This window comes from Benincasa hispida, chromosome 7 (genome assembly GCF_009727055.1).
Source record: "Benincasa hispida cultivar B227 chromosome 7, ASM972705v1, whole genome shotgun sequence".
NCBI lineage: Eukaryota > Viridiplantae > Streptophyta > Magnoliopsida > Cucurbitales > Cucurbitaceae > Benincasa > Benincasa hispida.
In genome coordinates, this window is record NC_052355.1 from 22,242,482 (window position 1) to 22,314,570 (window position 72,089).

At 33.2% G+C, this 72,089-nt stretch overlaps 4 protein-coding genes across 4 annotated transcripts; 3 read left to right on the forward strand and 1 right to left on the reverse strand.

The window, feature by feature from the left end:
- Positions 1 to 10,537: 10,537 nt before the first annotated feature.
- LOC120081018 lies at positions 10,538 to 10,963 on the reverse strand. Its single transcript, XM_039035698.1, has one exon. The coding sequence runs from the start codon at positions 10,961 to 10,963 to the stop codon at positions 10,538 to 10,540; it is 426 nt and encodes a 141-aa protein (XP_038891626.1).
- A 17,990-nt stretch (positions 10,964 to 28,953) lies between these two features.
- LOC120082252 (GDP-Man:Man(3)GlcNAc(2)-PP-Dol alpha-1,2-mannosyltransferase) lies at positions 28,954 to 32,538 on the forward strand. The gene is made up of 7 exons (XM_039037534.1): positions 28,954 to 29,369; positions 29,624 to 29,910; positions 30,518 to 30,704; positions 30,841 to 30,909; positions 31,009 to 31,202; positions 31,819 to 31,928; positions 32,034 to 32,538. The coding sequence occupies exons 1-7, from the start codon at positions 29,070 to 29,072 to the stop codon at positions 32,288 to 32,290; spliced, it is 1,404 nt and encodes a 467-aa protein (XP_038893462.1). The 5' UTR covers positions 28,954 to 29,069; the 3' UTR covers positions 32,291 to 32,538.
- Positions 32,539 to 34,264: 1,726 nt separating this feature from the next.
- On the forward strand, positions 34,265 to 36,837 carry LOC120082191. The gene is made up of 2 exons (XM_039037457.1): positions 34,265 to 34,423; positions 35,946 to 36,837. Exons 1-2 carry the CDS (start codon positions 34,382 to 34,384, stop codon positions 36,669 to 36,671), a joined length of 768 nt encoding a protein of 255 aa, XP_038893385.1. The 5' UTR covers positions 34,265 to 34,381; the 3' UTR covers positions 36,672 to 36,837.
- Positions 36,838 to 44,178: 7,341 nt separating this feature from the next.
- Positions 44,179 to 45,803, forward strand: LOC120081732 (transcription factor MYB73-like). Its single transcript, XM_039036834.1, has one exon. The coding sequence runs from the start codon at positions 44,609 to 44,611 to the stop codon at positions 45,449 to 45,451; it is 843 nt and encodes a 280-aa protein (XP_038892762.1). The 5' UTR covers positions 44,179 to 44,608; the 3' UTR covers positions 45,452 to 45,803.
- Positions 45,804 to 72,089: the final 26,286 nt, after the last annotated feature.

Genomic DNA, 72,089 nt, shown 5'->3' on the forward strand with positions numbered 1-72,089 from the left:
GGAACGCGTGAATTAGACGATCATTTAGACGACTGAGAATCTATCGTATAGGCTTTCGGCAATCAGTCTTTCACGATTTCTTTTGGGCGCAGGCTTTCTTTTGCATGAATGAATTGTCCCAAAAATTGAAAACGATTTTCAACTTGTATCCCGCCGGTTACCTTAACCCTCGCGGCCCACGTTCCCACTTACACACGTGAAAATTGGTTAATTAATCAATTAATTTATTTAATAAATGTAATCATATTATATTTATATCCTATAATTTGATATCATATATCTACTATAGTATTTTTTCTATATTTGATATAAATCATATTTATATCTAATTTCCTCCAAAATAATGTATCTCATACATTTAGCAAATTATATCATATATAATTAGCCATTCCAATTATATCATATATAATTGTACTTCCTCTTGTCAATTTGAACATTTCAAATTAACCCCAAACACTGGTTCTTAACTTTATCCAAGCTACCCAGGCAACCTAATGGACCTATAGCTCGAAGCTCCAATGGTACGTGAATAGCTGACTAAATTCTTTAGCCACGAGATTCACCATCCGTTAACTGTCAGTGATTCCACTAAAGATCAACAGCTGAACTCTTCTTACCACAGATATATTTCTGTGTCCATTGGATATAACCAATCATGAGTACGATGACCCTTCACAGATGCTCGTAAGTACAACTGGGCCAATTTACCGTTTTGCCCTTGTAGTTACATCTCACTTCTTAAGTACCACTGATTCCTCTAATGAATAATACAACATAGTCCAACTATGTGTGAACACCTCTCGGGCCAAGAGAAGGTGTGTGTGGCGCCACATTGTTCAAGCCCCAGAATCAGCCTTTAAGGGAGCCGAAAAGGTTACGTCCGGGGGGCCAAAACCAACCCGCATCTATCTACTTACCCCTGCCTCGGGGAAGAAGTGAATTCCTTCTTGTGTAGTTGAGTTCCCAACTCCCAAATCAGACGTATCCCCAAAATGGTAGGTTTGAATCGGCGACTTGGCCACTCGCACCCATACAAATCAAAGGACCGCCCTCAATGGCAGGAGTTCCCAACTCACTCAGGATTGAGGTAATGTTACCTATGGTCATCCTAGTGAAGTGAAGTCTCTGTCATGAACGGTGTTATATAACGAGATATTAACACTTCGTGGTCAGGTCTTATAAAAATTCTTTGTATAGGACGCCCCCGCTCGTATGTCCCCAACACGAATGATCAGGATCAGATCATCTGTGGCAAGTCACAACACTTGTGACCATTCCACAAAGCAGGCCATGTCTGTAGGATTACCAGGATAAGGTTTCCCTCCTATATCCATATACTACAAACCATTTTGGTTATCACTCAAGACATGATCCACTTGTATGTCACCACATACATGCTTAAGTCACATACAGATAACCAGGGATTTGATGTTTATTGGTTTGTGGTAAAGAAACTAAACCAAGTAAATAAGCAAAACAACAAGATGTGAAGTAAATATTATATATTAACAATCACAAGTGTTCGAATATACTGTTTACAAACTACAGGATACGAGATTTTAGGGCATCAACCCCAACACTTGCTTCCATAAGAGTCGGTCCTCTCTCTGTTCTCAACGCTTGCCGACACTCTTCCGAGCTAACCAGGATGATCTTTCGGCGTTTTCTCTCTTCACTCACCTTCGCCTTCTAAGTATGTAAAATTACAGACTACGCTATCTATGTATATGGCGAAGAAGAACTCTAAATTCTAAATATCGAGGCTCCTTTAACGAAGGTGACCTTCGGTATTTATAGAGCTTCAGGGTGAAGAGCTTTTTCTCTTAAATTATTGCACTAATAGGATGTCATTAATTCTCTGTCTGATGCGTCGATTAGTTGTCATCGAAAAGTTGAGTGTATTTGCTACAGTGTGTCGTTAACGGCTTTCAACTTAATTCCGATTCGATCGTCATCAGGTTTTTGTCCCGTCGTGATTTATTTAGCTTCCACCTTGATACGCCATCTCTATGCGGCCACCTTCTTGAGCAGATCTTCGCGAACGCATACGATCGCATAGCTTTACGGTCGCAATCTTCTAATGTGCTCAAACGCTGAATTCCTTATATTGCAATTTTGCCTTGCGCCAAAGCATTTTCCTGCACAAAATACGTAAATTAGTTGTTTTAATACGATGGACGTATGCGATCGCAATGTTCTCAACTTAATGCTTTTGGACACGTTCTTACATATTTTTACGATCGCAATCCTTCATTGTTTTATATCTTTATGTTGTTATAACGTGTATTTCTGCCCGTTATCACTTGTACTCAACATTTCGCTTTTACTGCTCTTGCTCATGCATACCCAACGCAGGAGAAACTCTTGGCAACGCCTCTTGCCAATACTTCAACAAATGTATCATATACAATAAAACCATTAATCAAATCGAATTTCAAAGGCCATAGACACATAAAAAGGCCCAAATCTAGGAGTAGAGAGACATATTGAAGTGAAACTGCAACTAGCTTTCATTGAAACATTTACACAAATAGTTGAGAGGCGTAACATAAGAACAAAAATTGCTGTGAGTTTAAAAGAGGAAAGAGAAGAAGAGCATACTGATCTGGACGAACAGTGAATGGCGAACTTCAGATCGAACGATGCACGGTGGCACACGCCACGTGGGAATATGAACTTCAGATTTGGAGACACATAATTAGCGTATCAAGTTTAGGTGCTTATCTACCAAACCGAAAGTATAAGACACAGAAAAATAACTGAAGAGGGAGCAGCAGACCGAGCTGTGGTGCTTCAACAAAACGAGCTTCACCCAGGATCAGATCCATGTTGACTGTGGCATTTCGACAGAATGAGCAGCAGATCCAGACGACTAGGTGTGGTGGTGCGAGTTGCACGACGAATAGACCTGCATGGAAGCCAAATCTACACCACGACAGACTCTTCACCCATGACCGACGAATGAATGGCAAGGGTTTGGAAGAGAGAAGTGAGAAAGAAGAGGATCTGAAGAGGGAAGTGTGTGAGAATGAGAGGAAAAAGAAAATAGAGTGAAGGAGGGAAAAAAATGAAAAAAAAGGGGGGGGGGGGGGGGAGGGGGGGGGGGGGGGAATAGAAAATAGAGGGAGAGTGAAGAGGGAAAAATTAAGCGGGTCTTTAATGTCGGTTTAAAACCGACATTAAAGTTACCCCTACAATGTTGGTTTAAAACCGACATTATACATCCGATTTCACTTTTTTCAACCGATATTAAAGCCCAAAATTCTTGTAGTGAGAGCTAAATAAAACTATGCTTCATACCTAGAGAATCTATAGATCATAAAAACTTACATTAAAAAACATCATTTTAAAATAGTTGGATTATAATAGATTATAAAAAAATATATATTTAAGTAACAAAAAATAGCACAATTAAAGAAAAAATAGCATGGATATATTGTCGATACTCAACCTTAAAAACCAAGGAAAATCATATTGAGGGAACAATGCAAGAATGAATTGTGTCTTCAAGGTGCGCTCTTCAGGCTCACCATTATGTCTTGTTCAAACTCCTCTTCAGAATGCTCTACTTCATATGTGCCTTCTACACGGATTTATCTTTCAAAAGCTCTTCATTCTCTGGCTTCTCTTCTTCATTTCTTTTCCTCCCTACCAAACTCTGCTAAGTATAATAAAGAATATCGATTCCAGGAGGATTGGGTCATACAAAGAAAGAAAAAATCAAGAACGAACAAAAAACAAAAAAACCCTTCAAAAGAGAAAATAGTTGGTTCCCTAGTAATGACGCTAATTTGGTCGGAGCAGATTTCATCGCCCAAATTCAGACCAAATAATTTAATCGTATCCCCTCAAAACTAATATAGTAGTGGTAGCACGAATCGAACTCAGGGAGCCCTCGAATTTCTCAATTAAATAGTTTCCAGTCTAAGGGTAACCAAAAGAGGGGTTTTGTGAAATTGTTTTGTTGAAAATAAATTTAAATGCATAAAATAAGACAAGGTGTTGAAATTAAATTTGAGAAAGCCTAAGTTGGGTTGTTTCGGAATTCTCTTATTCAATGTATTTGATCATAAAATTTTCATTACTAGAGTCAAGTAATTTTTTATAACTAACCAAATTAATTGAAACAACAAGCTAATTCGACCTAATTAAATAATTAGCCCAATTCAAATGAATGAACAACATGCAAATTTAAGTTGGCCTAATTGCATTAATTGCATTAAGATCTAGGGCAAAGTTAAGTTGAACATCTAACAAAAACAACCTTAATTAAACATTCATGGATTCAATTCTAAGTTAGTTAGAACAATACTCATCCAAATTGATTCGCAAGCTAACTTAACCTATTGCTTCTAGATGATTAACACGAGATTATATGTCACATATCAAATGTCAATAAAAAACAATAATTATAAAATTCCCAAGCATCAAATAATATAATCATAATCAATCAAGAACATAACTGAATCTGACAATTACGATAAACTAGTTCGAAAACTCACAAAATACCTCGAAATAGGTAGAAAAATCCAAATCCAAGCTAGAAACGATTACCTTAGTCCATAATATTTATTATAAACACCAGGGGATTGTTTTGATCCATCCTCAAACCAATAACAGAAGAAAAGTGGAGAAAAACAATGCAGAAGTTGGCTAGAAACATATCTCCCTCGTCTCTCTTAACCTAATTCGGTAAAAGAAGTATTTATAACATTATCGCATTCTCGCAACATTGAACTAAGCGCTGCGACCTCTTATCACAACATAACGATTTGAGATTAATTGGCTAAACTCTTTATACCAAATTTAATCAATGTTCGTTAACTACCGAGACACACCACTATTGTATAATAGTTACACTCTCCTCACTTTAGGTATATTTTTGTCTATTTTAACCATGATCAATAAGTCGATCCTTCACAGGTCGTTCGTATTTACAGTTAGGCCAAAATTATCGTTTTAACCCCTATAAATACATCTTGCTTCTTAAGCTCACACTGATCCTCTATCGAACAATTTGGTTTATAGTCCAACATATAAACTATGTCCCTTTCGTTCATGAGAGGGCGGGGTCCCATTGTTCAAGACCAGGAATCTGTGCTTAAGAGAACAACCTATCTGCTAACCATAAGTTGGGTAGGAGTGAATTCTATCTTGTAGAACTATGTCCCCAGCAATTTAACCAGTCTTATCCCCAAAATGGGAGGCTTATTGAGCGTGTTGTTGGACTACTCTCACCTATGCAGATCAAAGGATAATCCCGAATAAACAGGAGTTCATAGTTAGCTCAGGATTAAGATCGAGTTACCCTAGGTCAGTGAGTTTGAAATAGTTAGTTTTAACAATAGACAGTCGTTATAAAGAAAAATGATTATTTCGAGGTCCGGTCTTATGCAAACTCATTGCATAGGATGTCCCCATTCACATGTCTACTCCACATGAATGATTTTAGGATCACATCATTTGTATCAGTATACAAAATGGACTGCATCCAATAGTATCATCAGGATGAGATATCCAATCTGATTCATATACTTATAGACCATTTTGGCTATATACTAAAACTTGATTATCTTTTATGTCGCCACATAAAGTTAAAGTATTCATATTTATAGCCATGGATTCGTTAACTAGATTTCAATAACAGAATGCAGTATTTAAAATAATTTATTGAATAAAATACTCAATAATACTTTATTGAAAAATAGAATATGTTAACAATATGACAAACTGCGAGTTTTAGGGCATTCTCAGCAATCTCCTACTTGGACTAATACTTAGTGAGAAAAAACATACAAACATAATGTTTTATAATGTTGAGAAAAATAGAGAGAAAATACAATAAACTAGGGCATTAATATACCCTTGATATTTTCCGACTTGCCCTAGATTATGATGCTCATAGTCCTAGTTGGACCATGTAGCCCTCGAACACTTTAGCTGAGAGAGCCTTCGTAAATGGATCAGAAAGGTTATCTTCTGAGGCTATCTTCTGACTATCCGTCTCCTTGGTGTACTATCTCCCTGATAAGATGGTACTTTCTTTCGATGTGTTTTCCACATTTGTGACTTCTTGATTCCTTGGAATTGGCAACTGCACCGCTGTTGTCGCAATATAAAGTAATGGGCAGATGCATATTTGGAACTACTTCCACATCTGTCAGGAACTTGTGCAGCCACATTGCTTCTTTAGCTGCTTCACATGCAGCTACAGTTTTGTTAACTATTTTCTTATATACACAAGGTTTGTCAACATTCTGTTCAAAGCCATAAAACTTGATCACAGTGTCAAATCTTATATTCTAAGATCTAGAAGCTTGTTTTAACCTATAAATGGATCTTTTAAGCTTATAAACCTTTTGTTTTTTACCCTGTTCAATGAATTCTTCTGGTTGAGACATGTAAATACTTTCATCAAGATAGCCATTCAAGAAGGCTATCTTGACATCCATTTTCCATATTTCATAGTCATAATATGCAGCAATGGATAAAAGTATTCTTATTGATTTAATCATGGCAAAGGAGAGAAGGTTTCTTCAAATCCACCCCCTCTCTTTGGGTAAAACCTTTTGTTACGAGTATGGCTTTATAGTTTTGCACCTTACCAGTTTGGTCTCGCTTTCTCTTGTAGATCCATTTACAACCTATAGGTTTAACCCCATGTAGTTGATCTACAAGTTCCCAGACAGAATTGAAGTACATTGACTCCATTTCCACGTTCATGGCTTTTATTCATTATTCCCTATCGACATCATCCATTTCTTGTTTAAAGGTCAATGGATCCTCTAGGCCATCATCAGGTATGATGTCCCGAGTTTCTGTTAAACCTATGTAGCGTTCAGGCTGATGAAAAACCCTCCCACTACGTCGAGGCATTCTCAACTCTTGATATGGACGTGATGGGGCAACAATTATTGTTGATAGACTAGCTTGATTAGCAAATTTTGTTGATTTGTCAGTAATATCTTTGGTCATTTCATTCAATACTAGTTTATTGCCGGGTTGATGATTTCTAATATGATCTTCTTCCAAGAATGTACCATTTGTCAATACAAATACTTTATCTTCTTGGGGATCATAGAATAATCAAACTTTTGTTTCTTTAGGGATCCTACAAATAGGTTTATTTTTTAACATCGTTCTAATTTCTTAGGGTCTTGCACCAACACGTATATCAGGCATCCCCAGTTCTGAAGTGACGTAAACTACTTTTACGTCCCATCATAACTCATGTGGTGTTTCTGAAACACTTTGTTTAAGGAACCATGTTCAGAATATATACAATAGTCTGTATAGTATACCCCCAAAAGAACTGAGGTAACTAAGCATAACTCATCATCGAACGAACCATGTCTAACAAGGTTCGATTTCTCATTTGTTGTGGTGTTCCAGGTGCTATGAGTTGGGATCGAATTCCATGATCTACTAAATAGTTATGGAATTTAAATCCATATGCTCACCACCTCGATTTGATCGAAGTGTTTTAATTCTTTTTCCTAATAAGTTTTCAACTTCTATCTTAAATTCTCTAAACTTTTTTAGAGTTGCAGACTTGTGACTCATTAAGTAAATATAGTCATATCTTGAATAGTCATCAACAAAATTGACGAAATATTCATATCCTCCCCGAACTTTAACATTTATCAGACCACAAAGGTCTGAATGTATAAGTTCTAGAGGTTCTTTTGCACGAAGACCTTTTCCAATAAAATATCTTTTAATCATTTTTTTTGTTGGGTTGCATGTCCTAAAACTTACAGATTTTCATGTTAAAATATTCTATTATCAATAAAGATGTTATTGACGTTTATTCAATAAAACTGTTATTGAATATGTGAATTGTACTTGTAAAGTCTAAATCCAACAAACTAAAGATTCATGGATATTATATGAATACATGAACTATATGTGGAGACATAAGAGTGGATCAAGTTCAGTAAATAGTCAAAATGGTCTATAGCATACGAATACATACGAATAAGGCTAGGTACCTTATTCTGGTAACACTATCGGATGCGGTCTACTCTGTAGTTGTTACAATTTGTTGTAAAGTGCTACAAACGAAGTGATCCTAATTCGTTCATGTATTGACATAAGGAGCGGAGGCGTCCTATGTAATCAGTTTGTATAAGATCGAACCAAGAATTAAGTCACTCTTACTTCATAACGTTGTTTACTGTTTAAGACTAACTATTTCAAAGCGATGACCTAGGTAACTTGACCTTAATCCTGAGCTAACTATGAACTCCTATTTATTCAAAATTATCCTTAAAATTGCATGGGTGAGGCTTGACTCAACAGCGTCGGTTTAATAAGCCTCCCATTTCAGGGTAAGATCAGGTAGATAACTGGGGACATAGAGTGCAAAACGAAATTCACTCCTACCCGCTTTTAGGGATAGTAGAGAGGTTGTTCTCTTAAGTGCTGACACCGAGTATTGAACAAGGGGCCCCACCCTCTCATGGCCCGAGAGGGACTCAGTTTAGTGATTGGATCACAAACCAATTGTTCATTAGAGAATCAGTGGGACTTAAGGAGCAAGATGTAATCTCAGGGGTAAAATAGCTTTTAACCCAACCGTTATTACGAACAACCTATGAAGGGTTGACTTACTTATCATGGTTATATCAAATGGACACATTTTATATCTACAGTACGGGGAGTGCAACTACAAGCTATAGTGGACAATTCTATTAGTTAACGAATGTTAATTAACTAGGTTAAAGAGTTTGACCGATTAGTCTCGGATCGTTGGAGCCCATGATCTGCAGGTCCATCGATTCTCCTTGCTAGCTCACTACAGACAAAATTGAAGAACTAAGTGAAGAATTTGAAATATTCAAATTCGGGCATTAGGAAAAATTGTATTTTATACGAGATATAATTTACAATTAAATAATTAATTTATTAATTATTTTTAGAGTATTCTTGAAAATTAGCATGAAAGTGTTTTTTAAACTTGATTAATATGATTAATCAAAGTTAGGTGTCAAAAATAATTTAATATGTGATATTAAAATTATTTTAAATAATTTCTAAATTATGAATATATTGTTTCATAAAAGATTGATTTATTGATTTTTTAAATTAGTTAATAGAAAAACCCAATTATTGGATTTTTCCACTAACTAAGTAAACTTTGAAGTAGCACTTCCCAAGCTTGATACCTAAAGATTACATGCTAGTAGATTTTGAGGTGGAAGACATGCAAAATAGGATTTTGCATGAAATTTGTCTTTAAATAGTTTGGTTTTTCAAATGTAAAAAGACTAATGCGTCTTTGATTTTTCACTTGACTCTTCCACCAAAATCTTTGTACTCTCCACTTTTCTAGAGTGAAATTCCCTTGTCTTCACTAACAAAACGGTCCCACCATCATGTTCTTCAACCGAAGAATAGCGAGGATTTATCGTTGGTGGGATTGCGGTGGATTCTACAAAGGTTTTATTTTCCAACCCTTTATGCATGCTTATTCTTAGTTTTATGTAATAAGAATGTTATCGATCCTTGCTTCCACTATGTATACTGTTCTTTATATTTCGTCCTTTTCCTTTGAGACATGATTCACACTGTGGTAAAGAACTGTCTTCTAATTGATTTAGATGACTATTTTCTACCAATCTCTCAATCTTGTTGAGATTTATGTGACCAAGTCTAAGGTGCCAAAGATAGGCATTAGGAGAAATTTTTCGTCTTTTATTTTGAGTTTCTGCCGTTTTAAACATCTCTATATTTAAAATGGCTTTTGCTTCAATTGGTTTTAATACATATAAGTTATTTTCAAGTCTAGCAGAACAAATATGAACACCTCTTGAAAAGATAACACTTCATTGATTTCAAAAAATACTTTATGCATATTTTCTAGTAGGCAAGATATGGAGATCAAATTTCGTTTCATTTTGGGTACATAATATATATTTTTTTTAACAAAATAAAAGATTCTCCAAAATATAACTTGATGTCTCCCACTGTTTTAGCTGAAATGACTTCTCTTGTTCCTACTTTGAAAGTCATTTCATTTTCTTAGAGTTGAGTCCAAGAACTAGCTTCCCGTAGAAAGGGGTTAATGGTGCCTGAATTTAATATCCAGGTTAAGTGAGAACTTTCTACTAAACATGTTTCAATTACAAGTAAATCTGATTTACCTTGTTTTTCCTTTTTTACTCTCTTTTATGCCAGATATTTCGGGCAGCTGCATTTCCAACGTCCGTCTTCTCCACAATGAAAACATTTTCCTTTAGGAGCCTTGGTTTTCTTAGCAGCAGGTTTCTTCTTCCCTTTTCCCTTCTTCTTCATTTGGATACTTTTATCTTTAGAAGAGGAAGAGGCAGACTTCTTTTTGTCTAAAGGCTTTGTTCCTGAAGATGATCCCTTCATAAATTTTTCTGTGAAATAACGTTTGCTTCACTTTCTTTTAATTTCATCATCGATTGGTAAGTCTGGATTTCATTCAATAGAGTAGTTAGGTTGTAATTAATCTTACTCATTACAGCATTAGTTCGGAAGATCAAGAAGCCTTTTGGAAGAGACTCGAAGATCATACGTGAGCTTTTTCAATATTAAAACGGAGCATCATGTCTAGGACATGCTCCCTAACATTGGTCTCATCTTTCATGTATGAATTATAAACATATTTTATAGCCTCATGTCGTATTGAAGATGATGGTATCTCTTGTAACGATGTCATGATGTCACGAGCAGTGGGCATGGCTTCATGTTTCTTATTGAGCACATCAGATATGCACGTCAAGATGTAGGCTCTCTCCTTCTCATTAGCCCATCTATTATAAACTTCTTGAACATTTGGGTTAGTATTTGAACAGGGAAGAGGAGAACATTCCTCCATTAAAACAAACCTCAGGTCGTCAACCACTAGAATTGTGTTTATATTCGATTTCCAGTAAGAGTAACCTTCTCCATTGAATTTTTCGGAAGCAAGAAGTTGTATAATCAAGTTCGACATTGCTGAAAAATAAACAAATTCAATTAAACTTATGCATCTAAATCCAATTTTAGCAAAAATAATAAAGTACCCATATTTCTTTATTTATTTGCAATGATACTTTAGTGAGTTAAAATAGATGCTACCGAGGGGCAATTAAATACTTATTCACCGAAGTAAGACAATCTTTGATCAAATACTATATCCAAAATAACTCTTATTCCTATAGTTGTTTGGTTACCGTTTTCGGTCAAGAACTTTACTAACATTTAGTAACTCTTGTAAGTGTGACTCGCCATTTTCAGATGTTATAGAATGATATGAACATGCCTCCGAATTGGAAAACAATGTTCAAGACAGAACTATAAAACCCTATTCATTTCTGAAGCTTAGATTGTTCTGAATCCTATGTTACAACCCTTCGAAGGGATCGTTGTGGTTAACGACTAGCTAGTGCTACCTAAAAACAACAACAGGCGCAACATAGGAATCTCACGGTTCAAACTAATGGAGGAGACCGTAGGATATGTTGACACATTTTCTTCACCCAGTTACTATGAACTACTTCCCGCATTCACCTTGTTATCAACCCATGCAAACACTTTTCAAATGAAGCAGTCACGGTATAAGCGACACGAAGCCGAGCATGGATCTCACAGTGTGAACTCTTGGGGACGTGAGAGCTAAAAACGATATATCGTATATATTGTTAATCTCCCACTGAAGTGTTCTAAATGTTTGGGTATTCTTTTACTTAGGTCTAATTTTAAACAACCTAGGTCTATATGATTTATCCAAGTATAACGTTTATATTTGGATTTAAACCTACGATGTTTAGGTGTTAAACCAATTTTAAACCTCACACCACTCACGCAAGCTCATAAACCGGTTAACAATGATCAACATTTCGGTCATAATCCCCAGGTAGGAGGTGTTACGTAAACCGTCAAATTAAATACCTCCAGCCTTAGACAGGATTATGAACCGATTGAGTTTGTAACCGTATTTTATAAGATAACAACCTATTTTAACTATTAAAACAAGTTGTTAACCTAGATGAGCATGATGATAATATTTGCTATGGATTTTAATGTCTAATGTGATTTTATAACAATTTATAAAACAATAAACATGTTATCCATCCATAACATCTATCAAAAGCATTCAAAATTAACATAACACTTATATTAATTTAAAGAAACCTTAAACATGCATACTATATATTATAACTAACTTATAACATAATATTATACAAGCAACATACTTTCCTGTGGTGGATTTTATATCTAAATGGCATACTATATGCACAAACATGTTTAATTTAAATATAACATACATCACATACATAAAATACTTAAACAACACCAATATGGTTCAACTTTCGCATCCTAAACAAGCAAAACAACTAATTATTACAAAAACAACCCAAAAACAGCATCAAAAGAGGTCTGAACCACTCTATCTGACTCGAATCAGACTCGAACTGCCCGAACTAGCCTCCAAATGCTCCAATTGAGGCTGAACCGGACCAGATGTTGTTGAACCAAATTGGATGAAGACCGAACCGGTCAAATCAGACGTCCTCCTGCGAACCGAATCACGAATGTGTGCCTTTCTGACTAGGATGAACAACATTGCAACGCTCCATCCCAGTGTTGCAACGTCTCGGGCTGAATATGACAGCGTTGCAATGCTCTCCTCGCAGCGTCATGATGCTGCAAAGCAGAAGCTTATTTCCAGGTTTCTGCAACACAACCATGCTTACTTCGATCTTCAATTACAGTCTAATTTCAACTCTAATGACTCCAATAAAATTACAGACACTAGAGCACACATATAAGCTCACCAAAAAAGAGCCAATTATCAATTAAACTTCATAATTAAAGAGAAATCTAATGCCAAAATTGAATTTTCACCATATCAGTCAACCAAACATGCAATTATAGAATTTCACCCACCAAACTCAAATTAACGTTAATTGAGTGCTTCAATCATGCACTGATACCAATTGATAGAGTAAACTAACATGCAACGAAATAAATCAGGATCAATAAGCATTCTAATTACACTTAATTTGAGTTTAAAAACATGCATTGAAACAAATTTTCAGAGAAAGGGTTTCAAGGATTACAACCTTTGATGAATATCTTCAAACACAGCTTTACTCCACGAATTGAGACTTCAAATTTGCAATGGACCACCACAGATTCCTTCCATACTATTCTCAAGCTTGGAATGTGTGGTGGAAACACTGAATTGAGGCCAATAGAGTTTAGATGGATGAGGGTTTGGAGAGGAAAAGTTTCTGCAAAATTTCAACAACCAATTCACTTGCATGGATGGAAAATTCAAGTTCAGTACTTTTGTTTATAGATGAAGACCATACAATTTAGTTTGTAAGGCTGATGCTAGAGATGTCCAATTTTCCCACGGGGACGAGCTCCGCCACGAACGGGGTGGAGATTCCCCAATTAGGTGGGGAATAGGGGAGGGAGTGGGGAAAAAATTTCCCGCGTGAGCTAAACGGGGAACGGAAGGATATGGGAATGCATTCCCGTCCTCGAACCTCGCCCCGTGTCCCCCTACCCCATTCCCCGTCCCCAACCGATTAGCTTCTACATAATTTATTTAGTATAGTTTCTAAATGTTATGTATTAATATTATTATATATTAAATTTAAATTTTCAAATTTGATTTTTTTATTGCGAAAGATAATGAAATATGTTTAAACTTGAATATTTAATTTATGATTACTATATGTGAATAATTTTATATTTATTTTTTTTACTAAAAAAATTTAATTAGCTTTTTTAGACCAAAATTTGAATAATTTATCTTTAAATTTTAATTGTCATGTAAAACTAGCTATAATAACCATTTTAGTAATAAAGTTAATTATTTGACTATAATTTGCTCATATTAGTGATTTAAATTAATTGACTTTTATACAAAAAAAAGAGTAACAGGAAAAATTTTTCCTTTCCCCGTTGGAAACCCGATCCCCGCAAATTCATCACAGGAAATCCCCGCCCCGATCCATTGGGGAATTTCACGGGGATGGGGAATGAAATGGGGAGAAAGGATGGGGATGGGGAATGGCATCCGCGACTCCGCCCCACCCTATGGACATCTCTAGCTGATGCCACTTCAATTTCCATTGTATTTGAAGTGGCATGAGGTGGAATTTGAGTGAGATTTTTCCACTTTCTCTTCTCTTTTCTTTTTTTTTTTTAAATTTATTTAAATCCAATTTAATTTTATAAAATCTGATTAATTCTAAAACTTAATTTTGATTTTTCAATAATCAAAATCTAAATTAAGTTTTATTAATATTGAATTTTCAAAAAATTTCAATTAATCAAATTGCCAATTTTGGATACCAATTTCAAAATTGAATTAAATTGGATAATTAATTAAAAAATTTAATATCAAATATTAAATATTATATTTTACCTCATCAAATATTTAAATCATTATTTAAATATTTTTGAACTCTCCAATTTCGTTAATTATATCTAATATAATTAACCAAACCCTAAATTGAATTCATATTCAAAACTCTGATTTCGGTTTGAACATTTCAAATCTGCTCAATTCACTAAGCCAAAATCATTTTACGAGCTAGTAGAGGGACCTTATAAACCTACAGATCATGAGCTCCAACGATTTGAGATTAATTGGCTAATCTCTTTAGATCGAATTTAATCAATGTTCATTAACTACCGAGACACACTACTATAGCACAATGTTGCACTCTTCTCACTGTAGATATATTTTTGTTCATTTTAACCATGATCAGTAAGTCGATCCTTCACAGGTCGTTCATATTTACAACTAGGTCAAAATTACCGTTTTACCCCTATAAATACATCTTGCTCCTTAAGCTCACACTGATCCTCTATCAAACATTTTGGTTTATAGTCCAACATATAAACCATGTCCCTCTCGACCATGAGAGGGCGGGACTCCATTGTTCAAGACTAGGAATTTGTGCTTAAGAGAATAACCTATCTGCTAACCCTAAGTCGGGTAGGAGTGAATTCCATCTTGTAAAACTATGTCCCCAAAAATCTATCTAGTCTTATCCCAAAATGGGAGGCTTATTGAGCATGCTGTTGGACTACTCTCACCTATGCAGATCGAAGGATAATCCTGAAAACAGAAGTTCATAGTTAGCTCAGGATTAAAATCGAGTTACCCTAGGTCAGTGAGTTTGAAATAGTCAGTTTTGACAGTAAACGATTGTTATAAAGAAAAATGACTATTTCGAGGTCCGCTCTTATGCAAACTCATTGCGTAGGATGTCCCCAATCACATGTCTCCACATGAATGATTTTGGGATCACATCATTTGTATCAGTATACAAAATAGACCGTATCCAATAGTGTCACTAGGATGAGGTATCCAATCTCATCCATATACTTATAGACCATTTTGGCTATATACTAAAACTTGATCCTCTTTTATGTTGCCACATAAAATTAATGTATTCACATTTATAGCCATGGATTCGTTTATTGGATTTTTATAACAGAATGCAGTATTAAAAACAATTTATTGAATAAAATACTCACTAATACTTTTATTGAAAAAGAAAATATGTTAACATTATTTACAAACTGCGAGTTTTAGGACATTTCCAATATAATTTATGCACTACTTAGGAGAATATTAATGAATCTTTCTCAACCCTATTCATTTATTCGTGTTTCATCCGTTTTCGTCGCACATTGCTTAATATTTTATTGCAATTTTCATCGTATCCATTTCATCCATCCCATCGCTTAGATTAAATAAAGTAGTTAGATATACACACTTTCATTGCTTACTTTATAACCAAAACTCTGCGTCAAGATCAACCAAAACTTTACTGCACATTTTATTGCATGCCCTTGAGTTCGACACTCGGATCACACTAAGGCTTACTATATGTTGAAAAATATAATATTTGCCCTAGGGGTATTTTTGTCTTTTCATGTATACCCCCTAGAGTTTTATCTTTTTCTATTTAAACTGTAGACTCTGGGCATTACTTTGTATCTAATTATTATAATAAAAGTTATTTGCATTGTGATTTTTTCTCCCTATACTAGGATTTTTCACATAACAAGTGTGTGTCATTTTCTCTTCTCTTTACTTTTCATCACTCTAGCTAGATATATGCTTGGATTTAACTAGAGAAAGCATTGTGTCCTGATTAAGAGATATTCATATTGAAGAAGCAGGACATAAGGCATTTCATGCATCAATCTAGAATGACAACAATAATTGTACCAACTTTTATAAGTGCATCAATTTACACCCTCATTCTATTACATTTCGCTAAAAAAATATCATGTCAAACTTAGAATTGTATCAATTAAATTATTCAATTTAATTAATACAATTATTAGTTCAATATTTTAATTGATAGAGATTTTGTACGGAAGACCAAATCTCAGCAACATTAATGCAGAATGACCCAATCCCTAAAAACTAATGAAAACTAACATTTTGCTTACGTCATAGATCACTCCACCATCGTCTAGAATGCATTATCGTGTTAGAGATGTATCACTTCTTGCGAAATAATTGGAGCCCTAACATAATTTTCAATTTTAATCACCAATTAGTCGACAATTAATTAAAAGTATTTATTGATTGAAATGAATATCGTATTTGAGCTCCTATTATTTCGCAATAGGGGGACATCTTAATGCAATACTACATTGCAACAGTCAACAGAAGGTTAGTTTTCATTCGTATTTTATAATTGGGTAATTGCATATTAATACAACTAGGGGTATAAATTAATATATAAAATTGGTAAAAACCAACTTTTAGTCCCTAAATTTTTATAAAAGTAACAATTTAGTCCCTAAACTTTGATTTGTAATGATTTAGTCCTTAAACTTTCAATTTTGTTGACATTTTAGTCTTTGAATTTTACCATGTAACAATATAGTCTTTGTACTTTAAAATTTGTAACGATTTAGTCCCTACTGTAGAAATTAGTATTAATATTTAATGAGATTTTTTGCATAAATAAACTGATAAACTAATTAGAGACTCAAGATTTTTATATCATACATGTTGGGGTTGATGCCCTAAATCTCGTAAGGTCCTATAGTTTGTAATTATATTGTACAAACATTTTATTTATTTATGAAATTTGTGATATTTTATTTTATTTTGAGTTGCATTAACCACAAACCAATAAACTAAGTTCCAAGGTTATCTTGTAGTTTAAACATGTATGTAGAGACATATGGGTAGATCATGTTTAAGTGATAACCTAAATGGTCCATAGTAAATGGCTAAGGCTAAATACCTTATCATAGTGACACTACGAGTATGGCCCGCTTTGTAGATGTTACAATTGTTGTAAAGTACTACAAATGATCTGATTCTGATCATTCATGTGGAGACATGTGAGGGGGGATATTCTATATAAAGGAGTTTGTATAAGACCAGACCACGAAATGTTTAGTTTCATTATATAACGTCGTTCATAATAAAGACTTACATTTCACCAGGATGACCATAAGTGACATGACCTGAATCCTAAGTGAGTTGTGAATTCTTACCCATGAGGACGGTCCTTTGATTTGTATGGGTGAGAGTGGCCAGATCGTCGACTCAATAAACCTACCATTTTGAGGATTATTCTGATTGAGAAGTTGGGAACACAATTACACAAAAAGGAATTCACTCTTTCCCAAATATCAGGGAAAGTAGATAAATTGCTCCATTAAAGCTGATTCTGGGGCTTGAACAATGTGGCACCATACCTTCTCCTAAGCCAAGAGGGGTTTGGTCATAGTTGGACTATGATTTATTGTTCATTAGAGGGATCAGTGGTACTTAAGGAGTTAGATGTAACTGTAGGGGTAAAATGGTAATTTTGGCCCAGCTGTACTTACGAGCAATTTGTGAAGGGTCATTGTACTGTTGATTGGTTATATCCAATGGACACATAAATATATTTGTAGTGCGAAGAGTGCAGCTATCGGTCTTTAATGAAATGTTCAACAGTTAACAGATGGTGAATAATTTAATTAAAGAGTTTAATTAATTGTTCACGTACGTCCATGAGGTCTCCTCGATAGCTCAATGAAATTTAATGAGAATAAGTTTTTGGATTAATTTGAATTGTCCAAATTAATTGAGGGAATTAATTATATATGATTAATTAATTAAATTTTAATTATATATGATATAATTATTATAATATATTTGATACATTATAATATTAATGAAAGGAATAAATATTTGAATATGATTCAAATATTAATTATATGAATTGAATTCATATTTTAAAATTTAATGTAAATGTGATTTATTAAATGTCATTGGTGAGGGGAAATAAACTATAGATTAAATCGTATTTGATACAATATATAAACTATAGGTTATATGTGATTGATATAACAATATATATATATATATACACTATATGGTAACACTTTATAATATATATATAATTATTTATTAAAATAAATTAAGTTTTTTAAAATTAAATTTATTTTATATTATTATTTTTTGAAATAATCAACTCCCTCCCCTTCTTTTCTCTCCATATCAGTGTAAGTGCGGAATGGTTTTTCTTCTTCTTCCTGTGTAAAATAAATATATATATATATATATTCAATGATCTTCCTCTTCGTCTCCTATCCCCTCTCTTAATCCCTTCCCTATCAAAATCCAAAAATAGCCAAAGCACCACTAATTCTCATCAAGAGAATGTTGAGGTTGCTTTTTATGGTAGTGTCTTTTTTTTGTGTTTGTGTTTTTCATAGAGAAAAAGAAATGTGAAGATTTCATTCTTCAAGGGTAAGTCTCCTCTTCCCTTTTTTCCTCTTCTTTTTATTTAGCATGTTATATTCTGAATTAAATGCATAATATTCAAAATTAATATTCTGTGAAATTTTGGGAATTGGGACGATTTGCTTTTGTTGCGGAACCTTCACAGGGATCCTTCAATACAAAGTTTACATCATAAAATAATAAAAATCAACATCTAATTTTGATTATTTTTTGCGTTAGGGACCAAATTGCTACAAATTTAAAATTATAAAGACCAAATTGTAACCTACTAAAATTTAAGGATTAAATTGTTATAAATTTAAAAGTATAATAACTAAATCTTTACATATTGTTATTTTCGTAAAAATTTAGGGATAAAAAATATTTTTTAATATATAAAATTTTAAAACAAACTAAATAAATACCATGTCGCCGACTGGTCGCCATCGCAATGGCCCGGCCTGATAAGGGAAGGGAAATTTGTACGGATGACCCAATTTTTAGGTCCAAAATGTCAAATGACCCATTTTTAAAAAATAATGTCAATTGACCCTCTGCTGACATCATTGCCATACCAAATTACGTAAATTGCCCTTACTTCTTCGTCTTCTTACCTTTTTACTAAGAACCCACCAAAACTAAAAACTTTTCATTCAAATTTTCCGGCTAACGGCTTCGTATCGCTCATAAACTAAAAAACTCTTTAGAATCCATCATTTCGGCTTGCAAACGATTCTACTGCCACCGACAAATCGAATCTGATCGGTAAATCTTTCAATTTGTGCCTGAAAATTTCTTACACCGATCAGTAATGGGGCTTTGTAGGTCGTTCTGGGTTTAGAAATATACTGATATGATTTTTTTTGTTTATTTTTTGGTTTTCGATGTGTTCGGTGGTTGAAGATGAGTAGAAAGAGTTTATGAGCGAGATAAGTGAGAGTGAAATCAGTAGAGCGATACTAGAGAGAGCGACACCAGAGAGTGTGGGTCATTTTGAGTTTAGAAATACTGTGAACCTATGGTATTTTTGTTTGTTTTTCTAGTATTCGATGTGTTATGTGGTTGTGTAAAAAGAGAGAATGTGAGCTAGATAAGTGAGAGTTACTAGAGAGAGCGACATCGGAGAGAATGACACCAAAGAGAGTGATACCGGAGAGAGTGACATCAGAGAGAGTGATACCGGAGAGAGCGACACCGAAGAGAGCGATACTGGAGAGAGCAACACCAGAGAGAGCGACACTAGAAAGAGCGATACCGGCGAGAGCGAATCTAGCGAGAGCGAATCCAGCGAGATTTAAATAGAATGTCGTTTTACAATTTTTTTTCTTCTGAAGGAGTTTATTGATTGAATCTTTATTTCATTCAGGAGTGATTTAAGATGGCAACACATTTCAGAATACCTGAAGCCGACCGATTTTCTGATCAAGTAACGAGCTTAGCCCACATTGCTAATGCAAATAAGATTGTGAAGGAGAAGCTTATGCCAAGGTAGTTGGACATGTTCAAGAGAATAGTTTTTGGGTGATTTGTAGACGTTGACATGGTGTTTAACAACCCAATTATCCATCACATGTTGCTGAGAGAAGTGAAGAGGACGAGATCAGACTCAATGTCATTCTCTGTTTGTGGAAAGGTTGTCACTTTTTCGAAGGATGACTTTTTATTGATGATTGATTTTTGGCAATCCCCAACATGAGTTGATCAGAACCAGCAGTCCTCGTATGAACTTGTTATCAAGTATTTTGATAATCGAGTGACAAAGGACACCTTATATCTCTGTCAACTTGAAGAAAAATACAAGGAGTTGGAGTTTGAAAATGGATGATGTTGTGAAGATCACAGTAGTTTACTATACTGAGGTCGCAATGATGGGGAAAAACAAACAGAAAAATACAGTGGACCTCAAACATTTTAAGGATGTTCAAAAGTTAGAGTACTACAACAGTCTTGATTGGGGTACCATTATTTAGGAGAGGACATTGGATGCCTTAAAGACTGCGTTGAATGATAAGAGCAGTCTATACAAGACGAGGGTCAAAAGAAATAAATTACGTTGTGAAGTAATCTTTACGTGGATTTCCACAAGCATTCCAGGTAAATTTTCTTAACATAATAATTGTGTTGTTTGATTTAACATTACTATTGTTCTTAATATATTTTAAATTTTATTTAGGTATGGACGTACGAGATCCTAGCTTCATCGATAGCTGGGAACATTGCGGAGCGAAGGAGCAAGGTGGCTTTACCTCGTATATTACAATGGTCATGCTCTCATTCAGTGTCCTTCAAAGTACTCAAGAGAGGGATATTCGAGCCTAACAATGTACGTTTACTCTATGCATAATATGTTTATCTGGTTGTTAAATTGACACTAACCAGTTTACTGGGTTGTTGATGCAGATAAAGATTAAAGAGGGTACTGTCATGTCAGATGCTGAGAGGGAGTTTTGGGATACCCCAATGGACAGACAACCTATATTTGATCTAGGTGCAGATGATGATAGTTCTGAAAGTGGCAATAGGTCGACTAGTGATGGGGGTAGTCCTGAAAGTGAAAGTGACGGTGATGATCATCGTGGAGATGACAATGATGAAGTTGTCAGGGTGGAGGGAGGGGATGTACCTGAGCATTCTGAGCACGAGGATGCTGAGTATGGAAGGCTGAAAGGAGGGACATACACACCTAGTGATGATATGTTCCATGATGTGATGGGGGACGTACGTGATGAGGACGAGTTGAACCAACTTGATGTCTATCTTGCGGACTCCTATAGAGAGTGACCTGTGGATGAGGAGTGTCCTGAATGTGTTACCTGCCGCAGGGAGGGAGCCAATCTCGACGAGTCTATTTATTCGTACCTGCGGACCATTTACAGCTCACTATCGAGGTTGGATGGCCGTATATCGGGTTTAAATAGTCGTGTATCTAGTATGGAGGAAAACATGACGGATATGAAAGGGCAATTATCGGCCATCCTGTCACTATTGCAGTCTATGTGCAACTTTTGCATTTACTATCATTTTATATCTTTATGTGTTCGTGAACTCATAATTTTACTTTACTAATTGAATGGTTCCATGGTGAATGAGGAGACAACCAGGTCACCTATCCCATCTCGGGATCCCGATACCAATAATGTGACTGCCTCTGACACTTCCATCCCCCCTCTACAGCCCGATACCACCATGATATCACCAATTGACGTTGAACCTATAGAGGCTGATGTCCCACAAACAGAGCCCAACATGTCTGCCTTACTCACCATGCCACATACAGAGGCTGATATGTCTAGCATCCTAAAGGCCGACACTTCTGGGTTTGTTACAACCACAGAAGAAGTTACACTAGTGAGTAATTTATTGATCAGTAATCTTTGTTTATATTTTTATATTTCTTGATGAGTAATCTTTTGTTATCTGTTTATGTAGGAATCTCGAAGAATTAGTCGTAAGAGGAAACTTGTTGATAAATATACACCTCCAGCCCAAGTGAAGAAGAAAAGTATGGTTAAGCATCCTCTCTCAAGTATAGCTACGTCACTATCCAGAGCGATTGTCACATATAACGTAGCACATGATGTTCCACACAATATCCTTACAGAAATGATAGACTGGATCTCAGACGACAAAATGGACAACGAGGTTCGAGAGAACTCCTTTAAACCACTCGCCAAGCAATTCTTCAAGGAATTGATTACCCCAAATTCATTGGTCGAGTGGGATGTAAGTTTCCTAGTCTTGACTTCTTTACATGTTGGCTATCTTGTACTTTTACTGACATAGTAATTTTTCGTGCAGACCATAAATGCTTTATTTTATTTTATGAAAGAAAAAATTTATATTCGGCCCGACATGTGCATGCACAAGTTCACCATCTTGCCAATTGGTATAACAATAAATTTTGATATTTCGTTTCTTAACTTCTCATTATATTTCGTTTCTTAACTTCTCATTATATTTCGTTACTTAACTTCTCATTTTATTTGACAGAGTCACCTTAATGCTTGTGTCGAGGTATTTAAACGAATAAAGAATCAGACACGTATGGAGGCTGCCCTAGCATGGGAAGATGAAGACACGTATAAGGACTACATCATCGGTAAATTCAACGTCAAATGGGCAGATGTGAATTTCATTTATACGATGATGAATATCAGTGACCACTGGATGGTCCTTGCAATGGACATTAACAGAGGTCACATATTCAATTCACTTCCATCATACACACCAATGAAAAAACTGGTGAATTGGCTAGAGCCATTGACGGTCACAGTACCATCCCTACTTCACTACTGTGACGTGAATCATTCAAAGTCGGACCTATACATAGCCCATTGGAAAGTCTTGCGGCCTATGAACGTTGACATACAACACAAGTCCGTAATCACTCACGAGAAGATGAGTGAATATAGGATGTAGTTAGCGTGTCAACTATGGGCAAACACTCCATATTTTTTATGTGTATAGAACATGTATTTTTTATATATGTAAAAACATTTATTTTTTTATATATAATGGAGCTACTGTTCTTTTCATTGTATAATTGAACATGTATTTTTTATGTAAGTTCAAAGTTCAAAGTTCAATATCATAATTTTATCAGAACATGCATAATTGAGTTACTGCTCTTTTCATTGTATGGTATGTAGAACATTATATGGTTCAAGGTTCAAAGTTCAAACATTGAGAAAGCGAGATTTTGAGAGAGAGCGAGATTGAGAAAGCAAGGTTTTGAGAAAGAGAGAGATTTTGAGAGAGAGCAAGATTGAGAGAGCGAGATTTTGAGAAAGAGCGAGATTGTTGTTGATTTTTGTTACAAGTATGAAGATTAAGAGAGTATGAAGTTATTGTTTTTTGTTACAAGTATGAACATTGGGAGAGTATGAAGTTATTGTTTTTTGTTACAAGTATGAAGATAGAGAGAGTATGTAGATGGAGAGAGTATGAAGATTGAAAGAGTATAAAGATTAAGAGAGTATGAAGATTGCTATTATAGAAATACTCTAGCTTGTTATTGTTTTTTGTTTACAAGATGAAAGTATGAAGTGTTACAAGTATGAAGTATGAAAAAGTATGAAGTATGTTACAAGTATGAAAAAGTATGAAGTATGTTACAAGTATGACGTATGAAAAATTGATCAATGATATTTATAACAAATGAAATGTTACAAGTTAGTTAAAAACTAAACTAGATGAGGGGTGTTTGTGTCACGATCTCTGGCATTTTTAGCATGTTGCACGGTTGTAAACAGTTCGGTATAATTTTTGGCGGTTATGCCCATAATTCCCACACCGACCACATTTCATTTATTTGCGAAATTCTCCTTTGGATGGTATTCTTCTCACTCTCCGTCGCTTGGCTTGTGGCACAAACTTCGAAGGAAGGATAATATTTTTTACATAATCCAAGAGGTCTCTTTCATTCAGATATGTGGCCAAGTGGATTTATAGGCTATGCATACGCAGTCATTAGAGAGTCCACTGCATAAAATCGACTGCAAAGACTGTGGATGGGTATATTTCGTTCCTTGGCAGCAACAATTGCATGCGAATACGGGATACCAAGTGAGTCAAATTTCTCACATGTGCATTTTTTTGTGTAAAGATTGACAATACCGTCCAATCAATTATCTCGCATGTGTACCCGATAACAATCAATAGGCTCCACCCGATATCGTCTGCCCTTATCGGCCTCACTTGCCAATCCGGCTTCACAGTAGTCAAAGTGCAATTTCATTCGAGATGCCCAGTAATTCCTCCGTTCGTAGAACCACGATTGGAGCATTCCTCTAACATGTTCAATCAAGCATACTATGGGCAATAGTCTATACTCTTTAGTTAACGAATTGAAACACTCTGCACTATTGGATGTCATGTTATCATATCTTCGTTCTATTTGGTATACCCGTGCCCACCTTTGAAGATCGTATCTTCCAAATATGTCGTGATATTACCGTCTCAAAAACTACGGAGTTCGTCCCATTTTTTCTGGAACTCTGTCATGCGAAATGCCCTTGTTGCATCTCTAAATATCCCAACAACCGTGCTATCCTTAAAGTTTGTAACCAGATTTTTTTCTATATGCCATGTGCACAATCCATGAAATATCGTGGGAAAAAATGCACGAATAGCATTGTCGATAGATACCATCCGATCAGACACAAACACCAGATTATCGGGTTTTCCGATACTGCATTTCAAGTTTGACATAAACCATTTCCATGATTGATCGGTTTCATTATCCACTATTGCATATGCTAGGGGGTATAATTGATTGTTCCCGTCCATAGAAACCGCAACCAACATGGTACCTTTGTATTTTCCTTTCAAGTGCGACCCATCAACAATAATACAAGGCCGACAGCTTGCGAAACCTCTAATACAAGGTCCTAATGCCATAAACATATACTTGAAATGCACCTCATCTTAAAGTTCGATCTCAAAGACTATACCCGAATTCTTTATTTTTAGCGCTTCTTCATAAGCATGTAGTATGGAGTATGAGTATTTTGGAGTACCTCTAGTGAGATCATACGCGACTTCCCTTGCATGCCACACTTTATCATAACTTATGTTCACGTCATTATCTCTCCTCATATCCTCAACGATATGACAAGGTTTATAAATATGTCCTATTCCCGTGAACTTATCTTTAATGATCTGACCAACAACCGTAGTAGTTGCTTATCTATGGTCGTGATTCAGAATTCCAATGGAACATATATGCGAACTGTAGTACTTTGTGATCTTGAATATATCAGACCCTTCCATTTTGACTGCACGAAGGCTCCACTTACATGTCTCCCCAATACATTTGACAGTGAATAGAGATTTGGTTGATTTTCTTACCTTAAATTCAAAATTTTTGTTGATGGACAGAATAGATAATCTCATTTTCAAGTCCTTTTTGCTCAAAAATAGTTGACCAACTTCAACGTCCTCTGTCCCAGATGAAGAGGTACTAGGCATAATCAACTCTTTCCTATGACTTGAAGACACAGATGGTGGAACCACTGAAGCTGCTGTAGAACGATGCACATCTCCATGATCACGATCCATTTCATTCAATCTTGTTGGTTGCTCATTCACATCCATTGAAGGACCACAATCCATATAATCGAATGTTGATGATACAGTGTTGCTAGACAATGGAATATCATCTTCTTCTCGATGAAACTGATATGATTCCTCGTATTGTTTGTCCACAGTCGTATCATCATAACTCACATTTCCAAACCCCATTCCAATATTTTCGTCCTGATTAGATTTCAACGTTACAACTATCTGAAGTCTACTAAGCTCTTCTCGCAGAAGAAGGAAGCGAACATCATCATCATTCATTATGCATTGTGGAGGGTTTCAAATTCAAGCTTATATTTAACTTTCAGTATAAGATCAAACTTTGAAGAACTGACATTTGTAACCCTGTAAATGTGAGATTTAAGTTCTTCATACTTCAATGTATGAGACACACTGATTCCTGTCAACTGTCCCCCAATATACGAACTTTCATTCTCATTCCAATCACCTCCATATCGAATAAGTAAACACTTTTATGTCATCCTACAAAGCAAGAGAACATTTGTCATTAAGTTGTACAAGCAATTGAAGTGTACTCCCCCTCTCAATCTCGCTCTCTCTCTTAATCTCGCTTGCTCTAAAAATCTCGTTCTCTCAGTCTTGCTCTCTCTCTTACTCTTCCTCTTTCTTACTCTCTCCCAATACAAAATTTCGTAATGCAACCTTTCCAGAAATAACACATAAAAAATAATTAAACAGATCAAAATAATGAAACACCTTTCTGAAAAAGCTGTTCTGTTATGAAATAGCCTCGTCTTGGAAATCCCTGTTCGAAAAGTCTCCGTTTAACAAAATACCGTCGAAAACCAGAGAAATAATCACCTTTGAAATGGAGTTTAGAGTTTAAAGAAATCACCATTGTATTGTGCTTAGGTATTATTGATTTGATTTGAGACTTCCGTTGTGAAAATTGTCAAATCATTCGAACACTGACGAGCAATCACATCAAACCGGGAATTTCAAGCGAGAGCGAGAGCATTTAATCAAACGAGAGTGAGATTTACCTCGTGTGGCTGGTGTAAGGGTAATTTACATAATTTGGTATGATAATGATGTTAACAGAGTGTCAATTGATATTATTTTTTAAAAAGGATATTTGTAATACATAGTAGAATAGAGAAAAAATTCTAAAAGTATATTACATTTTTAAAATATTTGCAAATATGGATGAATTGACTAGTCAATCTTTGATTTTTTTTAATTTTCAATTTCGCCCTCCCTTATCTTATCTTGTTGTACACCTTTTTTTAGTCTTTTTATTTTCTTTATCTTCGTCGATTTTTGCCTCTTCCCTTCTTTTTTTTTTTTTTTTTTTTTTTTTTTTTTTTTTTTTTTTTTTTCTCAATTTTTGCTTCTTCCCTTTTTTTCTTCTTTCCTTTATCTGATTTTTGCTTATTTTCTTTCATTTCCTTCTTTTTCCCTTTCTTTTTCTNTTTTTTTTTTTTTTTTTTCATTTTTTCATTTTATTTTCTTTCTCAATTTTTGCTTCTTCCCTTTTTTTCTTCTTTCCTTTATCTGATTTTTGCTTATTTTCTTTCATTTCCTTCTTTTTCCCTTTCTTTTTCTTTCCTTTATTTTTTTTATTTTTTTTATCTCCTTCTTTTTTTTTAAAAAAATTCTTTTCTTCTTCAGTTTTTGCTTATTCATTTTTTCTTTCTTCGGTTCTTGCTTTTTTATTTTTTTTTATTTTCTTCCATTTCTCTGATTTTTGCTTCTTCCTTTATCTTTTTTTTATTATTTTATTTTCTTTTCTTTCTCCGATTTTTTTGCTTCTTTTGTTCTATTTAATTTTCTTTCATTTTTCAGTTTTTGCTTCTTCTCTTTCTCTTATTTTTAAAATTTCTATTTTCTTTATTTGAATTTTTTCTTCTTCCTTTTTTTTTACAAGAATTATGAAGTTGAGTTCCGTACGCAAGACTTGAAAGTACTCAATTCATAAGTGACTTAACACCAACAAGCTAATCATCAAGTTTGATTATTATAACAAATAATAAATATAAATAGCAAATGAAAGTCTATTAGTGATAACCACTAATATTTTCTATCATTGATAGCTTAATCTTTGATTATACTTTCATAGTTAATAGCCACTTATAGAAATCTATCATTGATAGACAACTTAGTCAATTTAATTAAAAAAGTTGAATCTCGAATTAAAAAATGTAAGTGGAATGCCTAGAAGTTATCACTAATAGCATGTTTATCAGTGATAGAAGCTATCGTCGAAAAGAAAAGAACTTATAAATATTTGGGAAGGACAGAAAAGGGGCAAAAAGGTGTTCAGTGGCTATGATTGATAAAAGCTACTATCGATAACATGTTACCAGTGATAGAAGCTAATACTAATAGCATGTTATCGATGATAGAAGTTACCTGATAGAACGTTATCAGTGATAGAAGCTACCACTGATAGCACGCTATCGGTGATAGAGAACTATCACTGATAGTATGATATTAGTGAGATCATTGATAGCATCTTATTAGTGATGTTATCAATGAAAGAAGCTATCACTGATAACCATAATATGAGTGATGTTAGTGATATCGGTGATAAAACTTAGGTGATATCTATATATCGAGTTTTTTTCAAAGGTGATAACCAGTTATAGAAGTCTATCATTGATATCCTTAAGTGTTAATATTTCAAGGTTGATTCTAATTTATGAAAGTCTATCAGTGATAGCCATGATAAAAGATTATTAGTGATAACTACTATGGAGATCAAAGTTGGTCTTCTTTCAAAGTTGATCACTATTTATAAATCTATCATTGATAGCCACTGATAGCCTTAAGTAGTAATATTTCAACGTTGATTCCAATGGATGAAGGTGAATCAATGATAGTTACTAATAATTGATAGTAAATTAAAAGCAAATATTTCAAGATTGTATTAATTTTTCTCAAATTGAAAGCTATCGATGATAGTTGCTATCAGCGATCATCCTTGAAGTTGGCTAATAGCAGCTATCAATGACAACTTTTAATCTAAGAAAACTGGGAAGAAGCAAACAAAGGTGGCTAGGCATGAGTTTTTTAGTCTTTTATTTTTTATATATATATATAATTATTTTATCCTTCTACTATATATTCTATTATTTTGGATTTAAATTCTATTTATCCTTTTTAAAAATGGGTATACTTTGGACCAAAATATTGGATCATTGTACAGATTTCCCAACAAGGGAAACGAGAAATAACCTGTACTCTTCTGTTCCTCAATTCGATTCACCTCCGACACTTTCTGATCGAATTCGTGAAGTTCATGGCTGCCGAATTGTTGCTTTGGGCATTGATCACAGCTCTCCTTTCCTTGATCCGAAGAATTGGTTTGGCCATTCTCAACGGCCGTCGGAACCGGAAGCCAGCCGTCGGATTCTTCCATCCCTACACCAACGACGGCGGAGGCGGTGAGAGAGTTCTGTGGTGCGCCGTCAAAGCTATTCAGGATGAAAACCCTAGCTTCGATTGCCTCGTCTTCACTGGCGATCACGATGCTTCACCAGAAAGCTTGATGGCTCGTGCTAACGATCGGTTTGGCGTCAAACTTCATTTTCCACCCAAGGTTATTTCTTACTCTCTTTGATCTCGCTTCTCGAAAACTAAACTGCCCATTTCAATCGTCGCCCCAGATGATGCATATTTATAGAACTATCTAGTTTTGGAACCATTTCTGCAGTTGAATCTTCCTGAAGCTGTTTGCTATACGATTTCTCCTTTTTTTGTTTCACTGGAAGCTTATCTGATTCATTGTTGTGGCAAGGAAATTTGATTGACTTGATTTACTTTGTTTTTCTGTTCGATTCTTCCCTTGCCTAGGTTGTGCATCTTCATAAAAGGAAGTGGATTGAAGAAACTACATATCCTCGCTTTACTATGATTGGTCAAAGTCTTGGCTCTATCTATCTCTCATGGGAGGCCTTATGCAAATTCACTCCTCTATATTATTTTGACACTAGTGGATATGCTTTTACTTATCCTCTTGCCCGGTTGTTTGGTTGCATTGTTGTTTGTTACACACATTATCCTACCATCAGCTTAGACATGCTATCTCGTGTTCGTGGGAGGAGCTCAATGTATAACAATAACGCCTTAATTGCTAGAAGGTTTGTTTTTTAAGTTCTCATTAGAATTAGTTTATGTCCTCTGATTGCCGACCTAGTTGTGCGCTTGTGTTTTTCTGAAACAAAAAATGCTTTCCATTGATATATGAAAAGGAGAAAAATGTTCAAGGAAACAAGTTCCCAATGGAACGAAAAAAGACAATACAACTAAAAAGAAAGAGGCCCAAAAAATACACAAGGATAAAACAATGAAGATTAATGAATAAAGCAACTAAAAGCACAGTCGAAGTGGATTCTTACTCCTTGCTTCCTTGTGCTTGTGTTTATCGTATTGTTTTTCTTTTTCAAGGATTTAAGCAGTTTATCACATAAGCTTTTGGTAAAACAGAAGTGGATGTTAACTTCTTGCTTCCTTGGGCTCCCACTTTAACATTTCAACAGGGACATGGCTGCTCATCTGTAACAAATATGAACTTTGTGCTGTAACAACCTTTTTTTTCCCACCTAGTTTCTGCATGTTTCAAGACCATCTGACATTCTTTTTATTTGGTGATATTTTAGTCAATATAATTGCATTTGCCTAGTGGAGAACTTTCTAGCAAATATTGCTTACTTTAGTGTTGTGTATAACAAGTTTTTTCTGTGGCAGCTCGTGGCTTTCTCAGTGCAAAATTATCTATTATGTTCTCTTTAGTTGGATGTATGGATTTGTGGGCTCGTTTACGCAACTTGCAATGGTCAATTCTTCATGGACTCAATCTCACATTGAAAGCCTCTGGAAAATTCCAGACCGTATAAAGCGAGTCTATCCGCCATGTGATACTTCTGTATTACAGGTTTGTCTTTTGGTTTCTCCTGAAGAAATTCTGTTGGATTTTATTTGTTCCACTTAGTCTGTAGTTCTTTTTCTCTCTTTTCTCTAGTGTTGGGTTCACTCCAACAATTGCATTTAACAAGCTGTTGTCTGCACAGGCACTTCCTTTAGAACGATCCACTAGAACTCCAATTATTATATCTGTTGCTCAATTTCGTCCAGAGAAGGTGGGCCTCTTATGATCCAAGGTACTAAAGTCCAATTGGCTCATCCTTAGGGCCTTCAGTTGTTAGCAAGTCTTTGATGACTGAAATTGATCATGTCAGGCGCATTTACTCCAACTTGAGGCATTTTCAGTTGCCATCAAGAAATTAAATGCAAGTTCATTGAGGCCAAAGCTCCAGTTTGTGGGAAGCTGTCGCAATAGCTCAGATGAAGAAAGACTTCAAAATTTGAAAAACAAGGCTATTGAACTGAAGGTTGAGGAGGATGTGGAATTCTACAAGAATTTAATGTACAGGTTAGTGCCTGTCTTTGAAGAAAAGTTTCCTCAAGTATTGTTGTAAGAAAGACATTCATGCTCCCTTAATTGGAACTCCTTTTTTGCTTTTCTATCAAAATCTTTTTAGTTTATATATGGGGATTGAGATGGTGATTTGAAATACTTGCTCAAAATAATTGGTTGTCAATTTCATGCTTCATTTGGTTGTGCCATCTTGAGAGCACATTGGTCACTATCATATGAAGAATATCTATGAAATGAAGGATATATAAAATAAGTTTGATTAGCCAGGCAGCCGCCCCTATGCCCATAAATAACAGAACCTCTAGCATAGATGTGAACGTTTCACCTAGGATCTAAACTCTCACTAGTAAAAGCCCATCCATATATGACAATCATAACCAAGGACTCTTCTTGGACTCCGTTGGCATTTGAACCTCTGGTGATTAGATGAATTTTACTTCAAATACCAAAAGCGATGCCCGTTACAACCTTTTATCATTAGCTGTTGCTCTACACTGTATCTGCTCCATTTGCTGGCATTGTGTTCATTCCTGATTTGGACTTCAAATTGTAAATTGTGAACCAATTTCTGTTTACTATATAAGATGTTGAAACTCTTAGACTCGTGCAGAGACTTGGTGGGACTTCTAGGAGGTGCTATAGCGGGAATTCATTCCATGACGGATGAACATTTCGGAATAAGCGTGGTAGAGTACATGGCTGCAGGAGCAATCCCAATTGGTGGGAGACTTATCTTTTAGTTCAAATTTATTTATTTTTCTTTTGGTTTAAAGATCTCCACTGAATGTATTATATGCGCAACCCATATTTCTCCTTTACTTTCAGCTCATAACTCTGCTGGACCAAAGATGGACATAGTTCTTGAAGAAGACGAACAACAAACTGGATTTCTCGCCACCAATGTGGATGAATATGCAGATGCTATTCTACAGGTTGTAAGAATGCCAGAAACTGAGAGACTCAAAATGGCTGCTGCAGCAAGGAAGCGTGCAGGGAGATTTTCTGAGCTGAAGTTTTACGAAGATTTCAAGGCAGCAATCCGACCAGTGTTTGGCTCAGTTTCAGAGGTGACGAGCAAGTGAGTAATTGCTCTGAATACTGTAATTGATCTTCTTTATACTAGTTTCTGAAGTCTAATGAGAGGTAGGAGTATTACATTATGGTTTCTCAGTAGCTTGACAAAGTTCGAAAATAGGAACGGAAATCATATGGCTCCTACGTATTCCATCATGTCTTGTAGGTTTTGTTTTTTTGTTTGAGGTAGAAACAGCTGACTCTCTTCAGAACCATAAACTCTCATGCCAAATATAGAAGTTCATTTTTCACTCCAGTGCTTGGCTTAGTTAATTTGCACTTCAATTATAAATTTAGTCCTGAACGGCTGAACGGCTGAACTTGAATTTTGTAACTATTTGATCTTTATACTATAAAGTTCCATTAGAGTTTAGGGTTTATTAGGCATAAATTCAAAATTATATTTGTAGACCAATTAATCATTGAAATATTTGAATCTGTCGAACCTACTAAATACAATTGACGGTTCATGGACCTATTAGCATGGTTTAAAATTTCTATCAAACTCTTGAAATTCTGAGATTTCTATGGCTTTGAAATTTTGATTAGGGAAAATTTTGTTTTTTCCCAATTTTGATAAAATTTTGAGAAATTTCAAGAATATTTCGATTCCTTCCATTTCAATGAAATTTTTATTTCAAGAAAGTTTTGAATTTTTTAATTAACCACGTTAGTTCAATTTAAAATTTTCAATTTTATGGTCTTATTTGCACAATTTCATAATTTCACATGTTAATGTCATTTTTAATAAAGGAATGTCTTTTTTATGTGATATCTTTTCTATTTTCCAGTTTTTTCAAGTTTTTGCTTTATTTTCGATCCAAAACTTTCAATTCTAAATAAATTGAATTTGAAAAAACCACAAAAATAATACATATTTAAACCACAAAATAATATTTATTTGTTTTTAACTTCATTCAAACTTTTTTCATTGGACTTTTACATCATTTTATCTCTAAATTAAATTGATGTAAGTTTTTTCCTTTAATCATACAAAATTTTCATAGTTTTCACATGATTTCATCTCAAAATATTTCTAAACTTTATATTAATTTGTAGTTATTTTCTTTTCCTTTTTTAAATTTATGATCTCGCATCAACATTAGCAATAGACATTTAAATGTTGTCTACTTTATAAAAATTGTGATTAAAAATGTCAAAGTTTCATTAACCATAAGTATATTAAACTTATATGTCATGGTTTTTGAAAATTAAACTTATAAATCCTACTTATGTGTCATGGTTTCTATGATTTGTTGTATGTTTTATTAGAGTTTTCGAACCCAAAGTCAAATTTTGAATCAAAATTTGAAAACTAACTTAAAAAAAGTAGTTTTCAAAAACTTGCTTTTGTTTTGGAAAATTGATTAAAAATGCAAATGTTTACCAAAGTAATATGTAACCCCTGAATAAAAAATTATGAGAAAACAAACACAATTTTAAAAAACCAAATAGTTATCAAACAAGATCTAAACTTTTAAATTTAACCATGATTCATACCATACATAAAACAAGGATGTGAAAATGTAAAGAGTAGTGTGTATATGGTACTGAATAGAACATGTGACACGGTGTTTTTCAAAATCGACAATATCTTTTTTCCTTCTCTTGATTTGCAAGATCCAAAATGTACACGGTGTTTCTATTCAAATTACAAACTTTTAACTCGAAATGACATGAATGATTATAGTATATCATTTTGATCCATGTAATAGTTGAATGATCGTGCCCCGTTAGACAAAATCGCGACGTTTACGAACATACAACAATTAACAGCAAGCATGAAAATGGGGAAAAAAAGTATATTTCAAGATGTAATTCTCATCCAAAGGGCACATTGCTTCACATATAACAGTGTAATACACTGCCCAAAATTTCCCCACCAGAAACCTCAAACCTAGAGTGTAATACACGCGCCAAAATGGAGCGTGAATTGGGAAAATCCCTGATCCTCTTGATTCTGATTACAGACCATCCACCATTTTATTTTACCCATAAAAAAGAAATATCAAGAAAAATGGAAGCAATCGGCCAGTGGAGGAGCTGCTCTCCTCTCTGAATCCTTCTCTATGGTTGGCCCTTAAAACCCACTTCCAGAAATGGCTGTTTCTCTCAATTTGTTCACTGCTTTCAACTCAACGGTACCTCTCTCTTTACCCACTTCAATTTCTATGCAGCAATCTTCCTCTTCTTTCAAATTTGTTTGTGTAATTTCTTCGTGTAATCTTCTCCTTTCGAGTACTGCGTTCGCTTATCATTATTATTATTGAAATTGGATGTGAAATCGGAGCTTTACACATCGAATTTCTTGGGTTTTCTTCTTTGTTGTTTGAGTGGTGGTGGTTTGGTTCAGAGTTCTTGGGGTTGTTTTACGTGTTTCTGATAGTTTTCTTTTGAGAAATCTGAAAGTTTGAAATGAAATTTTACCGTTCTAAGCATTTGCAATTTCTGTCTTCCTCGTTGGCGAATTTGTTTGTGTTATTTTTGGTCCAAAGTTTATAAATATGGTATGGTATGACTGTCAAGAACTTTGAAACCCTCTGTTTCCAGGGTGCCAAAATATATAGAAAAATCTTGGCTATCGAAGAAGCCCAAAGAAAAGTATGAATCTAATCAGGGCTAAACACTCTTGGATCCCTTTCTGGCTCCGCTCCTTGAACACTCTATTGTTTCTCTTTTTCCATATTCATAATAGCACATGACACTCCAATAAACCTCGAGAAATGGCCCTTATTCCTAAAAGGCGAATGGATAATGAACTTCTCAATCGTCCTAAATAAAACTCTGTGACTGCCTAATTATAAATCTAAAGTGTTCACATAGTAACTCTAACTTGACACGGAGAGTACATAATCACAACTTCAAAGGATATGTCTCAGGAAAGCTTTGGTATCAAAAGTGTTAGATGATATGATATTAAATTTTCTTTCACTCATCGAGTTTAGTTTTCGGGGCAATAGTAATATAAAAATATGGTAGAGGTTTTCCTTCTCCTTCTGATGTAGGATACAACAGAACGGGCCTAATGAAGGCCACTTTCTTGAAAGCCAATCCATAATGTTTAAGGGTGCCAATATTATAATGCAAGTTTTAGTTATTATATGTAAATTGGAATACTACTCAAGCATCTGAAATATATAATTAGTGGTTGGCTTGAGGGTTCCTTTGCTAAATTGAGATGTGTGGTGGGAACAGCCAAATCATATAAATTTTCTATATAAATCTGAATATGCTGAAACTGAATTGTTGGAATTTGGATATGAGAAGCCCATCATTAGCCCAATGAAGGAAAGTTCTCTTTGGAAATAAATGGGGTGCCTCACTTAGAATGGCAGCACCAGCATCAAATCATTATCCTGAGTTGAGGGCAAATTGCAAAGAAAAGTTGATTTCTCAGCTTAGTCCTATAATCCCTTTCATTGGTTGCGTAAAATAGATTCACCGTTTCGTTGCTATCTTTGAACAGCTAGTGATCTGTAGAGATTATTGTGTCTTTCATTGATATGATAAACTTGAAAAGGCATGTTGATTTCAATCTTTGAGTTCAAAACATCAAGTACTGAGTGTTTGTTTGAATCATCACTGGGTCCATCAAATTGCCATGAAGCTTTCTCTTATGCCTTCTCATTTTTGGTGATTGTGGTTTCTATTGGTGTTCATCAGAAGTTGCAAGTCACTTATGAGAACGTTTCGAGACCCTCGTTTTCAAACGTCAGAAAATCAACGTCCTTCCGTGGGATGTATGGCACAATAAGAGGATTTGGAAAGGATAGAAGACGTGGATTGTCTCTCTCACTTGCGGCTACAGGCAGTAACCAGGTAGACACAGACACGAATGAGAAGGGTTCTGAAATTACTGGAAGAACTCTCTCTAATGACAATTCATCAGCTTTGAGTCAATCACCTTCAGATGCTTCAGCAGATAATGGAATCTCTCAACTCAATGTTACCAGTAAGTCTTCTTCTCAATCATCTGAGGCTTCCAATGGACAAGTATTGTCTTCAGATCAGAATCCAGATACAAGTTCATCACCTGATTTACAATCCACAAAAAAATCTCCATTAACTGCAAGAGAAAGACTAAGGGCAGCTCGTGTTCTTAGCCGTTACAACGAATCGAAGACCTCCAAGTCTGACATGGGCAGCAAAGTATTGGAAGCGATACGAGAGAGTGATCGTGGGAAGAAAAGGTCGAGGCTTCCAGAAGCGCCTACTAATTTGTTCGATGATAGCAAGCGAGGGATGCCAGAACCAGGCTGGACGTTTCAGTTCCCGGGGGGTTCGGATCTTTTTGTCATTGCCTTTTCATTCGTTTTCATTAGTACAGTGATGTTTGCTACCACCTACATTGTGTGGAAAGTTGGTGCAATTCATTTTAATGAGTACTGAAGTGCACTGCAAAGAGGTTAGTTTGATCTCTCAAAAAGCTACCTCCTGTCCTAGAAATAGTTCTTTGATCTTCTTCTATATGACTTGGATGCTCATCTTTTGCTAGATGCCATACTCAGTAATGTTTTGCATAGTTTTGAATGTACAAAAAAAGTTTTTTGCTCAATATTTTGATTAGTGTAATTTTGAATCTGTGTGATTTCATTTAGAAAATTATTTTAAAAAAGTTACAGATTAAGTTATCATTCTAATTTCTTTGTCTCAAAGACACATAAACTAGTTTAAACATTAAAAAGTAGAGGGACTAAAATGAAACAAACTCAAAGTCTAGGACCAAAAAATCAATCATGGGTCCTTATCATGTTACTTTTCTCCCTTAAATTTGTTTCACTAAATATTCGTCTCTGACTTATTCTGATAAGCATCTAATATGCTGAATTAATGCAAAGCAAGAGGTTCTACTAGTCTTCTAGAATCTTTACAAACACTCACAAATAAGATTAACTTAATGAATGATTCTAATCAAGAGCTTAGTTAGAAGGATGAATAACTCTTAGATCTAAGTTAGAATTTATGATGGTCACTCTTAAATCCTAAGACAATTTACTCCCAAATTAGTTTAATCAAAACTAATTCAATGAATTAGTTTGATAATTAAATTTAAAGTAAGACTTGAGAAAAGGAAACATCAAAGAGGTTGAAGAAACACAAAGTTTTAATATCATTATTCTGTATTTTGAAGAGCATTACAAGCCAATTAAATGTCAAATGGGCATTCAAAGGTTCAACAAAAGTCATTCAACAGTTAATAAATGAAAATTATAGAAAGCAAGATCTATGAGATTGAAACTCAATTGTAGCCAACAAGAGCATAGCTCAACTGACATAGTATTCATACTATCGACTTGGAGATTTGAGGTTCGATTCTCCCATTCCACACTTTAATTACAATACATTTAAAAAAAAAAAAAGAAACTCAGATCCTCCACAATTATGCACTATTTTTCCATTCCCTGTATCATCTTCCAAATTACATGACTTTATCCATGTCATCTTTACTTCATTCTCTTTTAGCCTCCATTGAACTAACATTATACATAAATTTCAGCTCAAAATTCTTTCTCTTGTGCATTAGCTAGCCTTTAAAAATGTAATGTGAAAGTCTCTTGAATCTTCTTTGTTCTAATAGCTCGGGTACATGCAATGGATCAATAGTTGAATTCACACCATATTTAGTTTGAGATTGTACTCATATTGACTTGCTAGTATATATGGTCAAGTTATGTGGTTAATTTGTTAAAATTATAATAAAAATAAGCATTTAAATACTTTGTTTTAGATCGTAGACTAAATTGATATTTTAAAAGTTTAGGTATCAAAATGGAACAAACTTGAAAGTTCAATTATTGAAAGAGACATTTTGGAAGCTTGACGACCCTAACATAATAAATTCGAAAGTTTGGAAACCAAAATAAGATGTAATCTTTTGCAAATTACCATATTATTATATAATCCTCGTGAAGTTAACTATAAACCCACACAATAACACATTTTATTATTAATTATTTTTTTCTTTTTCTTTTTCTTTATTTATTATTAAATTTAAAGTTTAATCTAAACTTTTAGGTCTATATCTATTTGGTTCTTAAAATATTTGTATTTGTTTGGTTATTAAACTTTAAAAAGTGTCTAATAGGTTCCTAATTCAAGTGTGTGTTTAGTAGTCTTTAAAATTTTAAAAAGTGTTTAATAGTTTCTTGAAGTTGTAATTTTGTGTCTAACAGATCTTTGAAATTTTAATTTTACTTTTGTAACTCCAATAGTTTGGGCTAAGTGCCTTTTCCTTTGTAAATTTTATAAAATAATGAAATTTGTTTCTTATAGAAAAATTCAATCTTGTATCTAATAGGTTTTTATCCCCGTTTTGCTAAAATTCATAGATTTACTAAACACTAATTTGAAAGCTTAGGATCTTATTAGCATATCCACTATATTAGTTAAGTTTAATATATATTTTGTAGAGCATAAATGTTGATAACCTTTCCACAAATTTGAAAGTTGATATAAACAACTTATAGTTTAACTTTATTTTTAGAAAGGAAAGAAAACTTATATCATTGCACCCATCTATTGGCAACCCAACATTCAAGAATTTTTTTTTAAAAAAAGAAAATATTTTTATTTTTTTCTACTATATACAGAAACATGATGCATGAGATTAAGTATAACTTAGACTACATCTAATCATTCTTTTAGAAGATTTGACATCAAACGACTATTAGCTCATGAGCTCATGATGCTTTTGCTTTTTAGTTAGAGTTTCTTTCTTTCAAGTAATTTCATTATCTTTTATAGGCATTTTTCTACCAGTTGAACCTCATATATATATATATAAGAGGCAGAAAATAGATATAAACAAATTCACAAAGACCAAACCCAACTGTTCCCTTATTGATGATAAGAGAAGAATGCAATTGAGAAAAACCTCTACAAGCAAAAAGAATATGCTAAACCTGCAATTAAGTGAGCAATTTTCTCTCTTTAGATATGACAAAAATGGATATGTTTAATAAATAATCCCAAAACAAAAATTTGAAAGCAAAAGATTCGATAAAAATGTAGTTATGTGTTTATGTTTGGTAGCATATTAAAAAAATGTATCCTAGTTTAAATTATTATTTTAAATATGTTTGATATTATATTTATAAACTAAAAAATTAGTTGTGGTTACCAACTTAATATTAAATTATTATAAATTTATTTATTAACATGTTTAATGTTAAAAAATTGTATAATTATATAGATTTTTGCGGCATTTTTAAATATAGAAAATGGGTTTAACTATTTACACATACAACATTTATTAAATTTATCAAATGGACTAATCTTGCTTTTTACTATTTTCCTTTATAACAATTTCCCTACCTTTTTTTATAATACATGACATAATACATATTTAATTTTAAAGAATGCATTGAGTTTATAAATACTATCTTTATAAAAAAAAATATATATAATATGAAATATTATATTTCTAAACGTTTTTATTTTTTTAATATAATATTTTATGTAGTAAGATATTATATTCTTGATGCTGGAAGTATAAAAATGTTATTTTTAGAATTTGTTGAAAACAATTTTCAAAAGTTAGAATTTAGATGGCCTACCGAACACTTATTTTATGGAGATTAGATTGTCAACCACACTCTAACATTCTTAGTTTATTAAATAACTCAAGTCTTTTTCCCCTAAAAAGTTTTAGATCTTCTTCTTACCCTACATTGATATCATGTTTGAAAATGATTCTAAAATGATTTTTTTTTTTTTTTGAATTAGTGGCCAAACCATTAATTTTAAGAATGCTAATTACTATTTTATCCACTGAGCAACTTGAATTGGCACGAAAATCACTATCTAATCAAATGAATATTAATTATCATATAGTTTAACTCAATACTATAAATATTAAATTTTGATATATATCATGGTCTCAAGTGGTCATCACTGTATCGAAATTACTTGTGCCATTGCCAATTTTAAGCTACTATCAAAGTCTCTTTTTCATGGACGGATTCGTTTTCACTCGCAGAGAAAGTAATGAAATTATATATTTATTAGCTTCTCATGCTCGCTAAGAAAGATACTAACGGTATATTTGACCCATTAACTTCATCAATCGGTGTTAAATAATTCAACTTTACAAACTTCAACAGTATTCACGATTCAAGTTTGTACCTTTATCAAGGAATTTCATATTTTTTTTTCTCTCTTTTTTTACACATTTATGGAGAAATCCATTAATCTGTTTTACAACCCTGCATGCTAAATATAAACTTTCTAACTTCAACATATTAACAACAGACTTCATAACTCAACTCAATGTCTCAAACACCCCCGAATTTGTATCAAAGATGCTCTACCATGATTCATCGTCACAATATGAGATGAAGCCTACCTTCGCTCCTATTTCTTCTTCTTCTTCTTTTTTTTTTTGGGTTCTTCTTCACGTAATAACTGTTTTTTTTCCTATTTATTGTTTTTTTTTATAATTATTTTCTGTTTTTCCCCTAAATTAGAAAGAAAATTGAAAGTATATTTTGAAAGAATTAGTGAATAATAATGAACTAAAGACGGTGACCTAACTAATTAGTAACCACCATCCAACTAATGGTCAAGTCATAACCACCAAACCCAATTAATCAGCCAAGATTATCAAATTTAAGATGTATGTTAGGATTCTTCAAAAAAAAAAAAAAAATTATGTTAATTTAGAAGACAAAAGGCAATTTGAATTTGCACAAGTTACATATTATCTGTTTTTTTTTTTCTTTTTTTTTTTCTATTTCTTATTATGACGTTTTAAGTTAGGATTGTTAGTTTATCAAGAAAAAAAGTTCGAATTTATGAACACTATATTTGGAAAACCTGAATTTTCATAATATGCATTTTGATTTTACATAGGATTAGAATATTGTTATTATTTACATTTAGTTGATGGGTTTTATGATAATGTAAAAAGTTAGTATAAAATATAAATTTTGAGTTTATGTAGTATAGGGGATTACCCAAGTCACAGTTTAGGATTTGACTAAAAAAAACGAAAAACTTCTGATTTTTAATTATGAACAACTCGATATTAAACTAAAAATTAACTAAGATTTTAGTATGGATAAAACCGTTAAGTAGATAATCAATAACTATTTTTGTGAGAAATTCTGTTCAAAGTTCAATAATAACTTACAAAAGATAAGTTACCATCAGCTGGATGTTCACTTTTTTAATCGCTGTTGCAACCAAATTTTTACATAGTTTGGCTAATTAAAGAGGGCTTCAAAAATTTTAAGAATTATCTTATCTATTTTATGTTTAACAAAACTTTAAATTTAAACTAGTAAATCTATGAATTTTAAGAAATATTGAATAGATCAACGACATATTAGACACAAAATTAAAATTCCAGTGATTAAAATTTAAGGTCCCATTGGATAACGATTTTGTTTTCAGTCTTCTGTTTTTGTAATTCATACTTGTTTTTGCATAATTTTTCAATTATAGTTTTCACCTTTATTAAAGAAACTTGAATTCCTAATTAAATTCTAAAATAAAAAAAAAATCAAAAATCAAAATGGTCAGTTACAAATATAGCAATCAAGTGTAAAGTATTAACAAGTATAACATAATGCAAAAAACAATTGCATATATAACAAAATTTAGATCCAACTCTTAAAATCATTCAATGTTAGACTATAGGAGTCCAAGAAAAAAAAAAAACAAAAACCAAAAAACCACCTAAATTGACCGAAAACCGATCATCAGTTTGGGTTGCAGTTTTGGGTTCGAAATATATAAAACCCAAATTTTTGGTTCACGTTCGGGTTAGGCAGAAAGTAAGGATTGAGAAATTGAGTCGACCGTTAAATCATATCTAATAAACAACAATACTAAATAGCAAATTGGACTCTTGTTAGCATGGTTGGTAAGATTTTATTTTAATTTCAAGTATTTTCAAAAAAAAAAAAAAAAACCCTCCTCACCAAGATCCTGCTATATCATTTCATAAACCGCCCCGACGGTTCGGACTAGTAACTCTAGTTCGGTTTCAGGTTCTCTATATCTTTAATCAATGAAGTGGTTCGATTTTGTTTTTCTCCAATTATTTAAAAATATTGCTATTGTTAATTATTAGTCCTAACATTCTATCCATTGTAATTACTGGAATAAAAAACTACTTTCTCTAATTTTTAAATTTTGATTTGATTTGATTTGATTTTTGAAAATATTAATATAAAGTAAATAACAAAACATAAATTTTTATGAACGAAAGTAATATTTATGATTTAATTGTTAAAAAACCAAAATAACTTTAACTTTTGGAAATTCGGGACCAAATAGACACAATTGTTAGAGTAATTTAAGAAATTTTTTTAAAAAGAAAAATATGTATATAATATTATTTGAAGTGTTTTAAATATGGATAGTAGAACGATATAAGTAAGAACTTAGAAAGCGGTTAGCAAACGTCCAAGAACGCCACGCATGCAATTGAACGTTATTCACTTACAACAATGTGCCGTTACGGTGACACCGCTTACTCTGACATGACAGTTCCCTATGTAACGGATATCCGTTACATACTGCCGTTACTTCCCTCATCCAATTCTCTCTTCCCACCTACTCCTATTTTTTCTTTTATTTCTTTTCCATTTCATTTTTAATCTTTAAATATATATTTATTTATTTTCCTTCATTAACTTTTGAAGATTTTACATTTCGATCCTCCAAATTATTATTATATCTATTATCGTCCTTTAAATTCCAAATTTTCGCTGTTTTTTTTGTTCTTGATATGCCTTTTAATAGACATTTAGAGACCAAAACAATATAAACTTTAAAATCCTGAAATAACTTTAAAAAAACCTTAGATATTTTAAAAATAGAAGGACCAAAATAAAATAAATCTCAAGCATAATTTCAATTTTGTTTGCATACTAACTAAATTGTTAAATTTACAAGTTTAGTCCTTAATCTTTCTACTTTATATTTCTTAGATCTTTGAACTTAAAAAAATGTCTAAAGATTCTTAAACTTAATTTTGTATCTATTAGGTCCTTTTAATTTTAAAAATGTCCAACGACTTTCTCAATTTTCAATTTTGTGTCAAATCACTAGCATATTAAAAAAAATAAATTAACTAATCTAATAGATATAAAATTAAATTCTATATCTTAAGGTACTGTAAACTTTCGATCTAATGTGGTACATTCACACATTTTTGAAAATGTTAAATAGATCAAAGACTTGTTAAATATATTGAAAGTTTAGTGACTTATCATACTTTTTTTTTTTTTTTAAACCATAGGACCTAATAGACATAAAATAAAAAGATCCATGAATTTATTAGACATCTTTTAAAATTTAGAGATTAGAGATTAGATAGACACAAAGTTAAAAAAATCATGGACTAAACTTGTAATTTAACTAAAATAAATTTAACAAAAAAAGGATAATTTATAAAATTTTTAAAAAGAAAAAACTAAAGATTAAAATACCATTTTGGTCCCTAAACTTTGGAATCTATTTTATTTTAGTCTCTATACTTTCAATTTTCTAATATGAATCCTTGTAAGTTTAATCAATCTTAAATTCAGTCCTTCAAATAATAATAATAAATTTTAGACAAAAACAAACACCTCAGTATATTTTCACAATTTATAAGAGGGATGTTAATAAATACGAAATGTGTGTTTGCACCCAGGAAATACTATTTTGTATTTTTAGTAACTGTCAACACTATTTCAAAACTCTATTTGTTATAGTATTTACTATTTGCTACGGTTTTTACTATTACTTTCATTATTTTTTTATTATTTGCTTCAGTGTTTTTTTATTTCCTTCTCAAACTAAAATAATTTATCCCTCAAACATATACTACTAACTCAAACTAAAATAATCTACATCTCAAACACAAATTATTATAACTCAACTATAATAATATATATATGTATGTGTGTATATATGTGGGGGGGGGGGGCAACAATAAAGCAATCTAAAAACAAATTTTATGGTTTATTAAAAGTTTAGGACCAAAATGAAAGAAGTGAAAAGTATAGGGACCTTTAAGCAAAACCAAAGTAAAGGAAAGCGAGAAAAAAAGAAAGAAACAAACGCGGTTTGGTTTGGTGTGTGATTGTTAGGAGTGGAAGGAAGTAGTGAGAAAGTCGTTATTTAAAGTAGCGGTTTTACGGTTCATGCCCAACAACCCCTGTTTGGAAACCGTTAGAGAATCCCCTCTTTTTCCCATTTATTTCTCTCATCTTTCTTCTTCTTCTTCTTCTTCCTTCTTCTTCTTCTTCAATTAACTTCGAACTCCCAAATCAAATGACTCAATTCCCCTCTTCCAATTCATAAAATCAAAACCCTAAATTCCAGAATCCACCATGGTTTTGATCGGAATCGCCCTCCCAAATCAGAACAATCAAACAAATACTAACAGTATTAATAATAATCGAGTTAAGGGATCATGGAGTCCTCAAGAGGACGCTACCTTAATCAAATTGGTTGAACAGCATGGCCCTAGAAACTGGTCTTTGATCAGCACTGGAATTCCTGGCCGCTCCGGCAAATCCTGCCGTTTGCGCTGGTGTAATCAGCTCAGTCCGACGGTTCAGCATCGTCCTTTCACACCGGCGGAGGATGCTGTGATCGTTCAAGCGCATGCCATTCACGGTAACAAGTGGTCCACTATTGCTCGCTTATTGCCTGGCCGGACCGACAATGCGATTAAGAATCATTGGAATTCGACGCTTAGACGCTGTCGCGATGCCGATTTGTCGTCTGATTCGACGGCGTTTCTGAAGCGACCGAGTTACGAAGTTTCTAGATCGGCGTCGGATGATGATGATAACGATGATGATGATTCGGTAGCCTCGTTGAAACGTAAGTGCTTCGAACGGAACAGCCGCGGCGGCGGAGGAGGACCGGAGACGTCGTTGAGACTGTCACTGCCGGGAGAGGTTGTGGTATCGGCGGCGGTGGATGTGAAAGTGAAGGAGGAGGTGACGGTGGAAAGTGAAAAGAACGACGGATGGCGACGCGTGGCGGCGGCGGAGAAAAGGAATCGGAAAAGGGAAGTGGATGAGACCTGTTTGGCAACGATAATGCAGAGGATGATAGCCCAGGAGGTTAGAAATTACATAGACAGTTTACGGGCCCATGGTGGGCTTGGGATTGGGCCTGGAATTGGGCCTGGGCTGGATCCTACAATTCAAGAAACTCCATAAGAGTAATCTCCCTTTTCTTATCCAATCTTTGGTTGGTTGACTTATTGGGATCAAATTAAAAGAACATATGAGAAGAAGAAAAATAATTAAGTTTTCTTATGCTTTTCAGATAGTGTTTGGATGAAGAGAAAATGAGAAGTTTGTGGACTAGTGGGCAGCTAGATTTTTGTTTAAATGGGTTTGGTGTTAAAATAATTGAAATTTCCATTTTTTTTTACATAGTGGAAAAAAATGAACCAAGAATTTAGGGTATAGAAGTTGAATGTGGGGTTGTTTGTTTATTTCTTGGTTCAATTATGAGGTTTTCAGATTTGCTTGTTCCATGTTAATTAAAAGGGTCATTAGAATTTAATTGGAAGTACCATTGTATTGGTAACTTTGGCATTCTTCTTGCAATGACAATTTCTTGTGAATAATAATAAAAAAAAAATGTTAAAAATCACTTTTAGTCTCTAAACTTTCATAAAATTAACAATTTAATCCCTAAACTTTACTATATAATAATTTAGTCATACTTTAAGGTTTGTAATAATTTAGTCCCTATTATAAAAATTAGTATTAATCAATAAACTAATTAGAGACTCGATATTTTTTATAAAATACAAAGTCTACATCATAAAATAATAAAAATTTGCATATAATTTTGATAAATTTGCTTATGCAAGGGACTAAATTGTTATGATTTAAATGTATAATGATTAAATTATTATATACTAAAGTTCATGGACTAAATTGTTATAGAATTAAAAATTTTGGAACTAAATCGTTACAAATTAAAGTTTAGGAACTAAATTGTGAGAGTTTAGGGACCAAATGTGTTTTTTAATCTAAAAAGTGTTATCAATTATGCCTTTGTATATTAGTTTTGTTGATTTATATTGGTTTTGATTGTGATCTTGTTTCCTTTTGGTCTCATTTGTTAACTATATGATTTTCATTTTTTTTTAAAAAAATTAAGCTTATAAACATTCATTCCGCCGTTAAATTCTTTTACTATCTATTTTTACCAATATTTTCCAAAAAAAAAAAAAACCAAAATAGTTTTTGAAAATTTATTTTTATTTTTGAATAAAGAACTTAACTCATATACTTAAAAAAAAAAAATGTAAACCATGGTAAAAAATGAAAAAAAAAAAAGGTTTAATTAACTAAAATCCAAAATCGAAAGGATTAACAAACATCGTCTTTGTTATTAGGTTTGAATCAAATTTTTTGTTTTAAAACCTAATGAAAAAGAAAAGGATTAATATGCTAGATTCAACAAGAATATACAGTAGCGATTTTACTAATATACGCCTTTTTAAAAATCTTTTATTCCTCCTCTATAATGAGTGTGTTTTTCATATCATCTTCTGCCTCCATTTTTATGTACTTATTTAGGAAAGAATCACAGGTGGTAAATTCCTAAGAGAATATAATGATGGTATTTAGATAACTTCGAGTTGATTTTAAATCGAGTATCAAGGATTTACAACTCTTTTTTAGTACAATAAGAATAAAATAGGACCATGTAAACTAAAAGAATGAATAAATCAATGGTGATAGCACCAGTGATTGAATGAGGATAATCCTCGATCTAGACTTTATTCCAACATTAGCATTATCGTGCGTAGAAAGCAAGATAATGGATTGTTGTATTTCTAGCTCTTAGTGTGAACCGAAAACCACAAATGAGATCTTTTTGTTGCTTGTAGAAAAATTCACTTTCGCCCATAATTGGACCAAGACCCACATTGATCAATATAATGTTTTACTCATGTAATGACATTGCTTCTACGTATTAACACAACTAACCCAAGAACATTCCTAACCGCTTTCGTTGCTTGCATATCCATCAGAGATTTAGAGCTATGAAACAACTCAATAGTGTCAATAATTGCGGAATAAACTAGATTATATTTTAAACTTCCACATCACATGTTAGAGTCAAATAAGTAATCGACTAAAAAATATATTGGTTCATCATAAACTTAGGACTTAAGGTTGGCAACGGGGTGGAGCAGGACTGGATATCACGGTCATGCTTGTCCATGGCGTGTTGCCCATGGTCGTATGTCCACCTTCACTTCTTTTTACCATGCTTTCATCTTATGTATTTCATTTTGCAAGTTAGTTTACTTTCTATGTACTTTTCTTAGTGTGACTGCTCGTCCATTTCCATATGCAAATGTGACAGATATCTTTTTGTTCAGAATGCACTATATATGGTAAGACTAATCATCATATCCTCATACTCGAAGTAGTACGCTTTGAAGCCGTTGTTGTTGCTTATTGCTTTCTAGCCCACTACAATATTTCTTTGCTTAAATCATGCTTTCAACATTTGCGAAAACTTTTTCATCTAAACCCGTTTTCTCTAAAACGGAGTGGAGGTTGTGAGAGGCACTCGGTGTTCCATTGACGATCCGAATTCGAATTGGCTGACTTGTTCTTGAATGGGAAAAAGTGTCACACAATCACTAAGTGAAACTTCCGAAAGGGCGATTGTGAAACCAAGAATGTATCCTGTCTCTGTCCCATCCTCATGGGGATTTATAATCCTTGTACCCGCCCCATTTTCTATTTTTGGAGAGTGGGGGTCGGGAATCTCTTTTTAGAAACCGAGTTTCCGTGGAGAAACATTTCTTGTTTTTATTTTAATTTTAAATTATTTGTTTATTTAAAATAAATTAAAATTTGATATTTATATTGAAATCGTAAATATTTTAGATAACAAATTAATATTATTATTGAATTATTTATTTAAATGAAATTAAATAAATAACATTTGCCAACTCTATTAGGATCTTTTACTTCTGTAGGTTCTTAAAAAAAAAAAAAAAAAAAACCGTAAAAAGTCCTTCACCGCACTTTGCCGCAAAGACAAAGTTACACCAATTGTCAAAATTTATAAGAACCATAATGTGAAACCTAATTAAAATTAGGCCTTGGCCCATTAAATATCTCAGATTTTTTTTTAGAATAGGTTAAATGTCTTGAAACTTGTCTCCACAAAATCGAGGCGATTGATAAAAACAAAGAAATCTTCGTTTATCTCCATAATAGTATGATATTGTCCACTTTAGACATAATTACCTCCAAAATCAAAATCTATATTGTCAAGTAGTCAACTAAGTAGTTTAATCAATAACACTCTATTTATGGTGATATCTAAGTATCCATTTGGTTACTTCCCAATGGTTTCTTCTCAAATTATCCATATATCTACTAATCGAATTAGAAGAGTAAGCCAAACCTAGTAGAATCCATATCATTTAGATACACTAAACTACCTATAGCATTAGAATACGAAACTTGATTCATATACAATTTATATGTTAATAGGAGAATCTTGAGCAAACAATTTAAATTGTTGTGCAATTGGTTAGCCAACAACCTTAACATTAGCCATATTGAATTTTCTTAAAACCTTTTTAGCACAATCAAATTAACTTAAAAATAATTCTCCTTAGATCTACCTCTAAGGATTTTCATTCCTAAGATTCTCTTAGCATCTCATAGTTCTTTTATAGAAAATTCTTTCTTTAGAAAACTATTAACTTCATCAATTAGTAACATTGATTTAGTAACATATCAATATTGTAGCAATTAACATATCATTCACATATGAGAGTAAATAAGTTTTCTTATTTAGAAAAGACTCTTTAATATAAATACAGGAATCATAATTGTTTTTTTTTTTTTTTTCTAAAGGTTATTTTGGTTATAAACTCATCAAACCTCTTATACCAGAATCTAGGAGAATGCTTTAAGTCATAGAGAGATCTAATAAGTTTATAAATTAACCCTTGTTGTTCTTTCTCAACATGCCCTTTAGGTTGATTCATACGCATTACTTCTTCTAGACCATGCAAAAAGGTCGTAGTACCATTTGTTTGTTCTAACTCTAAGTCTTCACATGCAACAATAGATAGAAGTAATCTAACTTAAGTATATTTAACAACATGAGAGAAAGTATCATGATAATCAATATTTTTCTTTTGAGACCAACCTTTAGTCACCAACCTTGTATTGTACTTTATTCCCCCTTCATCTGACCTCCCAATCTTTTTCTCGTAGATCCATTTACATGAAATGATCTTTTGAGATTTAGGTGGTAGAATAAAAAACACTTGAAAAGTGTTTTATTTGTCTTTTATTTAGAGATGCTTTTACTTAATATTGTTAGATTTTATGTTGTTTACTAGTGAATTTCAAGGCTTAAGCAAGAGAACGAGATTTGTAGTTCAATAAAATGAAAACGAACCAGTTTTATCTGATAATAAACACTAGAAGAGGCTAATTCTCCAAAGTAAAGAATAAAAGAATGCCAAAAATACCCAAAAGGAGAGTCGCAGCGCCAAAACCCAAGAGTAGGTTTTGGCACAGTGTTGAATTGAAGATGATCAAGGATTCATGACGCTACCACAATGCCACTCATCTTTTATGGAGAAATTGCGTAATTTTTAGAAATCTTTTTCTAAAATCTAGGGTTTTCAGACTTTTTCCATCATCAAATTTGGGAGCCACTGAAAGAGTTTAGAGAGTCAGGACATTGTTTGGAGACCGTTCATTGATCCTATGTGCCAATCGAGGCTTGGATAACGTCTTCAACAACGGGGAATCACTTCGATAATATTTTTTTCCTTTGTCCTTTCACTTTCTTTCCTCATTATGGTTGTTAAAGTGTATGAGAATACGTTCTTGACAACGATGAGTGGTTAGACTTGTTTGTTTTAGGGTGTTGATAAATTTTTTCATGGAGTTAAGTTAATGTTTAGTACTTTTTATGTATATTGTGAAATTGATTATTTTTCAATGTTATTATGCTTATGTTCATGTTGATTGGCCACCAATGCATATTAGATTGAATGTTCAATTTGATAGATTGTGTGCTTAACTAGATTTATAGCATTGAATCTTTGTTAATATTTCATTAAAATAGTTAGGTTAATAGTGAAAATCGTTTATGACTTTACTTAATGTCAAACTTCATAATTTAGTTTCAAGAGATTAGTAATCAATTAAAATTGCATAAGAAAATATTGTTGTTGAAAGATAATAATCTAGAGTTTAGTTTCTAGATTTATACATATCAATAACACAAGATTCCCAGAACCTTTACATGACTTAATGAAGTAAATAATAAAATCAACACTCTAGGACATTTGTACTCTCTGAGATTTGATCTTTGTCTTTTATTTTTTTTATTAATTTGAAAATTATATCACTCATCGTGTTTCCATCCCTTAGATAAAATATATTGACATGATCCCAAGGTAGCTAAATTAATATGTGAGTTTGATCACCTAAGGACAATACTCGGTTTCTCAAGGTCATTTTACTATATGATAACTTAACACGTGCACTTGCCCATATCATGAAACTAAAATCCATGTTTTTTTTTTTCAAGTGAATCAATTTCGCCATTCATATAATTAATACAATACCTCCTTTTAGAACAAGATATAGCTTCTTTGTAGTTACTCGGTTCATCTTAACTTAACTCACCTGCAAGATTAAGAGCATAAGAAATACAATATACATTTGCTTCATCATAGTTCCTTGTTCTCTATGGTTATAGGTTTTGGGTAATTACAATTGGTCGCATTTATAGGAATAATAACCAAGTGTATAATATCATTTTAAAAAAAATTACAAATATAACAATGTCTATCAACAATAGACTTCCATCATTGATAGACTCTTACCAATGATATGGTTTATCATTAATAGACTCCTACCAATAATATGGTCTATCACTGATAGATTATCTAAATTTTGTCATATTTGTAATTTTTTTTACATTTTATTATATCTGTTAACACTTTGGATCTAATTGTTATATTTGCAACTGTCCCATAAGTTTTCTACTGATTGATTTCTTTTTCAAGGCTTATTTATTGTGAAGGTCCAAAAAGCTCCACCTTAGAGTTGGCATTATTTTCCTTAGGTAAGGTATCTAGATTTGTATTTGATTTAGAGATCATACAGAATTATTGTTCCCTCAAATCAATATCACGACTTACAATGCTTTTGTTAGTGTAAGAATCTCAATTTATAAGCTTTAGTTCCATTAGGATATATAGACAATATACATACACTCAAGAGCTTTAGGTTTTGATTTTCTTTGGCTTACGTGAATATAATTGATACACCCAAATGCTCTCAAGTTTGATAAGTTTAGGAATGATTTGACCACATTTCTTTAGGAGTTTTAAAACTCAATATTTCTATTTATGGTATAATTAATGATAAATATTTCCTCAGTTCAAAAGGACTCACTTAAATGTGCTTGAGATAACATACATTTAACAATTTACATTATTGTCATATTCATCCTCTCTGCAATACTATTTTGTTATGGAGTATAAGCTATAGTTCTATGTCTAGTTATACCATTTAAAGAACAAAAATCATTAAACAAATTGCTCAAGAATTCTAAACCATTATCAGTTCTTAGGTATTTAATCTTTTTTTTTAGTTTGTGTCTCTAACTTTTTCCATCCTTTAAATTTATTAGAGGTTTGATCTTTCAATTTTAAAAAGAATATCCAAATTTTTCTAGAGAAAACCATCTACTATAGGAAGAAAATACCTTGGCCTATTCCAAATAGGAGTAGAGGATGTTGTCCACACGCCAGCATATATATAGTTCAAGATTTTTGCAGTAGTATAGAAAATTTCATTCTTTTTTACTCAACATATATGCAGTTTTCTCAAAAGTTCAATCTCTTAGTACCTTGGAGATGAATCAAACCTTGGTTTGATAGCTCTGGCCAATTGTGCCAAGTTTCAAGCTTTAAATCATGATCTTTTTTTGAAATTAATGCAAACCAAGGATAGGATACATCCTTTATGAAATATGAAGCATTAAGTTTTTCCCCTGCAAAAAAATTCTCTCATTTTTTGTTACAATAAGTGATTCACTTGAATTAATGAAGATACACTCTGAATCATCCAAACATATTTAGTGAGATCAAATTCCTTATTAATTTTGGTACATGTCTAACTTCCCTTAGTAGAATATCTTTGTTATCATTTAATTTTAATGCTACTGAGCCTATTCCCACGATTTTACAACCATGGTTATCACCCATGAACACTGAGTCTCCATCTCAAGATTTGTAATCAACAAACCATCTTTTTTAGGATGTCCAGTATAACCTGAGTCAAGGACCCAATCTTCCTTCCTCTTGATGTCATGTCTCTTTCCATCATCCTCAGTAGTAGCAAGGATTTCAGTATACTCAGGTGAATCTTCACTAATAACCACATCTGGTTTTACTTGTTATTTTCCTTTTCTTGAATTGCTTATGTTATCCTTCTTCTTTTTTTCAGAACAATTTCTCTGAAAGTGACCCTCTTTGTAACAGATAAAGCATCTAAAAGTTGTATTCTCCTTAAAATTTCTCTATCATTTTGTTGGGATTTTCTCTAAAGCCTCGTAATTTATTAGTTGATTAAATTAATTATTAATTATGCAAGATTAATTTATCCATCAACCAAAAAAATCTAAGATTATTATATGTAGTCATGGACAGTATGTAGTTAACAAATGAGGTGGATCATGTTCAAGAAATAACCTAAAGGTCATTGTATATGCATAAGGTTGGGTGTCTTATCCTCATGACACTAGGGATACAATCGACTTTGTAATAGTTACAAATGGTTTGATCCAAATCGTTCATGTAGAGACATTTGTGTGAAGGTATCCTATACAAAGAGTTGGTATAAGACCAGACTACGAAATAATTAATCTCTCTTTGTAAATTTGTTAATTGATGAGATTAATATTTCATAGCATGATCATGTGCGACTCGATTTTAATCCTGAGTGATTTATGAAATCCTATCTGTGAGGTTAGTCTTTTGATTTGCATGGGTGAGAGTGACCCAAGTAGATGACTCAATAAACCTGCCATTTTAAGGACTTGACTAAATGGGGAGTTGGGAACATAACTTCACAAGATGGAATTCACTCCTTTCTGCATAGGGTAAATAGATAAGTAGTTCTCTTAAGTGCTGATTTCGCGTCTTGAACAAGGGGCTTCACCCTTTTACTGGCCTGAGAGGCACTTAGTTTATGGTTGGATCATAAACAAATTGTTCATTGGAGAAATCAAGGGTACTTAAGGAAAAGAGGTAATTATAGGGGTAAAATGGACATTTAGCCCAACTATAATTATGAATAACTCGTGAATAATCGACTTACTTATATTGATTATATGTATGGACAAAACTTGTCGTACAGTGTATAAGAGTTCAACTATGGGTCTATAGTGATTTGCTCTATAGTTAATAAATGAAGATTAATTAATTATTAATTTAATTAAAGAGTTTAATTAATTAATCTTGGATCATTGAAGCTTATAATCTATAGGTTCATAAGACCCCTTGCTAGCTCACCACGGACCCAACAATGATCAACTATATTGAAAGAAAATTTGAAATGTTCAAATTTATCGGGAAAAATATTAATTGTATTAATTAATTATATGTTTTATTATAAAGTTTATTTGAATAAGATTCAAATTATAACTTTATAATGTGAAGAATTAATTTATTTTAATATGATTCAAATAAATAATTATTTATTTGGATGAGATCCGTATAAATAAATAAATTATTTAATTTAAATAAGATTTGAATTAAATAGATAATGATAAACTTGATTTATTTGAATATGATTCAAATAATCAATTAATTATTTGTATAAGATCTATATAATTAAGTTATTTAATTTAAATAATATTTGAACTAAATAATTGGAGGGAGAATTAATTAATTAATTTAAATGAGATTCAAATTAAAGATTATGCCAGAGATGAATATTTAAATATAATTTAAAATATTTAAATCATTTAATATGAGATATTATTTGGATAAATATTTTAGGAAAATTGCATTGTATGTCAAATATATTTTAAGAAACCAAAATCATGACTTCAACATTTTTGTAATTGCAGATGTGGCAATCACATAGCAATCACATAGAAATTAGATAGCAATCACATAGAAATCCGATAGGAATCAAATTTTAAGTTTTTTGCCGTGTTTGCAAAAAAGCAAAACCTAAGGACACGCATCCAATTTTCATTTTTTTTATAAAGTTGCAATTGCCCCAATAGTTTATTTAGATATTATCAAATATTAAATTAAAAAATCTTTGCAAAGGATTATCCCAATAGGGTTGGGAGCAACTCATAGACTTTTATAAATACGACCAGGCCTTATAGAACACATTTTCCCTACGATTACTCTAAAAATCTCTACGATTAGTCAGAAACTTTTCCTCTAATATTTCTCCCAATTGTCTTATAAAAGTTCTAAGCAAATTATTTTTCTCATTTTCTTTATTCTTTCAAGAAGCGGTCCCCACAAACCAGATCCTTGCCACAATCATAGTAACGAAGATCTCATGAAATTGGAAGAATTCAAGAAGGAGACAACTAGTTTCAAGAGGAGATTTTGCTGCAATTGTGGAGGAGATTTTGCTGCAATTGTGGAACGACAAAGGTATGTTGCTTAACATTATTTGTATTTTTAATTCGTTCAAGGAGTCAAATAATGCGATTTCACGCTTCCATTGGGATTCAAATCCCTTCAATTAGTATTAAGGTCAATCTTTGATTCTTGATTGAAATTTAAAATAAAAAATGGTGGGTTGCTTTTAAAATAAATACATGAGATGTATGTATTTTTAATTGTGATTTGCAAAATTGATTGTTTGGGCATATTTGGACATTTGATTTTAAAGCATTTATTAGATCATTTCTAAAATCCTTAAGGGTTAGGCTTTTCTTTTATATATATATATTTTATTTATTTTGATGAAAAAAAGTAGTGTAAATTTTGGAAGAATCATGTATTTTCCGAATAAAAGAAATCTGCTGTGTGTCATCTTCTGTGCATCGTTAAAGCATCTGGTAAACATTGATTAAGGTATGTACAACTGAAACTTCAACAGATTAAATTTAGGTGTTTCAAACACTAAATTTTGATGGCCAAGGAAAAAATTGAAGACCAATACATGTCTTGAAAATTCAAATTATTGCAATTTTGAATTTTATCTTCAATTTATAGGATATGCCCAATATGCCGATCAGTTTTGTTATTTTAATTTAATTATGCATGAGATGTATGATTTAAATTATTTTTTTAAAACGTTGGTGTTCTAAATCTCATATATCTTATAGTATGTAAAAACAAATTATATATCTAATAAAATAAGAAGTATTTTATCAACATTTAAACCACATTAATTCAATCCAATAAACTAAAATCCAAGGTTATTTTATGAAACTTAAAACATGTATGTAGTTGACATACATGTGAATTAATAACCTAAATGGTCTGTAGTAGATGGATAAAGTTGGGTATCTACCCTACGAATACGACCCTCTTTGTAGTTGTTACAATTGTCTTAAATGTTAGGAATGTTCTAGAACTCGCAGTTCGTGTTAAATATTCTATCTATCAATAAAATATTATTGAGTAATATATTCAATAAAGTTATTGATTTTACATTCTATTATGAAAATTCAATAAACATATCCATGGCTAATAGTGTGAATGTGACATAAACAGGATCAAGTTAATATTATATAGCCTAAATGGGCTAATAAGTATATAGTATGTCATAACACTATTGTAGGCCCATTTTGTAAGTAATACAAATGATATGGTCCACATATCATTCATGTAAAGACACGTGAGTGGGGGCATCCTATGCAATGAGTTTGCATATAGACTGGACCACAAAATAGTCAATTTTCTTTATAACGACCGTTTACGGTTAAAACTGACTATTTCATTTTAAGTAACCTAGGATAATTCCATCTTAATTCTGAGCTAGCTATGAACTCCTGTTTGTTCGGGATTATCCTTTGATCTGCGTAGGTGAGAGTAGTCCAACACTATTGTTCAATAAGCCTTCCATTTTAGGATAAGACTGGATGAATAGCTGGGGACATAGCCCTGCAAGATGGAATTCACTCCTACCCGATTTAGGGTTAGCAGATAGGTTGTTCTCTTAAGTTATGATTCTAGGTCTTGAACAATCAGGGCTCCGCCTTCTCATGGTAGAGAAAGGACTTGATTCATAAGTATTATGAATTAAAATTGTTCATTAGAGGGTCGGTGGGAACTTAAGGAACGGGATGCATTCACAAGAGTAAAACAGTGATCTTGACCCATCTGTGATTACAAACGACCATGAAAGATCGACTTACTGATCATGGTTTTATCAAGTAGACATAATATATTGGGAGTTCAACTATGGGCTTTAGTAGAGTGACCCATTAGTTAATGAATTGGAGTTAATTCGGTGTAGTGAGTTTAGCCAATTAATCTCGGATAATTGGAGCCCATGATCTGTAGGTCCGCGAGGTCCCTTAGTAGCTCATAAATGGATTAACTTTAGAGTAGTATGATAAGTTAATTTGAAATGTTCAAATTAGAATTTAATGGAATAGGAGAATTTATATTTAAATATATGAAGGTGGATTTGTGTAAAATTAATTGAATTATTTAAATAATTATTTATTAATTTTATTAGAAAATTATTTATGAAATTAATTTTACAAAATTAATAATATTTTCAATTTTTTGAAATCAAATTGATTTTTGAAATCATTTATGAAATTGAAAAGTTGAAAAAATGACACAAAATGGAAATTTGGTTTTTTCCATTAAACCTTCAACTAGCTCACACCAAATCCACTCATTTTGACTTCAATAACTCCAAGTATGACCTACATCTCATACAACCATCTTCTTTGCATGAAATACTTGTAATAAATAAAAAAGATTGGAGTGGAATTGAAGCATGCATCTAAAGAGTTTTTACAGAAAAATTCGAGCTGAAGAAATTATTCTTCAAGTGGGTTGTAGCAGTGAGTTCTTCTCCAAGTTCCTTTCATTCAAACTGATTTTGAGTCTCACAATCTCATTCTAAAGCTCCAAGAGAATAGTGAAAAAGATCTTGATGTGGTTCACAGCAAGTTCCAGAGAAGATTACAGCTGAGAATCAAGATTTGAAGAAGTTTTACAAAGGTATGATTTCAAACCCTCTTGTGATTGATGAGTATACTTTAATTACTGCCAAAATTAATGAATTAGAGTGCTTATTGATCCTTGTTGCTTTCGCTGCATGCTGATATACTCTAACAATTGGTATCAGAGCATCATTTAAGTACTAAATTTGGTTTAGTTTTTGTGTGATGAGTGTTTTTCATGAGCTATATGAACATGGTGCACTGATATGGTTTTTTGAGTTTTGACATTTAAATTCTCTTTGATTTCTTGATTAAATTTGTAATTGGCTCTTGATTCATGAGCTTATATGTGTTCTTAAGAGTCTATAATTTATTTGGAGTCATTAAAGTTGAAATTAAGATGTAATTGAAGAAACAAATGAAGAAGGTCGAGTTGCAGATTCCACTTTTTCAGCTTCTGCTCAAATATTGTCGTTGAGGTATAAATGCTAAACGATCATGTAGCAACAGGCGCTATACAATAACACTACATGATTGTGTAGCTTTGTCCAGCGCTAGACGATGGCGCTATTCGATCAGGCAGACATTAGATGATCGCGCTAGACATGGCGATACACGATAGTCTGAAGACACTAGGCGATCGTGTAGTTTTGTCCAGTGCTAGACGATGACGCCACACGATCAGGCAGACACTAGACGATCGTGCTAGACGATAGACACAGTGCTACACAATAAGCCTTAGCAAGATTTCGAGCATGGACCGAGAGTAGCCGGTTCGATCGATTTTCTCGAGGTCCTGTCCGGTTCAGCCACATAAGGTTTTTGGCTTGTCCGGTTCATAATTTTTTTGGTTCGGTTCAAGTTGTTTGGGTTCGATTTGGAGTGGCTCAAGCGGTCCAGAAGCGGTTTTGAAGCTGTTTTGTAATAATTAGGCTTTTGTTTGCTTGTTTATGCCAAAACTAAAACTATATCAGTTTGTGTTTAATTGTTTATGCATGTGATGTATGTAATAATTAAATAAATCTTGTATATGCATACAGTATGCCATGTAGATTTAAAACCCCACCATAGGAAGCATGTTACATGCATTGAAAGTATGTTATAAAATGTTATAATATATAATGCATGTTAGAGTTTCTTTTATTTAATATAATTGTTATATTAAATATTGAATGCCTGTGTTGTATGTTGTGGATGTTCAGCATATCTAAAGTTTTGTAAGCTGTTATAAAATTGAATTAGACTTTAAAATCCATAACAAATAGATACAACATGCTCACTTAGGTTAACAACTAGTTTTAACCATTAAAATAGATTGTTACCTTATAAAATTTTGTTACAAACTCAAAACAATTCATAAACCTGTCTAAGGCTAGGAGTACTTAAGTTGACGGTTTACGGAACACCTCCTACCTGGGGATTATGACCGAAAGATTGAGCATTGTTAACTGATTTTATGAGCCTGCGTGAGCGGTGTAAGGTTTAAAACTAGTTTAAACACTTAGACATCGTAGGATCCAAATATAATTGTTATACTTGGATATAAATGATATAGACTTAGGTTGTTTAAATTTAGTCGTTTTGTACCTAAGTAAATAAATACTCAAACATATAGAACACTTTAGTGGGAGATTAACAATATATTCGATATATAGTTATTAGCTCTCACATCCTCAAGAGTTCATACCGTGAGATCTATGCCCGGCTTCGTGTCATTTTTACCATGACTACTCCATTCGGAAAGTGTTTGTTAGGGTCAATAACAAGGAGAATGAGAGAAGTAGATCATAGTAAGTGGGTGAAGGAAATGTGTCAACATTGTCCTACGGTCTCCTCCACTACTTTGAAATATAAGATTCCTATGTTGTGTCTGCTGTCGTTTTTAGGCGGCACTAGCTAGTTGTTAACCACGGCGATCCCCTTGGAGGGTTGTAATATAGGATTCNAGATTCCTATGTTGTGTCTGCTGTCGTTTTTAGGCGGCACTAGCTAGTTGTTAACCACGGCGATCCCCTTGGAGGGTTGTAATATAGGATTCAGAACAAACCAGGCTTCAGTAAATGAATAGGGTCTTACAGTTCTGTCTTGGGTATTGTCTTTTATTTCGAGGGCATATTTATACCGTTCTATAAGATCTGAAAATGGCGGGTCACACTTACAAGAATAACTAATTATTAATAAAGATCTTGACCGAAAACGATAACCAAAAGAACTATAGGAGTAAAGAGTTATTCTGATATAGTATTTGGTCAAGAATTGTCTTGCTTCAGTAAAGGAATTCTTGACTGTCCCTCTGTAGCAATTGTTCTAAATCACTAAAGTATCGTTGCAAATAGATAAAGATTTACTGGGTACTTTATTATTTTGCTAAAATTGGATTTAGATGCATAATTATTTAATAAAATTTATTTAAAATGCTTCAGCAATGTCGAATTCAATCATACAATTACTAGCTTCCGATAAATTTATCGGTGAAAGATATTCAAACTGGAAATCCAATATCAATACAATATTAGTTGTGGATGATTTGAGGTTTATGTTAGCGGAGGAATGTCCTCCGGTTCCCATTACAACAGTGAACCGAAATGTTCGAGACATCTATGATCAGTGGGTAAGAGCTAATGAGAAAGCTCGGGCCTACATCTTAGCAAGTATATCTGATGTACTTAATAAGAGACATGAGATAATGCCCACCGCCCGTGAGATAATGGTGTCACTTCAGAAGATGTTCGGGAAACCATCATCCTCTGTTTGACATGAAGGCATTAAGTATGTCTACATTACTCACATGAAAGATGGAACCAACGTTAAACAACATGTTCTTGATATAATGGTCTATTTTAATATTGCTGAGGCTCATGGGGCGATGATAGATGAAACAAGTCAAGTAAGTATGATATTGGAATCTCTCCTGGAGAGTTATCTGCCATTCAGAACCAATGCTGTTATGAACAAAATTACTTATAATCTAACCACATTGTTGAACGAGTTACAAACATATCAGTCTATGATGAAACTTAAGGAAAAAGAAACAAAAGTTATTTCTAAACCGAAGAAGTTTTTTAAAGGGTCATAGTCTGAAACTCTTGAAAAGTTCAAAGAATTTAAGACTGAGACAGAAAATTTGTTAAGTAAAAGAATTAAAACACTTGATCTAAGAGATGGTAAGTACATAGATTTAAAATTCCAGAACTGCCTAGTAGATCATGGAATTCAATCCCAGCCCACAGCACCTGGAACACCACAACAAAACGGTGTTGCAGAAAGGAGAAATCGAACCTTGTTAGACATGATCCGATCAATGATGAGTTATACTCAGTTACCTCAATCCTTTTGGGGGTATACAGTATAGACTACAGTATTTATTTTAAACGTTGTTCCTTCAAAAAGTGTTTCAGAAACACCGTATGAATTATGGAAAGGATGCAAAACTAGTTTACGTCATTTTCATATCTGGGGATTGTCTAGCACATGTGTTGGTACAAAATCCTAAGAAATTGGAAAAACGTTTGAAATTATGCCTTTTTGTAGGATACCCCAAAGAAACAAAAGGAGGATTGTTCTATGATTCTAAAAAAGACAAAGTATTTGTATCGACAAACGCTATATTCTTGGAAGAAGATCATATAAAAAATCATTTACCTCGCAGTAAACTAATATTGCAAGAAATGACCAAAGATGCTATAGAATTATCAACAAGAGATGTTGATCAAACTAATCCATCAACAACTGTTGTTGTCCCGTCACGTCCATCTCAAGAGTTGAGTATGCCTTGACGTAGTGGGAGGGTTATTCAACAACCTGAACGCTATATGGGTTTAACAGAAACTCAAAACATCATACATGATGATGGTTTAGAGGATCCATTAACCTTTAAAAAGGAAATGGAAGATGTTGACAGGGAACGGTGGATAAAAGCCATGGACGTTGAAATAGAGCTATGTACTTCAATTTTGTCTGGGAGCTTGTAGATCAACCATATGGGGTTAAATCTATAGGTTGCAAATGGATCTACAAGAGGAAATAAGACCAAGCTAGCAAGGTGCAAACCTATAAAGCCAGACTCGTGGCAAAAGGTTTTATCCAAAGAGAGGGGTTAATTATGAAGAAACTTTTTCTCCTATTTCCATGATAAAGTCAATTAGAATACTTCTTTCCATTGTCACATATTATGACTATGAAAGATGGAAAATGGATGTCAAGACAACTTTCCTAAACGGCTATCGTATTTTTTATGTCTCAACCAGAAGAGTTCATCGAACAAGGATAGGAACAGAAAGTCTGTAAGCTCAAACGATCCATTTATGGATTAAAACAAAGCTTTAAGATCCTGGAGATAAAATATTATGGCTTTGAACATAATGTTGAAGAACCTTGTGTATATAAGAAGATAGCCAACAAGACTGTAGCATTCTTAGTTCTTTATGTTGATGATATCTTGCTCATTGGGAATGAGACAAACTTCCTTGCTGACTACAGAGATGGTTAGCAACACAATTCCAAATGAAAGATTTGGGTCATGTTCAATGCGTTCTAGGAATACAGATCTTTCAGAATCGAAAGAATAGAACTCTATACACATCTACAGTTGGGAGTTTGATGTACGCAGTGTTATGTACACACCCTGACTAATGCTTTGCAGTTGGAATCGTCAGCAGGTTCCAATCCAATCCAGGACACAGTCATTGGACTGCTGTAAAAAATATCCTTAAGTATCTAAGGAGAACGAGGGACTAAATGCTTATGTATGGACTTAAGGATTTGATCCTCACAGGATACACTGATTTTGATTTTCAGACTGACGTAGATTCAAGGAAATCTACTTCAGAATCAGTTTTCACTCTCAATGGAAGATCTATAGTTTGGAGAAGCATTAAGTAAAGTGTATTGCTGACTTCACAATGGAAGCAAAATACGTGGCAGCATGTGAAGCTGCTAAAGAAGCATTATGGTTACGCAAATTCTTGGCTGATTTGGAAGTAGTTCCAAATATGCACTTACCTATCACACTGTAATGTGGCAATAATGGTGCTGTTGCCAACTCGAAAGAACCAAGGAGTCACAAACGTAGAAAACATATTGAGAGAAAGTATCATTTCATTAGAGAGATCGTACACTGAGGAGATGTGATCGTCACAAAGATAGCCTCTGAAGACAACCTTGTTGATCCATTTACAAATGCCATCTTGGCTAAAGTGTTCGAGGGTCACCTGGTTGGACTAGGACTCCAAGCGATGTAATCTAGGGCAAGTGGGAGAATATCTATGGTATTAAAGATGCCCTAGTTTATTTTATTTTCCCTTTATGTTTCTCAACAATATATTCGTTCTCACTGGAGTTTTAGTAGAACTTGCAGTTCGTGTTAAACATTCTATTTATCAATAAAACATTATTGAGTAATTTATTCGATAAAGTTGTTGATTTTTCATTCTATTATGAAAATCCAATAAACATATCCATGGGTATAGTGTGAATACTTTAACTTTATGTGGTGACATAAACAGGATCAAGTTAATAGTATATAGCCTAAATGGTCTAATAAGTATATGAATGAAATTGGGTATCTCATCCTGGTAACACTATTGGATGCGACCCATTTTGTAGGTAATTGATAACGGATAGAAATACAAGTTATTGTGACCTCTTATTTAGAATTATGAGGGCTAACAAGAAGAATATGCGGTGATTATACTAAGAATTCAAGTGAAAAGTGAGCTTGCGTCAATCATCACCCAATATTATACTTTATTCCATGTCAAAATGTCTATTTTTGTAGCTATCACAAGAATCGATCGCATGCATGAATCCCAGACCATCGCAAGGGTGATCACATGCGTTCATCACATGGATGTTGCGGCTACAAAGTAATAACCATAATATAAGGGTGATCGCAAGGTTGGTGGAATGCGACGGTACTTCGGCAAAAACGAGCTTGAACACATACCCTGGGAGTACCAAAAAAATGATGTTGACATTTCACCTACCGTGCCATTAGTGGCAGAGGTTCAAAGCTGGACCATCACGCCGTTAGTGGCAGAGATTCAGAGTGAGACCATTAATGCTGTCGGAGATTGAGCTCTATAAATAGAGCCTTTGAGCCCAAATTCAAAGTATCCGAGCTTCTACCTTAAGGCAGATCCTTGTGATCACAGATTAGAGCGTGAGAAGACATTCTTTGAGAGTTCTTCATTCCTTCACCCATTCCGAGTGACGACCGGAGCTTTGTCGAAAATAGATCTCGAGAGAGACTACTTCACCGCCCTTCCATGGCACCACTGACAGCCTTGACACACATCTGATGGAAGCAAGAGATTGCCTATATCTAGCCCTCCATCTCTCTTCTATCTCTATATTGTATTACATTTTGGCTTAAGACATTAATAAATTTTGTAATCAATGCATCTCTTTATTTCCCTCGACTCCATCTTCATTAACTTTTCTTCTTTATCACCCCTTACTTTCATTGCAACGAACTAAGTAAGATTGCAAGAGTATCGCATACTTAATCATGCGACATAGACATATGAAGCATGTAGCAAGCCACCGAGAGGTGTACATTACGCGAGTATAGTGAGTAAATCCTCTTTGCTTAGTGTGAGGCTATAGCAACGCTTGTCTATGAGCTGATCAGTGGAGACTAACTGCCCGAGAGAGTAAGTAGTAGTGGAACGCATTAAGCAAAGTAAGCAATGTTCCTAGAGATAGAAATAATCTTATGACAACCATGCTTTATGTGATCATCTTGTTTTATGTATGCATCATTCACCCTTTGGACATACTTGAGAGAGTAGTTTAAAGATTGAATCTAGGCTTGAGAGAGTCGGATTAGAATCGTATAAGCAAGAATAGAAACTTAGAAATAAGTTCTATCGACATTTTCGCATATGCATCGCGTGCATATATTTGTGTATAGCATGATTGCATAACCTGTGCTGGCTGGGGTTACCCTTGCGATCAAGCTTAATGATGCGGTGAAGTTATCCCCACCACCATTTTATCTATTTTTCTATGCATCTTATTACACGTTAACAGTTGCCGCATCTCTACCAACTTTCATAGTCATACTTCTATTGCTTATTCTGTTTAGTTAGGAATAGGAGTAGCGTATAGTTCTTTAATTTCATTATTCTTTTATTCATCGCCGTAAACACATTACTTTGCAACATTTAGTTACAAGTCCCTGAGTTTAACCTCGGATCACCCCGAGAAACTTGCATTCTCGTTATACTTGACGAGAGAGCAAGAAAACTTATGGCAGAAACGCATGGTCATCGCATATATTCTTAAACGCATATTGCATATTTCTTAGTCCAACGCATGACCATGGAGATCAACGCATATCATAAGATGCACACACAGTTACGCTCTATTTTCTACCCATCTGTAATACAAATGATGTGATCCACAAATCATTCATGTAGAGACATGTGAGTGGGGGCATGCTATGCAATGAGTTTGCATATAGACTAGACCACAAAATAGTCACTTTTCTTTATAACAACCGTTTACTGTTAAAACTGACTATTTCATTTTAAGTAACCTATGATAACTCGATCTTAATTTTGAGCTAGCTATGAGCTCTTGTTTGTTTAGGATTATCCTTTGATCTGCATATGTGAGAGTAGTCCAACAACACTACTCAATAAGCCTTTCATTTTGGGATAAGACCGGATGAATAACTGGGGACATAGCCCTGCAAGATGGAATTCACTCCTACTCAATTTAAGGTTAGCAGATAGGTTGTTCTCTTAAGTTCTAATTTTAGGTCTTGAACAATCGGGGCTCTACCTTCTCATGATAGAGAAAGGACTTGATTCATAAGTGTTATGAATTAAAATTATTCATTAGAGAGTCAATGAGAACTTAAAGAGCAAGATGTATTCACAGGGGTAAAACAGTGATCTTGACCCAGCTATGATTACGAACGACCTGTGAAGGATTGACTTACTGATCATGGTTATATCGAGTGGACATAATATATCTACAGTGAGGGGAGTTCAACTATGGGCTTTAATGGGGTGGCTCATTAGTTAACAAATAGGGTTAATTTGGTGTTATGAGTTTAACCAATTAATCTCGGATCGTTGGAGCCCATGATCTGTAGAGGTCCCCTATAAATGGATAGCTTTAGAGTAGCATGATAAGTAATTTGAAATGTTCAAATTAGAATTAAATGAAATATGGGAATTTATATTTAAATATAATTTAAATATATAAAGGTGGATTTGTGTAAAATTAATTTAATATTTGATATTAAATTAATTATAATTAATTAAATTATTTATTAATTTCATTAGAAAATTAATTTATGAAATTAATTTTACAAAATTAATAATATTTTCAATTTTTTGAAATCAAATTGATTTTTGAAATCATTTATGAAATTAAAAAGTTAGAAAAATGACACAAAATGGAAATTTGGTTTTTTCCATTAAATCTTCAACTAACTCACACCAAACCCACTCATTTTGGCTTCAATAACTCCAAGCATGAGTTGCATCTCATGCAACCATCTTCTTTGCATGAAATACTTGCAATAAATAAAAAAGATTGGAGTAGAATTTAAGCATGCATCTAAAGAGTTTTTACAGAAAAATTTGGGCTGAAGAAATTGTTCTTCAAATAGGTTGTAGCAGTGAGTTCTTCTCCAAGTTCCTTTCATTCAAACTGATTTTGAGTCTCACAACTCTCATTCTAAAGCTCCAAGAGAATAGTGAAAAAGATCTTGAGGTGGTTCACAACAAGTTCCGGAGAAGATTACAGCTGAGAATCAAGATTTGAAGAAGTTCTACAAAGGTATGACTTCAAACCCTCTTGTGATTGATGAGCATGCTTTAGTTACTGTCAAAATCAATGAATTAGAGTGCTTATTGATCCTTGTTGCTTCTGATGTATGCTGATATACTCTAATAGTAAAATGCTACAAAATGATCTGATCTTAATAATTCATGTGGAGACATGTGAGTTGGATATTCTATACAAAGTGTTTGTATAAGACCGAACCATGAAATGAATGGTCTCTCTATATAACATCGTTGCTAGAAGAGACTTACATTTCATTACGATCACCATAGGTGACTTGACATTAATCATGAGTGAGTTGTGAACTCTTGTTTATAAGGGCAATCCTTTGGTTCGTATAGGTGAGAGTGACAATGTTAGCCTATAAGAGTCTACAACGCACATGCAGAAGTAATTAGGATATTAAGCACTCTAACTACATTAATTTTAGGAATCAGGCATGCATGTTCAAAGGAGAAAAATAGGGTTTTAGAATACAACCTTTGTAGAAACACCAAATTGATGCAATCCCTTGAATAATTCTGATCATGAACTTGTCGTGGACCACAACTAGAGTCTTCCTCGCTATTCTCTAGCCTTAAAACGGATTGTGGGATCCAATTTATGGTGAAATTAAAGGGAATTTTGAGGTATTGAGAGTTTTGGTGTAGGAAATTGAAAGAACAAATTCTTCTTCAAATTATCAATTTGCATGAAGATTTTTCCAGTCAAAATATCTTCTATTTAAAGAAAAAACCATGCACACCTAAATGCATCTACAAATGACACCAAATCACATGCATTAAGTGAGAAATGAGGTGGTATAACTAGTGGAATTGAATTTCACAAATTCAATTTTATAATGAATTTTAATAATTAATTTGATATAATTAAGTTATTTTATTATATATGATATAATTAGTATAACGTATTTGATGCATTATAGTATTTATGAGAGGAAATAAATATTTGAATAAGATTCAAATATTAATTATATGAATTGGATTCATAACTGTTAAATTTAATATAAATGTGATTTATATTAAATGTCATATGAGAGAGAAAAGAAACTATAGGTTATATTGTATATGAGACAATACGTCATATTTGATATAACATATAGTTTAATATATATATTATATGATAAGTTAGCCTAATCAATGATATATAATATATATATATATTATTAAATATTTTTTAAAATAAATTAATTTTATATTTTATTTACTAAAATTAATTTAATTTAATTAAGGAGGGAGTTACTACTCCCCTCTCCTCTTTTTCTCTTCACCCACGTAAGTGGGTGGTTGATGATATTTGCTTTTGATAGGAAAGAATCATTTTCTTAATCCAAAAAGAAGATATAAACGTTCTGTGTATGAGATTTTCTCAGAGCATAATCAAAATTCTTCATCCTTTTCTCTTCTCTCAATCCCTTCCCTCATTCCAAAATAGCCAGAGCCCACCACTCCTGAGTTCTCTACCTGAGAATACCAAGGTCGCCATCGTGATAGTGCCTCCTTCTAGTTTGAGGGATTCTTGAAGATTTGTCTTCAAAGGTAAGGGTTTCTAAACCCTATATTTTTTTAATTAAGCATGTTTGTAATTTATTTAAACGCATAATATGTTTTTCTTTTCTGTAAAAATTCCATTCTGTGAAAAATGGAAATTGGGACGATCTCGCTTCCGTTCAGATTCCCTTCAATGGGATCCTTCATGACTATCACGTCTCCTCGGTGTACGATTTCCTTGATGAGATGGTACTTTTGCTCAATGTGCTTATGACTTCTTGATTCTTTCGAATTTGCAACTACTTTACTGTTATCATAATAAAGTGTGATAGGTAGATGAATATTTGGAACTCCTTCCAAATTAGTTAAGAATTTTCTAAGTCATACCGCTTCTTTCGTTGCGTCACATGTAGCTACATACTCCGCTTCCATGGTGGAGTCAGTAATACAACTTTGATTTATATTCCTCCATTTAGAGTGAACACTTATCCCGAAGTTGATTTCCTCGAATCAATATCATTCTGAAAATCAGAGTCACAAAGATACTTGAGGTTGTTCTTAACGACAGTAAAATGATCATATCCAGGATTGGACTTAAACCTGCTGATTATTCCAATTGTATTGCATATATCTGAACATGTACACAACATGACATACATCAAACTCCTAACTGCTAATGCATAAGGAATTTGTTTCATAACCTCACTTCTAAAGGTGTCTTAGGACATTGTTAATTAAACCGATGAATTCCATGTCTAAAAGGTAACAAACCTCTCTTGGAATTTTACATCTTATATCTAGACAACATTTTGTCTATATAAGATGCCTGAGATAAGGCTAGCATTTTGTTCTCGCGATTCTGAACTATTTGGATTCCAAGAACATATTGAACATCTTCCAAATCTTTCATTTAAAACTTTGATGCTAGCTATCTTTTAATGTCAACAAGGAATCCTACCTCATTGCCAATGAGTAGGATATTATCAACATATAATACCAGGAAGGCTAAAGTCTTGTTGACAATTTTCTTGTAAACACAAGGTTCGTAAATGTTCTGTTCATAGCCAAAAGATTTCTTTATAGTCCACCCTCTCTCTTTGGGTAAATCCTTTTAACACGAATCGTGCTTTGTAGGTCTGTACCTTACCAGCTTGGTCTCGTTTCCTCTTGTTGATTCATTTTCAACCAATAGGTTTGGTTGATCTACATGTTCCCAAACGAAATTGAAGTACATAGACTCCATTTCGAGGTCCATGGCATTTATCTACTGGTTTCGATCTATATCTTCCATTACCTGTTTAAAGATCAACGGATCCTCTAAGCCATCATCAGGTATGACTGTTGGGGTTGATGTCCTAAATCTTGTGGGTTCTGTAGTTTCTAATTGTAATATACGAACATTTTATTTATTTAATAAAATATGAGATGTTATATTCAATATTTAGCAGCATTAACCTACAAACCAATAAACTAACATCTAAGGTTATCATCTGTAGACTTAAACATGTATGTAGAGACATACAGGTGGATCATGTTTAAGTAATAACCCAAATGCTCTATAGTAGATGGATAAGGTTGGGTACCTTATCCTTGTGACACTACGAATATGCCCCATTTTTTAGACATTACAATCGTTATAAAGTACTACAAATGATATGATTCTGATCATTTATGTAGAGACATATGATCGGGGATATTCCATATAAAGGAGTTTGTATAAGACCGGACCACGAAATGACTAGTCTCATTATGTAACACCATTCATAATAAAGACTTACATTTTACTAGGATGACCATAGGTGATATGACATGAATCCTGAGTGAGTTGTGAACTTCTGCTTATGAAAGTAGTCCTTTGATTTGTATGGGTGAGAGTGGCTAGTTCTCCGACTCAATACGCCTACTATTGGAGCTCCCTTAAGGCTGATTCTGAGGCTTGAACAATGTGGTGCCACACCATTTCTAGCCCGAGAGCGGTTAGGTCATAGTTGAACAATGACTTATTGTTCATTAGACGGATCAGTGGTACTTTAGGAGTTAAATGTAACTATAGGCGCAAAACAGTAATTTTGACCCAACTGTACTTATGAGCAATTTGTGAAGGGTTATCATTTCGTTGATTGGTTATAGCTAATGGACACAAAAATATATCTATAGTGCGAATAGTGCAACTGTCGGTCTTTAGTGGAGTGACCGATAGTTAATGGATGTTGGGTAATTTAATTAAAGAGTTTAATTAATTATCTAAGTATTATTGGAGCTTCAATCTATTGGTCCATAAGGTCCCCTCTGTAGCTCAACAGGGATTATTGAGAATTAATTTTGGATTAATTTGAATTATTCAAATTAATTGAGGGAATTAGTTATATGTGATATAATTGAATTAATTATATATCTGATATAATTAATACAATGTATTTGATACATTATAATATAAAGTTTATTTGAGAGGAAATAAATATTGAATATGATTCAACTATTAATTATATGGATTGGATTCATATAATTAAATTTAGTATAAATGTGATTTAAATTAAATACCACAAATTAGTGAGAAAATTAAAACTAAGTTAGTTTATTATAGATATAACATATGTTATTATATATATTAATATAATTATTTTATATTTAAATTAAAATTAATTTAATTTAATTTTAATTTTTAAATTTAAAGGGAGGGAAATAGCTTCCCTCCCCTTAATTCTCTCTTCATCCCACGTAGAGAGTGGGAAATGGGTGGGGGTGGTTTTCATATAATTTTATTTTTCATTTTTCTATCTTATTCTTTATGAGAAGAAACGAGTGTAAAAGTTTATGTAATTTTTTCTCAGAAAAATTCCCCCCTCTCTCAAACTCTCTCCCTCTTCTAAAATCTCAAAGCTCGCACATTCTTGAGAGATTCTCATCCAAAAGAGAATACATAGATCTCACTTGTGGTTGTGCTCATTGAAATTTTGTTTATTGGATTGTGACTATTTGAGGGAATTCGTGAAGAAACCGTTTTGATCTTCAAGGGTATGATTTCTTCTCCCTTTTCCCCTTTTTATGCATGCTGTAAATTTTTCCTCTTTATGCATAATTTTTTCAATACTATAATTTTCATGTTTTGTAAAAAATTTAAAATTGGGTCGATCCTCACTTCCGCAACGGAACTTCACAGTACCTTCAATGACTACTTAAGTTTCTGTCAAACTCATGTAACGGGCAGGCTGTTGAACAACTCTCCAATTACGTCGAGGTACTTTCAATTCTTGAGAAGGATGTGACAGACCAGACGTACCAGTTTCATCAACAACTCTTGTTGAAGGACCAACCTAATCAACAACCATTGTTGATCTATCTGTATCCTCTACATAAATTTTATTCAATAATAGCTTACTATGAGGTTGATAATTTTTAGCGTGGTTCTCCTTTAAGAATATGGCATTTTTCTATACAAATACTTTGTCATCTTGAGAATCATAAAATAAACCACCTTTTGTTTCTTTGGGGTCTACAAATAGGCATACTTTTGAACTGCATTCCAACTTCTTTGGGTTATATGCCAACACAAGCGTCGGACATCCCTAAATCATAAAGTGATGTAAACTACCTTTACGTCCTCTTCATAACTCATAAGGTGTTTCAGAAACACTTTTAAGGGAACTATATTCAAAATATAAACAACAGTTTTTACTGCATGTCCCCAAAATGAATTAGGCAATTTAGCATAACTCATCATCGAACGAACCATGTCCACCAAGGTTCTATTTCTCTTTTTCGCTACACCATACTATTGGGGTGCACTAAGTGCTGTGAGTTGAGACTGAATTTCATGTTCTATCAAATAGTCTTGGAATTTCAAGTCTATATACTCTCCACCTCGATCTGATCGAAGTATTTTAATCTTTTTATCTAATTGGTTATCAACCTCTGGCTTATACTCCTTGAACTTTTCAAGGGTTTCGAACTTATGATGCTTAGGTAAACATAGTCATATCTAGAATAATCATCAATAAAACTAATGAAATATTCATACCCTCCCCATGCTTTGACATTCACCGGATCACAGAGGTCTGAATGCACGAGCTCTAAGGGTTCTTTAGCTCTAAAACCTTTTTCCGTAAAATATCTTTTGATCATCTTACCCTCAAGACAAGACTCACATGAGGGTAAAGATTCTAACTGATTCAGGAGCCCACTCTTAACCAATCTCCCAATCCTATTGAGATTTATGTGGAAAAGTCTTAAGTGCCAAAGATAGGCATTATAACAAATTTTTCACCTCTTATTTTGAGTTTTAGCTGTTTTAAACATCTTAATGCTCAAAACAGTTTTTGCCTCAATTGGTCTTAACACATATAAAATTGTTTTTTAGTTTTTCAGAACA

Bases quoted from the DNA above. Each gene is read 5' to 3' on its own strand.
- LOC120082252 (XM_039037534.1), top strand. From the start codon at position 29,070: ATGGCTGCCGAATTGTTGCTTTGGGCATTGATCACAGCTCTCCTTTCC. The intron at 29,370-29,623 runs GTTATTTCTTAC...TCCCTTGCCTAG, and splicing joins AACTTCATTTTCCACCCAAG to GTTGTGCATCTTCATAAAAG. The intron at 31,203-31,818 runs GTTAGTGCCTGT...AGACTCGTGCAG, and splicing joins TACAAGAATTTAATGTACAG to AGACTTGGTGGGACTTCTAG.
- LOC120081018 (XM_039035698.1), bottom strand. From the start codon at position 10,963: ATGTCGAACTTGATTATACAACTTCTTGCTTCCGAAAAATTCAATGGA.
- LOC120081732 (XM_039036834.1), top strand. From the start codon at position 44,609: ATGGTTTTGATCGGAATCGCCCTCCCAAATCAGAACAATCAAACAAAT.
- LOC120082191 (XM_039037457.1), top strand. From the start codon at position 34,382: ATGGCTGTTTCTCTCAATTTGTTCACTGCTTTCAACTCAACG. The intron at 34,424-35,945 runs GTACCTCTCTCT...GGTGTTCATCAG, and splicing joins TCACTGCTTTCAACTCAACG to AAGTTGCAAGTCACTTATGA.